The sequence below is a fragment of the Cupressus sempervirens genome, chromosome 5 (genome assembly GCF_028749045.1).
Source record: "Cupressus sempervirens isolate cs-2001-9-10 chromosome 5, ASM2874904v1, whole genome shotgun sequence".
Taxonomy (NCBI): domain Eukaryota; kingdom Viridiplantae; phylum Streptophyta; class Pinopsida; order Cupressales; family Cupressaceae; genus Cupressus; species Cupressus sempervirens.
The window spans coordinates 1,046,808,559-1,046,880,647 of record NC_143122.1 but is presented as its reverse complement, the minus strand read 5'-3'; positions in this window follow the sequence as shown (position 1 = coordinate 1,046,880,647).

Below are 72,089 nucleotides of genomic sequence, written 5' to 3'. Positions count from 1 at the left end.
CATATCAAACATCTCAAACCAATCATCATTTATCTTATCCTAGGTATTGTTGTGGCTTTCAGTGCCTTGGAAACCTATCAACTTATTAATCCTATCAATCTAACCTTAGTACTATCATGGCTCTCAGTGCTAGGTCAAAATATCATTCATGTAATTCAATCTTTGACATTGTTGAGGCTTTCAATGTCAGATCATGGCATCATCAACCATTTTAATAATATTGACAATGTCTGTCAATGATGTTATGATCGAACCTTATCAATCAATTTCAATCCTGTAGCATTTACAATGTCGGTTAAATGTTACATATCAATTTATTCATGTCATGTGTCCTTGGCATGTTAATATCAATTTCAATCTATCAATTAATTTGACCATGGCTTTCATCTGTAGACACCTAAAAATCCTTTAGAAAATAAAGTATTTTTATTTTCTGAAAATTTTTTGATGACATCATCATTTATTAATTAATTAATTAATTAATTAATTTTTATGCCATTAAATCCTTTTATCTTAATTAAAAATATTTAATTAAGGAATCCCTCCAAAAAATGTTTAAATCTTATTTAAACATTATTTTCTTATTTATTAATTATTTAATTAATAAATTGACCAAAAATCCTAAAATAAATAAAAAATTTATTTTTTCCCAAAAGTTGGCCAATTTCCTTATGACCAATAACCTCTTCCAAAATCTTCTAATCCTTCTTTAATTTTGATTGAAGGCTAATCCCATCATTTCCTACCCCTAATCCCAACTCAAAATATTTAATTAAAGTTAAATATTAATCCTCATGTTTATTAAAAAAGTTTTAATAAATATCTCCTCAACCCAAACCCTTGAAATAAATAAAACTTTATTTATTTCCTAAAAATCTAATTTATCCTCATCCTAAGAAGTTCTAGACTCTTCTAGAAAGTCTTTATCCTCATCCTAGGAAATTCTAGACTATTCTAGAAAGTCTTTATCCTCATCCAAAGTCTAGACTCTTCTAGAAGATGTCTTTAAACCTAATCCTAATCCCTTCCTAACCTTGTCACATTCCCTAAACATGGGTTAAGACTTACTAACCCAAGCCAAAGTTAACAAATATCTCCTCCTTCACCCACCCTCATTAAATGCCATCCACTTGCCTATCCCTAAGCTAATCCTAAACCATCCTAATCCATCCTCTAATCATTTGCACAAGCCTAAACAAGCTTAAAACCTTCCTAATCAAGTCCAAGTCGAATTTTCTCTCATCACCCTCAAAATATCTCAACCATAAAACTTTATGAAGTCCACTAGGTCATAAATGACTCTTACAAGCCCTTTTATTGCTCTTACAAGTCATTATGAGGGTCTTTATGAAGATTTTATCCCTTGAGCCTCCTTTGTTGACTCATCCTTCCCCTTTCCTCCATCCTCTCACCATGTGACATGTGTCACTCCTTGATTGGTTGTAAGGAAGCACAATCCATGTGCTCTCCTCTCATGCAATCTAAGCCCTCCATGAGCTTTTTCCCATCCTTGCATCTTAGCCCTCAATCCCTCAAGCCTCTTGCCTATAAATTGGATCCTTCCCCTTTGCAAAATAACACAATCCATGAAGTAAAGTTATAATGCTATTTTGAGAGCCAAAACCATACTAAAGCCATCTATCCACACCAAAAATCCACAATCATCCATTGAAGCCTTTGGAAGCATATTGAGCATACATCCTATCCATTTAGATAAAGCCACTCAACAAGAGAGCTTCTCATTGAGAGAGCCCATTAATGGCTCATATTTTCAATTGAGATCTCATCTTAGTCTATCTTGAAGTTTATGAATTTTGTTTAGTTTGTAGAAGCTTTATTTAAATTTGGTTTCTATTAGCATACTAACATTGCTCATATACATTATCTACTTTCCATCATCTCATTTGGTATCCATCATCGTCACGTTTTCATCAAAGGATACAGTCGCATTCATTTAATCAATTTGGCCAATCATCTGCTAATTTTCTCTATAGGATTAAATAACCCATAATTTAAATCCTATTCTTTCTAATTATTCTTCCCAATTATCATCCTCAATTAATTAATTTTATTAATTAATTGATTCATTATTTGCAAACCATGGAAATTCTTAATTTCCTAAGTTCCATTTTTCATCATTAAATCCATTTTCTACTAATTCTTATTTTGTGGAATAAGAGGATTTTTAATTCAAATATTTCATAAAATATTCTATCATCATGACACTTGGATATGACACCTCGTGGATTCTGCTTTGACACTTGGCTAAGATTTTTCATAATCAAATATTCTTATCTCTTACACATGTCCCTATTTGGCTTATTCGTCATAGATTCTTGGCTTTAAGTGGGTTGAGGAATCTTATGACGCATCATAGATTCTCTTCCAAATTTGACTCTCGTGTGTCATAGAATCTTAATTTTGGCATATTCTGTCATATGCATCATAATTAAATTTTATTACCTCTTACACATGTCCTTATTTGTCTTATTTGTCATAGATTCTTGGCTTTAAGTGGGTTGAGGAATCTTATGACACGTCATAGATTCTCTTCCAAATTTGACTCTCATGTGTCATAGAATCCTACTTTTGGCATATTTCACCATATGCGTCATAGGAATCTCTTGCCACATCGTATGTTTGTGGGTGACAAATCCAATGCTCTCACCCTACATGAAAATTATAAAATGGACACTCTTTCTCTTATTTTGGGTCCTTGAGTCCTTAGGGCTAGAATGCTTAAGTCTTGAATCCTTAAATCTTTGAGTTTTTGAGTCTCTACTAATTTGCATTTTGCATTATCTCTCTCACATAAAATCACACTTCAAGTATTCTCATGGCATTATCACTATCATAGGCTTTTGCTTCAAGTTTGTGTGCACTATAGGCAACTTTGGAGCTACAATCATTTGGAGAAGAAAGGACATGGGAGCTACAAATGGAAAAGGGAGTTTTTGATTATGTTTTCTTTCTTTTGTTTAGTTTGGCTTTCATGGTAGACTAGTGGGTGCTAACGTATGATTATTGAGTTTGTGATTTGCTCATAGTATGTTATGCATTTTAACCCATTTTTCTAGTCCTACAATTGGTGAACCCAACGTGAACATGCATATCTAACTTGGGGTTTTCTTATTTTGTGCTTGTAGGTGCAAGGAAGGAGCTCACTTGGAAGGGTATAACGACTATCTGCTCTTCCTTTTCACACCTAGATTTTCACTGTCGGAGCACACCTAGGTTCATAGTAAGCACATGCACCAATCAAAATCTGCATTTCAAGCTCCTATCATTCTCTAGGACATAGATTAGGTGATTTTGTGTTACTAATGGTCTATTTGCAATGTGTGGCAATCATTGGGTGAAGATATGATCATAAAAAACTACTGATGTGTGCTTTGCAGGATGTTGTTGAAGGCTCTGTGTGTCTTTCAAAACTATGTGTGTGGATTTCCTAGATTAGATAACATTTCATTTGGTGCTTAAAAAGAACCTTTTTCTTTTTTGTCTAGCATGTCTATGGTGTTAGATCCCTAGGAATTGCATTGGACGTATCTTCTCCCCTCGCCATTCATGGATCTTGGGTGTAAGAGTAATCTGTGTAACTTCTATAGGAGGCCTACCTTGGACCAAGATACTCGATATTGGGTATGCCAGGGGATGACCTCAGAGCGGTAACGGGCCAAAGCCAGGTCAACATTCCCACCGCTATATAAAACTCAATTACAGTGAAAGTTGTGTCAGCAGTATTTCTGCGTGATAGCTCTCCTCCAGTACCCTTGTGGTGCGTCAAACCCCGGTTCCCGAGGTTGGGAAACCTTCTGCAGAAGTTTATCATTAACTTGCCAAATGGAATGCCCTTAATAAAAACCATGTTTTAGTGGCCAAAATCCTTTCTATCCACTAGCTCAAGGGGTCACCCATGCCTTTGAAGACATCCTACATTCTCGTGGTCCTTAGTAGAGGCAACAGTCCCTTGGGAAGTCATGGCCCTTGGGAAGCGGATCTTGGTAGCCCCGAAAAGTGAGTGCACTGTAAGGAGGAGCCTGTGGTGCCAAGATCCTAGGTTGTTTGCTCTAGATAAGCACAGTTGAACTTTGGTTCAAGTAGCAATTTAGTGGATACAGTCCTAAAAGCCTAGGTTGTGGTGTGTTTGTTAACTTTTACAACAGCTATTCTTATCTTAATGTGTCTTGCGTGTGTGTAAAACATAATCAAGATAAAAGCCAAACTTTTAAATTTACACCTTGGATATCATTTGAACTTGTCAAAACATCACACATTGCCAAAAAATTTCAACCTTATCAAACTTTTCAAAACATTGATTCAACACACTCGAACCTTGGAAAACATGGCGACTTGTGCTCTTAAATGTGCTTAGAAAAATGTAGATCTCATATCTGCATAGATTTCACTTGCATTCACCCTAGTCCAGGCTTCATTCTTGCATCAAATAGACTTCATATTACACCTTTTAGTCCTCATTTAGTATTTATTACTTTTCATATTGCATCCATTTAGGTTCAGTTTTACTTACCTTAGTTTTTTGCATTCCCATCTTAAAATTAGCACTTTGCATTCATCACCTTGCATCTTTGCATACCTATTCATCATCTTGACAACTTTATCCATCATTCTAGGCGTCCTAATCATCATTTTGAGCATCCAAACTAGCCCTAACAGTGTCCTCTACCATTTACCTCTTTGTGACATCAATCTTGAAACCATAGCTTCCAAAATTGCCTTAGTTTCAGCCCAGTTTACCAACTACGCCCAGAAACTACCAACTGTGCCCAAACTAGCTCTAAGTGTGTCAATGATGTAGTTGGTACTATTAGGGTGCACTTTTAACTATTAGGGCACACTTTGGTACCTTCATGACCATTTTGGGCCTCCGAACTGCACTTTAGGACCCCAAAACTGCATCTAGGAGCCTCTACACCTCCCCGTTTTGCACTTGACCCAAAATCAAATCTTGCACCCAAAATCCTCTTTTTCATCATAGGAATTGTCCATATCACACATCTGATCAGTATCATCAACATTTTGAGTCCTCTAAACATCATTTTGAACCCCCAAAACCTTTGAATTTAGTCAAAAATCTAGAACAAAGTATGATTCTTAGAGTATCTCCTAGTGTTGACAGATAATGGATCTTGACTAGTCTTTTTATCTTTTCTTATCATTTTGTTGGGTCAAAATCTTTCTATGGCTTGATAGATTTGACCTTTTCATCTTTTATCAATTTGGTCTTTTCATCTTTTATCAGTTTTTGGTCAAGATCCAAAGTCCTTTATCACAAGGATAAACTCTTAGACAAAATACTTTCTAAAAGGTTTTACCTAAGTTCAAAATTTTCCATATACCCTTGTTATAGCATAATCATATCCCTAGCATCGCCAAACATCATTTTTACTTACCCTAGTGGTATATCCCCTTCATATTGCATTGATCAAAATCCTTAGCATCGTTTTCACTACCAAACCCTATCAAATTGTCCATCAACCAATTTGCCTTCTTGAGCATTTAATCTCATTTTGCATGTCCCAAACATCATTACGAACCCTAGAACATCATCCTTTTCATGATATACCTTGCATACAATAACCTTTAGCATCCTTAACAAGTCCAAAACATAACCCTAATTGTCATTTTACATACCTTAGAGTCATTTTCATCCCCTCTAGTCAAACTTCAAAACATCACCTTGCATTTTGCATTTGCATAATATCCCTAGGACATTTTCACTTTGCACATCAAAACCATAATTCATTTAGCATTTCCTCACATTTCATAACATTCTTAAACAATTAGAAATCCCAAAAACAATCATATCTTGCATACCCACCACTCTTTGCACTCTTAGGTATCATGCCGACACTTACTAGGAGACAAGCAGCTCAGAGACCAAAGGAACTCTATCAACCTTTATTTTCTGAGGCACAAGCATAACCAAAACCTCATCCAAGACAAAGAAAGAGCAAGAAAATCCAACAAACCTTTGATGAAGACCAAATCAAGGCATCACAACCATTACTATCAAGACCCTTTGAATATGTATCCGCAAGATCCTCATAATCAAGCTATGGCACAAAAAACCTTGAACAATGTACCTACCATGAGATTTCCTCCAAAAACTTCCCCCACACATGGGATGGTTCAATGGAGTCTCGACTTTGAACCTATATTTGTGCCAATGCCACCAGGAGGAGGAAGTGTACCAACCTCACCTGAAGATGAACAATCACATGCATTTGAATTCAGCCAACCTAACATATCAAACATACAACAAGGTATTGTACACCTAAGTGATGACTCTGACACTGATTATGGCATCACTAATGAAGAAATGGCTAGGGCATGTCAAGACAAAAGTTTTCGCAAGAACTTCAAACGTTTGGCAGCCCAAGAAATTGTCAAATTTAACCCAAACTTGGAAAGTCCTAAGTCCAAAAATCAAACCAACACAACAATTGAAAACATCCAACCCATGATAAATTTGGACTTAGACAAGGGAAAACAACCTTTGGAGTTTTCAAACACAATAATGGCACCTATAAGATCCCATCAAGAACCAACAATTGAAATCCTCCAAAGTACATTTGAACACATCAATGTCAACCCCTTGTTTGATGAAATACCACCAATCCCTAAACACCCCAAAAGGACATTACGACTTGATTTTAATAACATGATGCAACAACAAGATGCACCTAAAGGGACCCATGCTCTAGGGATGCCAGACATACCTTCTTTGGAGGAAAATCAACAAAGTACACCTTTGCTTCTAACTTTACCCCATGGTACGACATCAAACACTATGGAGCCTCTCATAAATACAACATGTAAAACATCAAGTGCAACCATCCCTATAGATGCACAAAGGAAAATTCTTATTGACATTACACCCATTCCTAATAGGGACACATCTCATAGTCAAGTCAATATGATGTCGCAAGTAGGAACATCTAAAACACAAAGGTACCAAAACAATAATACAAACATGACGTTCAATTCTCAAGGACTTAGTCAACCCCCACGACAACAAAAACCTACAATGGTACAAGGACTCAACACTTCAAAGGCACAACCAAGTCTACATCCACTTGACACACATCCCACATATCAAAAACAACATCAAACACAATGACAAAAACCACAAGTGGGGCAAACATCCAACATTTCTAACATGCAATCCCATATGGATCCACTTGACTTACACACAATTTATCAACAAAAATTTCAGCAGGAATTCCAACAACAACAAATGATGTTTGCTAAACAACAAGAGCAACTCAAGCAATAGTTGGAATACCAAAAATGCCTTGAGCAAAAAATTGCATACCAGCAACATTTGTTACAACAACAACATGTGCCACAACAACCTCAATAGATACCTCTAGAACAACAAGCACACACATGGTCTCACATACAACCAACAGAGGTATCCCAACAACCACCACAACACATGGGACAAAAACAACACATGGTACAACAATCGCAATCAATCCCACAACAAGTGCCACATCAAATACCACAAGTACCCCAACAACAAGGACCTTTCTATCTTCGAGGTGCCAATTTAACTCCACCACCTAGTGACACTTCATCAAATTCATCAGACACAGAAATGTCAGAATCAAGTAGACATAGTTCTTGCCACAGAAAATAGTCTACTCAAAGACACAAAAGACTTGAAGGAAAGACCATCATGCAAAACCCCAATGAAGAACTATTACAACAATTCAAACAAATTTCCAAACAAGTCAAAGCATTGGGAGTTCAAAAGAAACAGACTCTATATACAGAAAGGGACCTACGTCCTAATCCATTCGATAAAAATCTGTATATGCCTCCATTCCCAAAACACTTTAAAGCTCCAAGGTTTGAAAAATATCGAGGAAAAGGAAACCCTATTAATCACATCTGTGAATTTTGTGCTTCATGCACTGAACTCAGTGATGAGCCCACGTACCTTATGAGATTGTTCCCTCGTTCTCTAGGTAGGCTTGCAGTTGAATGGTACTCCAAACTTCCTGGTAATATCAAATCTTGGTCAGAGCTAGCAGATAAGTTTATTTCCCACTTTACCTTTAACATTACAAATGAGGTGACACTTTCAAATTTGTGCTCAACTAAACAAAAGACCAGAGAATCATTCATCACATTCTTACTGCATTGGAGAAGCCTAGTTAGTCAATGCTCACTAGACATTCTTGAAGAAAAACAAGTAAACTTGTGCATTGAAAACTGAGTCCCCGACTTAATGTATGAACTTAAAATCAAGAGCCCAAGCACCATTTCTAAACTGATGAAAAAAGGGGCTAGTATTGAAGATGCTCTTATCCGTAAGGGAATCCTCAAGACAAATAAGGATAACACCAACACCAACTCATCTAATGACAAGGAAAAAATTTTCTCCAAAAAGAAGAATGTGACTAATGATGGCATTGTGGATGCTCACACAATTAGCATAGTACAACCTCAATTGACATTGAAAGGTGCAAACCCCACAAATTCACAACCTCCTAATCAAACAACACCTCAACAATAGAAAACTAAGATTTCCACACAAGAAAAAAGACATCCTAGAACCAAGGATAGAAAATTCACACCATTGGGGATACCTCTTGAGACTACATTGCAACAGTTACTGAGTAATAACTTCCTACAATTACCCCCAATCAAAGAAGAACCATTGACTAAAGCTGATTGGTGGGATGACAAAAAGTATTGTGATTACCATCGCACCAAAGGACACAAAACTTCATCATGCTTCCAACTGAAACATGCAATACAAGACCTTATTGATGATGGTGTAATCACAGTTGATCCATCACTTTTAGCATCCAACTCTGATCATACTATTTTCAAAGATCCTTTGGGTAATCATGACAAAGAGAAACCCTCAAGTTCAAACTCAAACTCACAAGGTAATGTGAATTACATACGCACCAGCTATGACTACACCATCAATTGCTTTATTGAGTCTGACTTTCGCATATCCACATTCAAATTGAAGGCTGAAGACCCTCGTTGTCCTATCACTACATGTCATAGCAAGATCACCCTACTTGGAGCGCTAGCTAGACCTACTGCTTCTACCAAACTTGTACCCCCATCTAGACCTACTACTCCTACTTTAGTTGATTATAGCCTTTTTGAACAACTTCGCAAAACCCCTGCAAAAATATCCATTTTGGACCTACTACGTGCATCCCCCCAACACCAAAAGATCTTGGAGCAAGCCCTTAAAGAGTCAATAGTCTCAAATAACATGGATGTTGACCAATTCCAAGCCATGGTTGGGAACCTATCTGCGTCACAACATATCACTTTTTCACCCCGAGATATTCCTAAGGACAAACCTAACCATAATGATCCCTTTTATCTCGAAGTCTTCATCCATAATGCCAAAGTCAGACATGTCTTAATAGATGGAGGAGTAGGACTAAGCATCTGTACTCTTAAGGTTGTCAACAGTTTGGGTTATTCTAAAGATGATGTGGATCCCTCTTGAAGAATCACAATAAAAGCTTATGATGATGGTGAACACTTCTCTAGGGGCATCATCACATTACCTGTCAGAGTTGGTCCAACTACTAAAGACACATTGTTCCATGTCCTAGACATCAAAATGAATTGCAACATGATACTAGGATGCCCTTGGCTTCATGCTATGAAAGCAGTCCCTTCTACATATCATTAATCCTTGAAGTTTTCCTATGACAACGTGGAGGTTACCATCCCCGGTGATCAAGATCCTTTCCAATTTTGTGCTAATCTAAGAGATGCTACTGCATTCCAAATCCCAACAAACAATGAAGCACAACCCACAAATCCCTCTAACTATGTGGATGTCGATATACTACTCAGTAAAGCCAAGGAAAAGATGAATATTGAAGACAATGGGTGTGGAGAGTACTTTATGTCTCAAGTCTCTCACATTAGGGAGTCACCACTTTCTCCCATCAGTACAAAGAATGATACTTCTATCAATGAGAATACATCCATATGTATTGAGAAAGAAAAATCAGAATGAGAACCCACTTTGATATCTCCTAGCAAGTATGGACTTGGGTTTGTCATCATGAAGAAACAAGGCTATGATGGCTATAGTGGTCTTGGATCTCAAAAACAAGGAATCATTGAACCTATCACTATAGAAGGACAACCTCCTAGTTTGGGGCTTGGATTTAAACCATTACGAATAGGTCCTCCTAGTACTATGGTACCTCTGTGTAAGACTATGGATGTTTTGAACGATGAAAAGGCATCTGAGGATATCCCACTTGAAACCAACAATCCCCTAGCCTCTGAGCATAACCCCAATGACCCAGTTGAATCAGTTACCCATATATATACCTTCAACCAAAGCCCATTCAACACTAATGATGACATCTCCTCAAGTTATCCCGAACCTTTGGATTGGGACCAACGTGGACCACCAATTTTTGATCAATTTGATAATGGTGACACTCTTAAAATAGAATTTGAAGGCATTATGACTGAAGATCATAAAGAAGCAGTTTCTCCTAAGGAGAACACATTGGCATATGTTGGGGAGCCAACTCCACTTTCTAGTTACAAAGCAAAAAGAGAAAAAGATAGCAAGCATAGGACTCTTGGTGAAAACCAAAAAGCACCATTAGACCATAAAAAATCAAAAGCGAAGCAGCTCCCAATGATACAAAATGAAAAATATGATGCCATGAATATCAGTGTTCCAGTGTTCAACATACCACAAAGTCTTTTGGAGCTCTCTCAATCAGCGTTCATGTGAAAGGTCATTGGTCTCAACCCTCCCTTATATCCCTTTGTTTATCCCCAAATCCAACTACCAAATTTGTCCTATAACCAAAATTAGTCCTTTATCCAACAAGCCTTTGCATATGTCATCATCAGTGACATCCCACATGACATTTCTATTGACCCAATTATCCTTAGATGCCTTGATTCGCAAGAGATAGACATTGTCTTACATATGGTACATGATGGTATATTTCGAGACCTTTCTAGTGGTTTTATTTTAGCTACAGACTCAGAACAAATCCTATGTAGTTATTGTCTTCCTATTGTAGACGCTCAAAAATGGTTCACATCTATGACTTCATCACTTCTTCATACTAATTTGTCCCATTTTCTCATTCTACTAACTTTGATCTTTTGGCCAGATTGACCATATTTCATCATTTGTATCCCCTTTCACATCATATCAAATCAACTCAGAATCATATCAAATCAACTCAGAATCACCCTAAATCAACTCAAAATCACTCAAAATTGGTCCTAATCAACCCAAAACATATCAAACATCTCAAACCAATCATCATTTATCTTATCCTAGGTATTGTTGTGGCTTTCAGTGCCTTGGAAACCTATCAACTTATTAATCTTATCAATCTAACCTTAGTACTATCATGGCTCTTAGTGCTAGGTCAAAATATCATTCATGTCATTCAATCTTTGACATTGTTGAGGCTTTCAATGTTAGATCATGGCATCATCAACCATTTTAATAATATTGACAATGTCCATCAGTGTTGTTATGATCGAACCTTATCAATCAATTTCAATCCTGTAGCATTTACAATGTCGGTTAAATGTTACATATCAATTTATTCATGTCATGTGTCCTTGGCATGTTATCAATTTCAATCTATCAATTAATTTGACCATGGCTTTCATCTACTTTCCATCATCTCATTCGGTATCCATCATCGTCACATTTTCATCAAAGGATACAGTCACATTCATTTAATCAATTTGGCCAATCATCTACTAATTTTCTCTATAGGATTAAATAACCCATAATTTAAATCCTATTCTTTCTAATTATTCTTCCCAATTATCATCCTCAATTAATTAATTTTATTAATTAATTGATTCATTATTTTCAAACCATGGAAATTCTTAATTTCCTAAGTTCCATTTTTCATCATTAAATCCATTTTCTACTAATTCTTATTTTGTGGAATAAGAGGATTTTTAATTCAAATATTTCATAAAATATTCCATCATCATGACACTTGAATATGACACCTCGTGGATTCTCCTTTGACATTTGGCTGAGATTTTTCATAATCAAATATTCTTATCTCTTACGCATGTCCCTATTTGGCTTATTTGTCATAGATTCTTGGCTTTAAGTGGGTTGAGGAATCTTATGGCACGTCATAGATTCTCTTCAAAATTTGACTCTCGTGTGTCATAGAATCTTACTTTTGGCATATTTAGTCATATGCATCATAATAAAATTTTATTACCTCTTATGCATGTCCCTATTTGGCTTATTCATCATAGATTCTTGGCTTTAAGTGGGTTGAGGAATCTTATGACGTGTCATAGATTCTCTTCCAAATTTGACTCTCATGTGTAATAGAATCCTACTTTTGGCATATTCTGTCATATGTGTCATAGGAATCTCTTGCTACATCGCATGTTTGTGGGTGACAAACCCTATGCTCTCACCCTACATGAAAATTATAAAATGGACACTCTTTCTGTCATTTTGGGTCCTTGAGTCCTTAGGGCTAGAATGCTTAAGTCTTGAATCCTTGAATCTTTGAGTTTTTGAGTCTCTACTAATTTTCATTTTGCATTCTCTCTCTCACATAAAATTAGACTTTAAGTATTCTCATGGCATTATCACTATCATAGGCTTTTGCTTCAATTTTGTGTGCACTATAGGAAACTTTGGAGCTACAATCATTTGGAGAAGAAAGAAGGGCATGGGAGCTACAAACGGAAAAGGGATTTTTTGATTATGTTTGCTTTCTTTTGTTTAGTACTGAGTTTTTTGGATTAGATTGTGTTTGTTTATTTCATCAACGTTTCGGATCACACTACATGATCCATCATCAGGATAAGAAAGTGCAGGGTAGTAAGATATGCAGACTGGACCTTTCTCAAGAATTATAAGAAGAGAAGGGGGAAGCTCGTAAAACCATGCAAAGCTAAAAATAGAAAAAAATTGTTAATTCTTTTGTTTAGTTTGGCTTTCATGGTAGACTAGTGGGTGCTAACGTATGATTATTAAGTTTGTGATTTACTCATAGTATGTTATGTTTTTAACCCATTTTCTAGTCCTACAGCTATCTCTGCAAATCTTCATACCAAGGATTTGTTTTTCTATTCCCAAATCCTTCATAGCAAATGCATGTGCTAACTGGCATTTCTGCCCCTTAATATGATCCATGTTAGACCCAGCTACAAGCATATCATCAACATATAGACATAAAATAATGTAGCTATCATCATCCAACCTCTTAAAACAAACACAATAATCTAAATGACGCCTGTTATAGCCATGCTCATGCATAAACCTGTCAAATTTTAGATACCATTGCCGAGGTGCTTGCTTCAAGCCATATAAACTTTTCTTCAATTTGCACACTAAGTTCTCCTTACCTTTGACCTCAAATCCCCATGGTTGAGCCATATATACTTCTTCATCCAAATCACCATGAAGAAAGGCTATTTTAACATCCAACTGCTCTGAATGCAAATCTTCAGTAGCCACTAGACTTAAAACAGTATGGATAGAAGTCATTTTAAGAAAAGGAGAAAATATCTCATCAAAATCAATTCCCTTTTTCTATGCAAATCCTTTTACAACTAACCTAGCCTTAAATATTTTCTTACCTCCTTCCTCTTCTTTCAACATGTAAACCCACTTATTCTGTAAAGCCTTTTTACTTGCAGGCAACTTGCATAGATCCCATGTCTTATTCTGTAGCAAAGAGTCAATTTCATATTTCATTGCAGACTCCCACTGAATCTTAGTATCCACTGGCATAGCTTCATCATAACTTTTAGGTTCACCAGCATCAGTAAGTAAAATAGAATACAAAGAGGGAGAAAATCTTTGTGGAGGTCTAATTTGCCTCGTTGACCATCTAACATTCACTGGTGTGTGTGGCATTTGTTGTTGCAATTGTTGCACATCATGAGGAATGGCTAGAACATCAGCTTTTGGAGTATCATCTAGCACTACATAATCATCTTCTTTCTTCTCATGTTGCTACAACAGATCTTTGTACAACACTTTCTCATTGAATATAACATCTTGACTTCTAAAAATTTTAAGATTTTAAAAATCCCAAAGCCTATAACCAAATTCATTAATGCCATATCCAAAAAAGACACATTTCTTTGATTTAGCTTCTAGCTTGGTTTTATTTTCAGAGTCTATATGAGCAAAAGCTTCACAATTGAAGGTCTTGAGAAAAGAATAACTCACCTTCTTACTAGTCCATGCTTCCTCTGGAATACCATAGCCCAACAAAGTAGAGGGACCTTTATTAATCAAATATACTATAGTATTGACAGCCTTCACCCACATGTGTAAGGGCAACCCAGCATGCAACCTCATGCTCCTTGCGTGCTCCATTATAGTCCTATTCATGCGTTCAGCCACTCCATTTTCCTGTGGAGTTCTTGGAACAATTTTTTGTCTACAAATACCATTAGTGGAGCAATAATCTTCAAGTTGATGACTGCAATACTCACCACCATTATCAAATCTGAGACATTTTAATTTCTTACCAGTCTCATTTTCAACCAAGCATTTCCATTTCTTAAAAGTTTGAAATACATCAGATTTTTGTCTAAGGAAATAAACCCATACTTTTCTAGTTGCATCATCAATAAATTTAACATAATAATGAGAGCCACCAAGGGAAGATACTTGAGCTGGTCCCCATACATCTATATGCACAAGCTCTAATTTCTCCTTTTTGTTTTCCTTCCCAGTCTTCACAAAACTCACTGTCTTTTGTTTTCCATACACACAACTTTCACAGAAATCCATATTAACACATTTAAGACCTGGTAAAACTTTCTTTGAATGAAGTACTTTCATACCTTTTTCACTCATGTGCCCAAGTCTATTATGCCATAGCATTGTATCAGAATCTACAGCAGTTATTTGTTCTCCCTGCTCAACTACAGCAATTGTTCTTGAACATTCATTTTTCTCTAAAATAATCAAAGTAGTAGGAACAATATGACGTGTACAAAGATATAAGGTGCCTACTTTCACACCTTTTGCTACTACAAGGGAACTTTTTGAAACCTTCCAATTTTTATCATTAAAAGTAACTACACAACCCTCATCACTGAGTTGCCTAGCTGAAATTAAATTTTTACTTAGCTTTGGAACATGTCTTACCTCATGTAGTAGCCAATGATTCCCATTCTGCAACTTAATCTTAATTTTTCCCTTTCGAACAATTTGACAGGGTTCATTATCCCCCAAATAAACAAGCCCGAAATCCCCTTGGACATAATCAATGAAATAACCTCTATGAGGTGTAGCATGAAATGAAGCACCAGAATCTAAAACCCATGAATCATCAACACTCTCTAAAGACAGAAGCAAAGCATCCTCTTCGGATTTGTTACTTACCACATTTGCCTCCTTGTCTCCATCTAATTTATCTCCTTCATTTTTCTTTCGATTCCAACAATCTTTCTTTTTGTGCCCTGGTTTCCCATAGTACCAGCAATCATTTGGTCCTCTCAATTGAGACCTCCTCCCCTTTGACTTTCCTCTTGATTTCCCACAATTTCCAAAGTTATTTCCTCTCTCAGTTGTTCTGCCCTTGCTTTGTGCATTCAAAGCACTTCCTGATGTAGATCCACTTGAGGATTTTCTACGAGTTTCCTCACTTAAAATAACACCAATCACATCATCATATTTTAGGGTACTAGATTTAGGAATAGAATTACTCACAGCCATTACCAGGCCATTCCAACTTTCAGGTAAAGAACACAAAATCAAGAGAGCCCTAATTTCTTCATCAAAATTGATACCCACAGAAGATAACTAACTAGTAATAGTATTAAACTTATTTAAATGATCTGCAATAGATCCACCTTCTGCCATTTTTATATTAAATAAACACTTCATGAGAAATACCTTGTTTGAAGCAGAGGGCTTTTCATATAGTGTCGCTAGGGTTTTCATCAAATATTCTGTCATCTTTTCTTTTGTAATATTAAATACCACTAATGGTGCCAATCATAACCGAATGCTTCTAAGTTCCTTTCTATCCAAAAGATCCCATTCAGCCTCTGACATAGTTCCCTGATTCTTGGCTTTGCCTTCCAATGGCTTCCATAAATCCTTCTGATATAGATAGTCTTCCATTTGCATCTTCCATAACTAGAAGTTCTGCCCATTAAACCTGTCAACCCTCAGCTTACCCTCATATGCATCTCTCCCACTCAATCGTGAGACTCCCACTTAACCGTGAGAATTTCTTGTTGAGGATAACTGAAAGACAACCTTGCTTTGATACCACTTGTTAAGATAAACCACAGATAGAAATAAAAACTACATACAAATATAGCCAATAATAGAAAAAATAATAGATCACACAAAAATGAACACAAGTCACCAAGATTAAAATGGTTCACCCAATCCCTAGGCTACATCCACCAAACATCAAATCCGATCTTATTACAATCTAGTGATTACAACCTTATTACAATCTGTAATCCCTTACAGCTCAATACTGCTGCAAGAACCAATTTTGCATCACACCATAATGAAAAATACCCAACCCCAAACCCTTTTATAGGAGTATTAAATTTTTTTAGGGTTATAACATGTTGGCCATAATTAGCCATAACTTTAGTGGCGAATTTGCGAATGGCAAATAGTACCAAAATGATTGGAAAATAGTACCAAAAATTTTTACAATACTTTCCTAATCAATCACCACAATCTAACAGATAGTAATGTGTAAGCACTATAATAGACCAAAAATATGTGATATTAACAATATAACATACCGCAAAAATGAGTTAGCCTAGGGGCATCATGTATTGTCCATATAAGCATTTAATGAAATTGAAATTGTTGATGTCTTATCGGTCTAGAGATGTCATACATATTGATGCCATTCCATAACTTCAACAACTTGTCAATTAGGGGCTCAATATACATGTTCATATCTTTAACTTGGTATTTACCTAGCAATTGAATGAACATAAACATTACATTATTATTATGACCATTTTCATGCACTATTTATAAACTAATTTAGATAACTATAAAATGAAAAAAATACCTGGCACAATTATTGACAACATTATGTGCTCCCTCTTTATGGACATCCAAGGAGGAATGTTATTGTTAATAACAAAAATAGGCCACACTGAGTAAATAGATCTCATATCTCCATATGGATTGACACTGTTTGCTGCCAATGAAAGCTTTAGATTATGAGGTTCTTCTTTAAAGTGTGACCATGTTTCTTCTATCTCTTTAAATGCAAAACCATTGGCAGACATTCACATAATGTCATCCTGACTTCTATTGCGTGCATGGTAATCCATAAATTGTGCCAAGGTAGTGCACCTGAATAACCGTTGAAGATGTGGAATAATGGGAATGCACCAAAGAACCTTGTGAGGCACTTTTTTTATTATTTGATCTGACCAATATCTAATAGTATGACAATCAGGGAATTCTACTACAAATTCATATTTTTTATGATATAGAATGTGATCATTGGGACATGCATGTATTTTTTGATACTTCATTCCAATCTGATCCATAATGTTAGATAATTCTTGGTACGAATGAGGAAAAATGTTTGATGGTGGTAACAAAAACTCACTAATTAACCTACAACAAAAAATATGCATTGTTAATATAATGAATAGTATTTGTATGCTAACATTGAAGATGAAAAAAATGACATACCTTAGCATACATGACATTGCTACATTGGGTATACCATTCATAACCTTTAAGTTCACCACCAACACTATAGCCTAGAGTAGAGTTGTTTGGGAGCCTTCGTATAAGGGCTCGTGTGCCTTCTCAAGTAAAGGTATATCAAGACCATCTTCATCATCATTATCAAATTTTCTAGTACCATCATTGTGAGCCTCTTCATCACCTGCCCCAATACCATCTTCTTCAATCATGTCCTCTAGCACATTATCATCTTCTTCCATGAGAGTGTTATCCTCAGCTTGGATATTCAAACCTCCATGTTCCTCTAGTAGGAAATCCACATTCAACAATGGATGAAAATCGTGGTTCCCTTAGACATGACCATGTTTCCTACAATGACTTTGGGCTATTGTGATTATAATTCTTCAAGTCTTTAAGCCTTTACACTTCTTGCAAGGACAATAACATTTATTAGGTTTTCTTCGAAACCAAGCCCACAATGCAACCATTGTCTCATATTGTTTAGCATTCATATTGTCAGGCGTGGTATTTCTTCATAGGAAAATATATCTACAAATAAATTGGACATGTTGTGATTAATATTTATATTTGCACATATGGTTTTTCTTGATTAATGTTTTCAAATGTAACTAAAATGATCCTATAATTTCTAGAAGGCATAAATGTTTGCAAAATGTGCAGTACCACCCTTCTACCAAAAAAACACACCTAGTATACAATAATGGATAAGATCAAGACAACAATAATACTGGTCCTTTTGTTGATACACCTTTTGAAGGTTGAATAAGGTCCTAATTTTGCTAACCCACTCTGATTTATCAGCTATACTTTCTGCTTTCAACACAATTGCACTATGTGCTAGAATAGAAAGCCATGAAACAAAGATCAACAACCATTTGAGCATAGAAGGTGCCAATATAATATACAAATATGTGCACTTTCAGTTCAAAACTTGAACCCCAAAAAGACACACACCTTTTAGTACTATTTTGTATGAAACCTTGTTGTTGATTTTGAATGTAAGACTTATAGCTACAACTTTAGGACCATTTTCCTTTTTTGAGTTTTTAGAACTTGATTTAGCTGAAGCTGGAGAATTAGAAGTACCATCATTAATTCATTAATTCATTAAAAAAATTTGTGGTGCTTGCTAGATAATCAAGAAAACCAAATACTCCATATAAAATTACACAATGGATAAACAGACAAAAATAGTCAATCTCATTTTTTCGTTACTTGATTTAGAAGTTTAAAGGTTCCAATTACAAAACAATTTTTGTATCCTTCGGGGAACTTTTGAAAAAGACCAAAAGCCTTTACAATCACAAGAGATCAACATATAGTATACTTAAATGTTACTAAAGATCTGCATTGTAAAGTTTCCTAGAAGTGACTGGTGCACAATACAATTACTATGCCACTTAGGCACCACAATATTGCCACATAAGCACTATGATAAACTTAACCATTTCTATTGGTTGGAGAGGCTATGGTGAAGTAAAGTATATTGTTGTGAAGGAAGAAGGTATGCCCATCAAAACCTTATTAGAGTAGCTAGAAATATATTAGTAAAGTTCCCAATAAATCTTCATGTGAGAATCTTTTCCATGAAGAGTTGGGCTGCTAATAACTTCATAGTCCACATGTTCAGTTGATGGTATAAATAGCTATGTACTTCATACTTCTAGCCATCTTAAGCTAGGCATTACTTTCTTATGTCAATCATATTGCCTAAATTGGGCAGAGCAAGTCAGCAAGAACAAGGCACATCAAAATCCTTTAAGAGCACTCAAAAGTCTTGGCACTAATTGGTGGATACTCGCTGTAACAACTTGGTCATCCATTGCTATCTGGGATCTTGGTCATCCATGTAGACACCTAAATTTGATTACACCGCTTTGGTAATCCTATTTAGTTATCTCTAAAAGCATCATTAATTAAATTCCTATTTAATTAATCCTTTGCCATCCCCTAGCTGATTAATTTAATTAATCATCTATAGTCCTAATTGATAAATCAAAGAACCTATTATTTATCAATTAATCCTGTTCTTCTATCTAATTCCAAAATCCCCATTTATTGAATAAATCTATTTGATAAATAAAGCCCTCAAATATAATAACCCCTAACTTATCCCTAACCCTCCATTTAGCCTAATCCACCCCATCCACCCATACTAACCAAGCTTAGCCACTAACTCACCCAACCTCATTAATGCCATCCACTTGCAAATCTCTAACATCCCTAATCTAATCCTAAACCCAAGCCTAATCCACCCCCTAATTTTGTCACATTCTCTAAGAAAGCTTAAGACTTTCTTAAGCCAAGCAAAGTCAATAATCTCAACTCCCTCCAAAATATCCCAACCACTAAGCCATGAATGCTCTTACAAAGGCCATAAAGACTCTTACAAGCTCATTCATTGCTCTTACAAGCCATTATGAAGGGTCTTTATGAAGATATTATCCCTTGAGCCTCCTTTTTTGACTCATCCATCCCCTTGCCTCCATCCACTCACCTTGTGACATGTGTCACTCCTTGGTTGGTGCTAAACAAGCACAATCCATGTGCTCCCCTTTGAGTGCATCCTAGCCCTCCTTAAGCTTTCATCTCTCCTTGCATCTTAACCCTCCATCCCTCAAGCCCTTAGCCTATAAATTTAATCCCCTCCCAAGCCATTTCATCACAACCTTTAAGCCAAAGTTATAATGCTAGTTTGAGAACCAAAAGCCATCAACCATACCCTTATAATGCCAAATTGAGAGCTCACAAAGCTACCAATTTTCCATTACCCATCCAACATCCATTGAAGCAAATTTTGAGCACTTGAGCATACATCCCAATCCTTAGACTCATCTACAAAGCAAAGAGCTGAATCCTATTGGGAGAGTCCATTCATTTGGCTCACATTTCCAATTAGGGTTTCCTCTTTAGTCTCTCATTTATGTTATGGTATTTTAGTTTATAAATGCTTTTGATTTCTTAATTTAGTGTTTCTAACATACTAATATAGCAGATACAATCCATTACTATTTTAAGAAAGATATTAGCAAATATTGTAGTTTGATGTGCACCAATATGAGGAATTAGAAGATAAGGAATCATATTAAGAAGTCAAATGATATGAAGCTATCATGTCGATACTAATGATAAATGAATTCAATCAAATAAAACATACTCATATGGAATTATTGAGTAAGACCACTCTTAAAGAGGAGAGATCCACTTTTAGAGTAGGCCTCTGGTGTTCATCATTTACCTTGACATCCTAGTAGGTGCTTCCAATTCTACCAAGACACAAACAAATATGTTGCCATGCATCCTCTTTTGAATAGGGAAGCCAAAACCATATGTCTATAAAGGGCTTTCACAAGCCCACATATTTGATATATGGGATATTTAGGACTTCCATTTGGCCTGTAAGTCGAGCATGCTTAATACATAAAGAAGAATGCCTAATCACTTGAAGAAGAACATATACATATATACTTGAAGGTGCTTTCCCATGATTAGCTTCTCTAAGAATGCTCCTACATGCATGGCTAGCAAATCTCCCCAAAGTGTTGGAAGCATTTAGTTGAACAGAAGCATGTTGTGTATTAACTGATTCAAAAGTCTTTCGTTTCTTCTAATTTTCTCCATAAGTTGATATTCCTTGCAAGGATGGAATTGACTACACAATATATGAAAGGCAATGCTTTCGACTACTTATTTTTGGAGTTATGTTAGATGTGTTACCATGACAACTTAAAGAATCTAATGTTTGACCTATAAGATGTATACCGCATGCATTAGCTAGATGATATTTAGTTAAAAATAGAAGGCATACAACAAACACAATTGACATGCCCAACCCAACATGCTACCATTTCCATCTCAAAAGTATAGTGAATTAGAAATAGAAACTTGCATGCTGGGGGGATCATGTGAAAGCTAGTTGAAAAGAATTTGAATATAGTTGATGTTTGACGATCAATTGAAGTCTTAACAAGAGAAGACCTTAACTATTGAATGGAATTACTATGCACTAATCATATTCTTGATGTATATGATGAACTAGTTTTCCAATGAGTAGAATGTGATGGGAGCCCCTCCTTTGGAGAATCCATTACTTTTCTTAGATGATTATCCTCCATTGATGGATAACCTAAAGTGTCTCCCAGATGCAATGGAGACTTTGAAGAAGTGAGATCATGGTTAAAATAATACTTTGTAGTTGATGACAGTTTATTAAAAGATTGGATCCTTGTAGGGTTGAGTGTGGATGTATTGACTCCATAATTGTGTCCACCAGCTGGGGGGCTTGAGCCAATCTACCATACATTCTTATGATTTGGTTCAGACATCAACCTAGTGTTAAAAGGTGAGCTTCCAATAGAAGTTTTTCCAGTATTATTAATTAAGGACAACTGAGAGTTCCTATCCCATGTAGTTGATGGACCATACTTTCCTCCTTTCTGAATACCCTACACAACACTTAGATGATTTTATGGTGAAGATTCAACAAGAAAATTATGTTTTGGTAAATATCAAGATAATGGCATTCCCTTGTCAAACTCAAATACATCATCTACTAGAGATGAAAATCTTGACTGCAAGCAGCCTTGGCCCTAAAGATCAGAATCTATAAATGCATCAAGATTAGACATAGATTCTGACATTAAATTTGAAATTTTTGTTATCTCTTTCTCTAGAGATGATTTCCCATTGTCTAATAGGCTCAATTTCACCTCATGATCCACCATTTGCATTCTTCTAATATCAATCTTGTTGAAATGAAACATGTGGATGGAACTGGAAAGAAGACCAGATCTACTTGTTGAGTCTTGCTTGGACTCCAAAAGGTTAAAAAGAGGCTTGAAATTCATATCTAATTGTATTAGAAGGAAATAATAATTTCCATAGTTTAGAAAACCAATGAGCAGTAAGTTTGAGCCTTTAATTATTGATTTAGGAAGCTTAACTGTAGCCACACCTTTTCCATACACCTGTAATAGGAAATATTGATAAACCAAAGCCATTTAAAAGCATGTCAAAATATTTTAGTATGATTCTATTTCAAAAAAACATCTATAGACATTTCATACAGAAATAATGGCAAAAATTGGATAAGAAATAATTTCATAAATGCTATGTCTTGCTAAAAAATATTGGTAGGCATACAAAAAATGAAAAATATGGTTTCTTAGATAAACTATTAGAAGTGCATTTAATGGACTAAATGGAACATTATGTTTCAATAAAAGAATTTTTCACAGGTATTCAACAAGTCTCAAAAACCCAATGCACATCTCTATACCCAATTTGGATCTTGCATCCCTATAGAGCCCATATCCACTCCTCAAGATGAACATACATGTATACCATGTTCCTTGAAATCAACCTCAAAAAACATTATATCTTTAAATGGAAGTGTATTATAAGGGTTACTGGTCAATGTATGACCTTTCCAATGAATGAGAACCATGTACTTGTCTATTATCTAGATACTAGAAATAGAAGTACGTTGCCTTGCTCCCCACAAAGATGGCTTGCTTCAAAGTTACTCTAGACTTCTAGAATTGCATTGTGAGACTAAAACATCCCTAGGTTAATAATATTTTTCATTTCCCTTGCATCTCTACCTAGTGTAAGTTCCTTTGAACTAAAGTTACACTGATGAATGAATCACATAATACACTCACTCTTCACAAGATTAGTTAATGTCAATGCTAAGTAGTGGTCATTCTATTCGAGTCAAACACTGAATAGCTTTTCTAATAGCATGCTAAGCTTGAAAGGAAAAAATAATGTTAGTTCAAATTTTTTGAGGAATTGTTGGATTGTTCTTTGTTAAATTGCAACTCGCTGGCTCAACTAAACAGGGGGGAAAGACTTCTTTTGAAGGCATGGAAGACTAGATAATCATAAGATAACCATAGCAAATTCTGGCCTAAGATATAAGACAGTTCTAATATGCATAAAGGGAGCATAGGAATTAAGGAAGGATTGATGGAAGAAGGGAGGGGAAGATATTAAGGAAGTACCTTCATTTGGTCAACAATGATGAAGAGTTTGACCTTATTTGAAGGGTGGTAATTGTGAAAGGCTGTGACCAATGCAAGGGGCACATGCGGTGAAGAGAAGTGACTCTTACATTGTAAGATATAAAGAAGAGGTTTCGTTTGAGGAGGGCATCTAAGGGAGATAAAGTTGGGGAATAACATATTAATCTAAAGTGGTGATTCAATTTTTATGACAGGTGTTGAACCTTCCACAAATAATATATAAAAGAAGAATTTTTTTTATGATCATTTACCACTCATCACTTCCAAATACATTAAATCAACACACAGTCATCACTCCTCAATTTATGAATTACAACATTCATTTAGTCATAATTCACTAACTATCAAATTGTCAAATCAAAGGAAATCATTCTATCATTCATCAAACATCAGTTGGGAATCAAACAGACTTGCAATTAATTCTTCAATTAATTCAATCAGTCTATATTAATCATTCAATCGTCCGGAGTGGATAAAGAAATATAAAAGACAAGAAGACCATATGATTTAGATTATTGGGTATTCTTATTTGGTCTTTAGCTATAAACTCATGTTTTGTTGAAATCTTAACTAGTGCTATGTTTATGCCTATTCTTGGCCTGATTTTGTTGATAAAATTTTAACTAGGGTATTGGAGAAAGAAGAGTTGATCAAATTTTAGAACTGCGAGAAACTTCCCCGGAGGGCTTGAAGGAGGTAGTTATATCTTTGAATATATTTAAAAGTATTTTTTGACAAATGAATTTATGTGGGAAGATCTTTGCTAAGTAATACACTAATTTTTTTTTGTAGCTCCGTGATCTACAAATACAAAACATGTTCAAGAGTACGGCTCAGCAAGTCTTTGGTTGAAACAAAAAGAGTTGTTCCTTGTGTTAGGCCTTATTTTCTGTAATATATGACCTCTTCTATGCCAAAAATTGGCATTCATTCTTGAAGTATGAGGAAAAGCTTCTTTTTCCCTTAAAATGGTAGATAGAAGATATAACTTCTAAAATTCAGGAAGTGTGAGATACTCATCCTCTAATCATATGAGCAACATGAGTCATGTATTTTTAGATACCTCTTGACGCTTCTTGGAAGCTCATTCCACATAATTTCCATGAGCTAGAGGGTTCTCTAAAGTCAAATTGAATATGAGAATTATTCTTAAAAGATATTGTGTTCTCTTCAGACTTTGGAGCTTTAAGTGGTAGCTGAGAAATTGTCAAAAATTACTAATTCAGTTCCATGGACTAAGAAGGTGTTGAGTTCTAGATTGGGAAAGAAGACTAGGCATAAGGTCTACATGGAATACCTAATCAAATGGAAGGGAAAGCTAGATATTGAAGCTACATGGATACCAATGACTGATTTCAAGAAGAAGGGAATATATCTCAACTTGATTTCTCCCACAGTCCCATGAGGACTTCTTTTGTTGGGGAGAATGGTGTAGTAGCACTCTAGGACATGTCAAGGTCCTATTGAATTTTTTTTGTGTTTGGATCTTTGATGGGACATGATATCTAATAATATATAAATGAAATCTCAAAGTGATATCCAAGTGCATCTTGGCATGTTTTCTAAGTCAAAATTCAAAAGTTGTGGAAAAAGATGTAAAGTTGCATTCCCTAGGTAAAAAGTTGTCAATGGGTCCAATTGTCTCTAGGAGTATAGTATATGATCCAAGACATAGAATGGCTTGGAATAGAGTCTAGACTCATGTGAGATTGAAGAAGCATTTGGTAAGGTTCTACACACCTAGGCTGAAAGGAACCAAACATTTCCAAAATTTGTTAAGAAATTGAAAAGTTGTCAAGTTGCAAGTTTGACAACTTTATGTGAAACTTTTGTAACTTGGTTCAATATTTTACCAATTAGTCACCCACTCCTAGAATTCAGTTTGGGGAAGGTTTAGGAAGGCTATTTAAGCCCATCCAAACTAGTTTGTACGGTTGGATGTTGTGTTTTTCGACTAGAAGCAATTGAATGCTGAGCAATTTTGACTATACAGCTATGCAATGGTGAACATCCACAATCATATTGATTGAAATTTGAGTTATTTTACATTTAGTACTTAGACTATGTGGTCTTGATATTCTGTACATAATTGTGTGTATTCTTGATTAGTTTTGTTGGGTTAATACTTATTATTTTGTACTCTACTAGTCACTGGACAAACCCAAGCAGTTTCAAAAGAATGAAGTCTAGATTCATTTCTTGTGGTTAAAAATGCATGGAATTATGGGAAATGAAAGAAAACTCTATATACATTATGTCATTTTTTATTGGAATGGAGTTCCAGTTTGCTATTGTTACTAGCCATCCCTAGGCGTGCCCTACAGCAACCTGGCTAGGTGGTTGACAGAGAAATGTGCTTGGACATTGCAGGAGTGGATTGAACTTCAAGAAATTAATTTGGATTATGTTAGAGGAATGTATAAGGAGTATGCAATATCCTTGGTAGGAATTGATCAAACCATTTGAAGGGGTATTAAAAGCCTAATTCAAGACTGGTTTGTGTAGACCTACAAATCCATGGAAACCATCACCTTTGGGTTTGATATATATGTTTCCTGCCTTGTAGGATAGAAAGGTCTTCTAATGAGCCTATTAAACATAATTTCTTTCTATTGTGATATTTTTAGGATTTTAATCAAATTAACATTTCACATTATTTTTCGGCATGCTATAATGTTGTACATTATACCTGGTAGAATGAAAACTTCTCTATTGTTTTCTTCATGTAAATAAAGCTAAGACAATTTGTGTATTGTTCATCAGTATAGATTTTATCTTGTGAAACATCTACATAACATCATGAATTTGATTTTTCTTTCTTGTAATGTCTTCCAAAGGCTACCAATAATAGAAACCATTAACCTTTTTTTTTCAATTGGCCCTTTGAGCATTTAGAGGGCTAAAGACTCTATTATTGATGACGTTTAATATTCTAATCACTTGTTCACCTTTGGTCATCCTTAAGAACCCTAACATTGGCATGATACCCTCAAACTATCTAGCATAGTTGGCTCAATTGCATAGTAATAGATTTGTAGGTTATTCTAGTAGTTGATTTTATTATTTTGAAGCAAACTTTTTCTAAGTTTTGTAAGATGCATACATGTGTATAGACGAATGTTGTAAGTATGGATAAGTTTGTAATTATACATGGGGATAGTAGATGAAAATTAGATAGGGATACTCAACTTTGTTATAATAGATATTCTTTTTGACAATTTTGGAATTTGAATTGTCTAGAGTTTAGAAATGATAGGGGTAATACCTTGGATTTCATCTAAGGGTTATTATTGGAGGGCCTTTTTGTGTCCATTGATTAGATCTTGATAGTTTTGTGTTCTATTTTTTGACTCATCAAATTTGTTTGCCTTGCTTTTGGATTACTGGTATTTATGAATATCTTAGGAGGTTGTTATAAGCACTAGTTTGAAAACTCAAGTTAGGGAACAAAGCAAATGAGAAATGTCTTGTCCAAAAAAGGCAAACATTGTATAGGGATGGAATCATTAACAGATATCAAAACTAAAAATATAAGTTTTTGGCTTATAGGAGCCTACATTATACATATCAAGTCCTTATATTTTGGCAAGTCACGCCCTGGCATTTTAAGATAGGTCTTTAATGATGATGTAGCCATGATATTAGCTTGCATCTCAATGATAGGTGTTCTTGAACCCTTCAAGACTATATTTTTGTGTCTCTTCAATTTGAGCAATTGAAAGGTGGTAGTCAATGAACATGTGTGCCCTATCAAAATGAGTTATGGTTTGAAAATATTTTTCCTTACTAAGTAACAATTGATCCTTCAATACTGGCCATGCACTAGGTCCACAATCATAATCAGCATCATATAACAAAATTTGTGATTTTCCTTAGCATAATTTTCATAATCAGCTACCTCTCTATCATTAATTAGATTTGCCAAATTCTTGCATTGAAGTTAGCACAGCTCTATGCTCAATTAAAAGGTTATTAAATACATTAATACCTTCATCAATTCCTGATTTAGCAAAGTCCAATTAGCATATCCTTTTATCTTAGCACTATTGTGAAGACCCATGTAATCATCTCCATTTGCAGATGCACATGAAGGATTAGCTCCTTTGTAGAAGCAACAAAGCATTCAAAACCAAATTTTGTTTTTTGTTTTTCCTTGCAACCTTTCTCAAGAGATTGCATGAAAGAATTGAAATTTTAGCATGCTCCTCTAATGAAATATCTGCAAGGGAAATAAGAAAATCTTCTTGTTCCATATTCTCTATTTCAGCCTCCACTTTAGCAACTTTTGATTCTTTCTCTAACAAATTCACTTCTTTATCCTTGCATTGGTGGATAGGCTTCCAAATTCATTTGCATGAGAAAAAAATATTTCTTCTTTTGAGTTCATTGCTACTGCCTTCATTGTTTTCAATTAATTCAGCAGGGAGAGAGCCCTGATCCCAATTATAGCCGCCTTCATTCTTCCCGAGTTCATTCCTGCTGCCTTCGTTGATCCTTGCAATAGAAGAGTCTTTTCCTTTGTCCCTTCTTTCTTTTCAACTGAGAAATAAAGACATAATATCTAGATGTTCTATCAATGTTATCAGATTCTTCTAGTATTCTAGAAAGACTTGCACCAACTCTATCATGAGTTCCTGACTAGACTTCATCTTTTTGTTGCTCACTAATCTGAACACTATTTGTTGGAAGGATATAGGCTATGAAAAATAGAGATAACCATGAAATTGGTGTCCCATGTCAAGAAAATATTGCACCAATCCTAAATCAATCATTTCAATTTCTTTCATCATATTTGAGCTTCTTGTATGGATTAGGTCACCAATACACACATACATAAATTGTTTCATTACACACATACAGAAAATTTTGTAGGATAAGCTCTCTAAGGTATTTTCATAGTTTTTTTTCTTGGTTTTGGTTTTATTTTTTCCCTAGGATTGTGGAATTTTTAATTTTGATCATTTCAAGCTATTGTTGGCCTCTATCAGAGGTGTATTTCATGTGTATTTGAGAAATTAAGCGAACTACAAGTTGAGTTTTTAAGTCCGACTACATATCTCCATTCTTTGATTAAAATCTTGCATAAGTGGGCATTTTGTTGGTAATTCATGAAATCTTGGGTGTCATTTACATGAAGTTTGAACTTAAAATTCTATTGTCTATATTTGCAAGGAAATATGTGAATTAATTCAAGATTTTAATATGTGCATAATGGAAAACACTCCTTTATGTAGATTCAAACCATACATTTTCCCCGTCCAAAATATTTTCTACTAATAGCCCAAAAATATTTTGAAGCTAAACAACCATAATCCCTATTGGCATGCATATAAATATATTCAAAACAAGGCAAGAAAGAAAGAAATCAAAGCACAAATTACAATGACTAATGATTTTGTAGAAATGGGGTGGATTATTAAGAGTATGATGAGATCAAATGTCAATCTATAAAACAAAACTTCAACTCACCTTTGTAATGTTGGGAAGGAGACTCTTCAACGTTTCCAACTATTATTTAATCCTTTCACGCCACCTTCTTTCTGAAATCTCTTTCAATGGATCAACTTTGAAGCATTCATGAGCTCTCTTTTGCTACAATCAACCACCAAAGAACCCAAGATGTCAAACCCTACTGGTGCTGACACTATAAATACCTTTTGGCACGTACTCTTGGCCACAAAACATAGTGATAGAAAATGTTTCAATGCACGAGCTGTCTTTTGGGTCATGTAACAATAAGATTAGGGTGGCAAATGACACTTTTTTCAAATTTTACATAGTGTGAGCCCGTGCTGGTCAAAATTTTGACCAACACGGGCTCAAATTTAACAAAAGTCATCACAATTCGACCAAATTGACCCAAATTTATCATATGGTCGAAAGTTTTGGTCAAAATTTTGGCTCAAATGTACTAGTGAGCTAATCTAGATGGGCACTCTTAAGTCCTCTAAGTCACATGCCTTGGCTACCAACCAAGGCACAAATGAACAAAAAGGACAAAGTAGTAACAACAATAGTAAGGATGAGAAACAAAATAATAGTGAGGAAAAGAAGGATCAAATATTAGTTGCTTCAAAAGAAACTATTGATACCCCATCTTCCAAGGGTGATACGCCTAAGAAAGAAAAGTTCAAATGTGCCTATTGTAAAAGACCTGGTCATGATGAACATAAATGTTTAAAGAAATAAATTGATCACTTGACATAATTTCTTGAGAAGAATAATATTAGTGTTCCTGAGTCTATCAAACAAAGTTCTAATGAACCTAGTCTAACAAGGAAAAAGAAAACAACAAGGGGTAAGGAAAGGGAAAGGCCCTTTTTGGAGTTTCTTCCTCACCATCCACTTGGATTCTTGATTTTTCTACTTTGCACCACATTGCTTCATCTAAGGAAGAACTTACATCCTTGAAGCCATGTACTATGCCTTCTATTTTGATGGGTGATGACACTCCTACTGAGGTGTGTGGGAGAGGGTCTGTCGATGTGGGGGATGGCACATTTCATGATGTTCTTTATGTTCCCCCATTGTCAACTAATCTCCTATCAGTATACCAAATCACTCACATAGGTTCAAGTAAGCAGGTTGAGTTCACTCTTGATTTAGTGGAGATACGTGAGTTGCACAATGATTCTATAGTTGCAGTTGGGAGAGTAGATCATTAGTCATGACTCTATCTATTTTCTCACTTTGTTCCTGATCCTCCTTTGACTATTTTTCTCACTCACTATAATTATGTGAGTAAATTATGGCATGAACGGTTTGGCCATTTTAACTTTTGCTACTTGCATTGGCTTAACCAATAGAGCATGGTCATAGGGTTGCCTTCTACTTTGACATTGGAGACACTTGGAATACATGACAGATCTTCTGATGAGTTAGATTCACCTAAGTAGTCTTCTACCTCCACTTCCAATGTAGAAAGTGATTCAGAGGACTCCCCTCCTTCCTCTCCTACTCATCATTCACAGGTTGATGATTCTCCTCTAGATTCTCCATCTTCTAGTCCACTTTGGGCTAAACAAGCCTTTCATTCTATAGGTGATTGGGTTGGGGATCCATCAGACATGAGGCAGAATTGTTCACAATTCTAGGATGCTCCACATGTCTTCATTACTACTACCTCAGATCCACCATCCTTTCATGAGGCTTTTAGTATTTTTGAGTGGGATACAACTATGTAGGAAGATTATAGTTCCTTGATGAGGAACCAAACTTGGGATCTTGTTCCTCTTCCTAAGGTAAGAAAACTTGTTCGATGTAAGTGGATATATCAAACAAAATTTTTGAGCTTTGTTGGGGGTGCGGGATGCTTCATCTTTTAGGGGGGTCTCTTCCTCTGACTTGGAGTCCTAATTTATTTTGGGGAGTATAATTTCTCTCTCTTTTGGGGGACTTTTATGTACATGGGTACCCTATCAAGCCTAACTTGGGACCCATTTTTCCATCCACCTAAGCTTCACTTATGGGGGGTGTTAGTGTAGTTTTTTAATTTCCTAGTGGGTTATTTATTTTTCCCTATATTGCTAATTTTTTTCTACACTATTAATAATCTTGCTTAGGTTAATAGAGCATGTCTTATTTAGAAAGTGGTTGTGAGGTGCCACCTTACTACACGTGAGCATCCATTAACTATCTTAGGAAGATAATTTGCTATCTTTAGTCCATTAGATGGTTGCTCCTCATTGGTCAATATTGTAACCTCCTCCCTCTTCCTAGTCTATATAAGCATGCTACCTGGCTTGTATTTGTAATTGATTTCTTTTGCATCCTCTTAATACTATTTTTCTTCTAGCATTTGCATTACTCTCTTGTAGACTAACTCTATGTTGCTATTTTCATTTTGTATCATTTTCATTCATAGTTTAGATATCTATTCTTTGCACTAGTTTTCTAGGTTATCAATCTTTTTCAGATTCTAACAACCTTCTCTTTTAGGTTAAAAGTGTTCTTAAATCTTATTCATTGTAAATCTAATTAGGGAGCTATACATTTTAAAATTTAGAGGGTGCTTGCATAATTCAATAGCAAAGTGACCCAACTATTGGTATCTTTTTGTGTCTTTATTTTTTGGAAAATAAGACTTATTTTGATGGTTTATGGTGTGAAGAAAATTTTTTTACCAACAGACAACAAGAGAATGGAGTAGATAAATACATGAATAGGACAATAATGGAGCATGCAAGGAGCATTAGGTTTCATGTTGGGCTACCCTTAAACATGTAGATAGAGGCTATCAGTATTGTTATATATTTGATTCATAAAGGTCCTTCTACTCTTTTGAATTGTGGTATTCTAGATGAAGCATGGACTGGTAAGAAGGTGAGTTATTCTTTTCTCAAAACCTTTGGTTGTGAAGTATTTGCATATACAAATTCTAAAAATAGAACTAAGCTATAAGATAAGTCAAATAAATGTGTATTTATTGGATAAGGCATTAATAAATTATGTTATAGGATTTGGGATTTTAAAAATCATAAAATTGTAAGAAGGGATGTCATATTTAATGAGAAAGCGTTGTACAAATATCTATTGCAATACCATGAGAAGAAATAAAATGATTATGTAGCATTGAATGATACTCCAAAAGATGATGTTCTAGTAGTTCCTCATAATCTGCAACAATCCCAACAACAAATACCACACACTCCAATGAATGTTAGACAATCAACAAGGCTATGTAGACCTCCAAAAAGATTTTCTCCCTCTTTGTATTCTATTTTACTTACTGATATTGGTAAACATGAATGTTATAATGACATTGTATAGGTGGATACAAAGATTAGTGGGAGTCTTAAATGAAAGAAGTGGACTCTTTTCTAAAAAATCAGACAAAGGATTTATACAAGTTGCCTATATATAAAAGGGTTTTATAGAATAAATGGTTTTACAAGTTGAAAGAAGAGGATGGAGGTAAGAAAAAATTTAAAGCCAAGTTAGTTGTAAAATGATTTGCATAGAAAAAGGGCATTGGTTTAATATTTAAAGCTAGGTTAGTTGTAAAAGCATTTGCATAGAAAAGGGGCATTGATTTTGATGAGATGCACTCTTCTATTTTTAAAATGACTTCTATTTGCATTGTTTTAAGTATTGTGCCTACTAAAGATTTGCATTTGGAGAAACTTGATGTTAAGAAAACCTTTCTTCATAGTGATTTGCATGAATATATATATATATATATATATATATATATATATATATATAAGGATTTTGTAAGAATTTTTCTAAGGGAAAAATTCACCAAGGAACTAAGAACTCAAACACAAGCACACAGTAGATCAAAGTAGATAGAGTGTGATCAGAATAACAATGTATTCAATAACTTGATTCTTGGAGTACACTAGGAGTGCCTAAATATAAAGGCCTCAGGAGAGCTTCTAGAATGCATAGAAGTTAGCACCATGAAGTGTCATACAACCAAGCACATGTCCACCAAATATGGATTATCCTCCATTAAGCACGGAAGTCAGTGTGATGATGAGAGGATAAGTCTACAAGGGTGGGACACGCAAAACAATGTTGTAGACACCATGTGCTTAAATAGAGTTGCGTACTCATGTGTTGTCAACAAGACAACTCACAAGGTGTGCAAACTCCTAAGTGTCTCACAAATAAAAATAATAAAATAATTCATTAACCTAAGTAAACTTAAGTAAGTGCAAATAGTAAAGTATGTATTTACACCAACAAATTTGATGTCAAAGGCAAGCAAAACTTGGTGTACAAATTTCAGAAAAGTTTATATGGCTTGAAGCAACCACCTTGGCAATGGTATCTAAAATTTGATAGTTATATGCATGAGCATGGATATACTAGGTATCATTCAAATTATTGTATTTATTTTAAGAGGTTGGATTATGATAGCTATATTATTTTATGTTTATATGCTGATGATATGCTTGTAGCTAGGTCTAACATGGATCACATTAAGGGGTTAAAGAAATAGTTAGCACATTCATTTGCTATGAAGGATTTGGTTGTAGAAAAATAAATCCTTGGTATAAAGATTTGTAGAGATAAGAAAACAAAAAAAAATTAACATTATCTTAGGTTGATTATATTGAGAAGGTGTTGCGACATTTCTCTATGGAGAATGTTAAAGCTATCAACACACCTTTACTTGGTCATTTGAAGTTGACTAAAGAGATGTGTCTAAAGACACAAGAATAGGAGGATAAGATGTCCAAGGTACCCTATGATTTCAAGGTAGAAAGCTTAATGTTTTCTATTATGTGTACTAAGACAAATATTGCACATGTAGTGGGGGTCATTAGTAGGTTTATAAGTCATCCAGAGCTTGAGCATTGGAATGTGATTAAATGAATTCTTAGATATTTGAGAGGAACATCTAGTAAGTGCTTACATTTTGGGGGCTCTACTACTAATTTATAAGGCTATGTTGACTTAGATTTGGTAGGGGATATTGATACCATGAGGAGTAATACAGGTTATGTATTTACTATTAGTGGGGAAGAAATGAGATGGGTTTCTTGGTTGCAAAGGTTAATGTTTTATCCACTATAGGGGCAGAGTATGTTGTTGCTACAAAGGTAGCCAAGGAGATGGTATGGTTTTAGTCTTCATGGAAGGATTGGGACACCCATAGAGGGATAATTATTTGTTTATATATAGCTAGAGTTCCATTCATTTTGTGAAGATTTCTTCTCTATATTCAAAGATAAAAATCATATAATTATAGTACCATTTCATTCAGTTAGTTTTGGATGATAGAAAATTAAAATTGGCAAAGATACATATAAATGATAATCCAATAGTTATGTTTACCAAGGTAATAACAAGGGAGAAGTTGAACTCCTCTTTAGCTTTGGTTGGTCTTCTAAACAGAATAGAATAAAAGAACAACAAAGTCTAGGGTAGTTTGATATTCTAGTGGGAGATACAAGTTTAGTGGTGCTATGTTCAGTATCTAAGTGGAAGGTTATTAATGTAGAGTCTAATTAGTCTTCAAGTGGGAGATTTTTTGATGTGGAGCCTAATCAGACTCAGAGGTTTATTTAGTATGATTTTCCCTCATATTATTTCTACAGGGGGTTGGTCAAATCACCCCCAAGATGGAGTCCTAGGGTAGCACCCTAGTTCTACTCCTTGTCATAGTAAAAGGTGGGGTTGAGGGGCAATGCCTCTATGGGGGATTTTGGGGGTAGTACTCCCAAAGCCAAAAATGACCTTATGTTGTAAAAGGTGTTGGTTGCTATTTTTCTATTGGACAAATTATCCTAGCCCTAATGTAAGTAGCAAAATCTTGTATAAAATGGCTTAGAGTTAGGGATTTCAAAATGTATGATGATATTGTAGCTATGTGTAGTGGTATTGAGTTGTAAAGGATTATAGATTGTAATCACTAGATAATAATAGTATTGGACTTTCTCTTGGTGGACATAGCCCAAGGATTTAATGAACCATGTTAAATCCTTATATCTTGTGTTCTATTTGTGTACTTTATTATTTTATGATTTGGTTATATTTTCATGTAACTATTATTTCTATCTGCAGTTAATCCTAATAGAAAAGACAAAAATGAAAACAAAAATAGTATGTACAAGTTCTAACCTATCATTCCACTAGGTTTTGTGCATTTTTAACCATGGATGATCAAGTTAGGATCATTTTAGTCCCTCCAACTCTATAAAATAGAAATCAAAGTCCAATCACCTAAAACACAATATAACTTCCCAACCCCACAACTTGGAAACATAATTGAATATGCAAAAGAAAGCTTTAAAAAATCTACATCTTTCATGAAGTTAGATCATGCAACCTAATCCATACTAACCCATACAAGAGTGCAAAAACTCTGTAAATACAACACAAAACTCAAAAAAATGTTCATACATGTTGTTCACACGTGGGGTCTAATGAGGCTAATTATTGCCTCTATTTTATGATAGTTTTAAACACTTTGTTGAACACTCTATTTTATTTTCATGAAGACATTTGTGAACTTATGTTTACCTAAACCAATGATTAACCTATGGGTAGATATAATGTCATCATTTGCCAATATTATATATAGTATGTAGTATTTCATATAATCATCAGAATGTGTGTTCTTATATTTTAATTTAATTTGATAATTCTTATTGGAAAATATCTCTACATTATAACTAACCTATTAGCAATGAAGCTAAAGATGATTGGAATAATTCAAAATGAACATTGAAGACAGCCAATAGCATTCAAGGAGAAGAGACATTGAGGTTTAGTCATGGTGAAAAAAATCATAAGAGTACCAAAGGACATGACTGCGAGTATGGAGGAGCTATAAAGACTTACTAAATTCTCTGCATTTATTATTATGTCAAAATAGTTGTTTAGACTTTATTATTCCTACCTTGATCCATTATCTTTTTTTCCCGCCTTGAGCTGTTATCTTTCCTTCTTTTTAACCTGCGGAATTATAGCTAGTTTGTTTGCTTTTCTATTTTAGAATAAGTTTCAATCTTCTATTTATAGAGATTGGACCAATTTTTTTAAGGGTTAGAAGAAGAAATTTTATGAAAACAAACTATTAACTCTTGTAGTGAATTGTTTTTAAAGTTCTATGTATTGTTCCCATGTAATAAATTTTTTTAATGTAATGAAATAGTTTTTGGCTTATATCCTATGTTAGTAGATTAGTAGAAGCCAACAAAGGGGGCTAACTTGGGATGTTGATTAGATTAGAGTAGTATATATTTATTTTCAAGCATTTCTAGTATTTTAGGTAGAAGTTGTAAGTTCCTTCCTATAGCATCATACTTTGTGAATGTTCCCACAACATTTGTGAGTATAGTTATAGTAGATGAACTGAGTTGGAATATATGTTAGCATTTCATTGCATTTCGAGTATTCATTTTAGTAAAGAGTTAAGTGTGTTAGTTTCCCACAGCAATAATGTAGGTTCTTTTCCTTGCATTTTAATTTCCTATAGCATAAGCATAATGACTCATTAAGAGACCTAGTGCACATACTATGCTGACCATTTCAAGTATATGTCCCTAGGTTGACAAGATTAAATGCACCTCATAGTGGGAAAATTAATCCTTAGATTGAATACACTATTCCTAAGCATGGCCTTGAGCATTCTTATTATACACTTATTATGAGGTAGACCATTTTTGGCACTATTGCCAGGATGATGTCAAGCTAGGAGAATTCTTGAGTCATAGTTCTTAGATAAAGTTTTTAGAAAATTCTAGTTTTAAACCTTTCTTCACTAGTGTGAAGAATTCAATTGTATGCATCGAAGAGGAAGACAATGAGATGAATATGGTAGATCCATGGGGGTCTATTAATTTGAATGAAGAAATTGAAGAAGAGGAAGTTGAATTGCCTTTGAAGATACAAGCCTTGTTTTTCCTATAGAATCATCCTCAAAAGAAAAACCTATAGATATAAGTGGTCTTATACCTTTTGCTAAAATTTTTGCCAGTTTCCTTAATAATACTACTTTAAATCCACCAGTTGTTAATAATCCAGTACCCAATGTTCATTTTTAGTAGCAACCTCATAATCTAATACCTCTAGTAATAGAACAACCTACTTTTCCTTCTCCTCTCCGAAGCCTCATAAATATTAATAATTTGAAGAATATACTTGCAGCTGCTCTTCCAAAGTTCTATAGCCTTGCAACCAAAAACCTTGATAGTTTCTTGTTTGAATTTGACATACTCTAGTGTAGTTTTGACTACAACACTGATGCCCATAAGCTCAAATTATTTCCAACAACATTGAAAGAGTCAGCTCTATGATGGTTCATGGGCTTAGGAGCCAATGCAGTAGGAACTTGGGATGAAATGCTAAATCTATTTCTAGATAAATATGAAGAGTATTGCAAAGAATTTGGTTCAAGAGGATATGATTTCTTCAGGATATCATAGAAGGAGGAAAAAAATATTGGACGACTATGTGATGTAACACCCCAACCTTGCTTCCAAACCCCAAGCTCTCACAAGGCTACCTTAGGTCAACCATTAGACCTACTAGGGCTTCTTCACACCCTATGCTTACTAGGACCTCTCTCAAGAGATCCTAATACTTTAGTTGGGGGCACACCAACAAAGTAACATCAAATTTCTTCCTAGCTGGCTCCAGTCCACTACTAACCCTCAAGTCCATCTATAGCCCCAAGGGTGCTAGTTCTTCATCCAAGGTTTTTTTAGACTCCTTATAACATCCATGACCCTAAAAAATTCTGATTTCATAGGTGCATTCAATCTACTAGGGAAAATACACCAAATTGCTCCAAAAAGGTTACTAGGAATTAACCCTCCTAAATAGCTGGAAACAAAATTTCTTGAAAAAATTCTTAACAACCCTACAAAAAAGTTACATTTATGGATACCCTTTTAAAATTACTTCAAGATTATGTGATTGTTCAACCTCCAAAATATCCGTATAACCAAAGTACCATTTTAGGCCAAGAATGAGGATTTGAAGTGCTTTATCATTGTTGTGATGGAAAACCACCTTCGAAAAAGTTTCAAGACCTCTCCTTTGGATTGCAGCAACGTTAAACCTTCTCCTTACTTGATTTGTAGCCAAATTGAGGTGTTTGCATGTTCAATCCCCTCCATAGCTCATTTTTCCAACTATGATTCCTAGCCAAGTTGCATTTGGCTTGCCTAGGGCATCACTTTAAAAATGCTTTCCATGCTTCCCATGGGCTCTCCTTTGTTGTACATAATTTACAAGGAGTCTAGTTCCAAATTCCAAGAGGCCATACATTTTATACGGTGGGAAAAGGCCCTAAGACTCCATTTTTTATTCACTGCCCAGTTCAGAACAGCAACCTGCTAACTTACAAAATAATTTATTCGAACACACACAACTCTCTATAACAACACAAAGAATAAAAATAGAAATGAAGGAAAACTACTAATAACACTTCAAACTTAGAAAAACCTATGTCTAATTTGTACAAAGCATGAAAAACACTCAAAGCAAGAAACTATTGTAATGTAGTAAAAATGCTGATTACAATTCATAAACTCTAATTTCTCCTTCCTCCACCTTTATAGCAAGTTGATGGCATCTTTGGACTATTGTAGGTGTCAAAAAACTAAGATCTTCTTGAATACTCCATTTTTGGCCACTTAGGTACCTTGCAACTTTGATAGGCTCCTCCTCTTATTTCTTGGATCTCAAACACAATCTTTGGAATTCTTCTATGTAGGAAGCCACATCCATATCTTTTTGTTTCAATCCTTGCCTTCTTTGATGGAGTTGGATTTCAAAATCCTCCAGAAGAAATTTTTCTTGAATCTTCATTACCATAGCTTTCCAGTTGGCTATGGGTGCTTTATCTTGCATAACTCTCTCACCTTGGACATATTTCCACCAAGTGAGTGTTGATCCTCTAAGTCTATAGGTTCCCACCTGCACCTTTTGAGCCTCTATTATCCCTTTACACTCGAAATGGTTCTCTATGCCTTCAATCCAATCTAAGACAACATCTAAATCCATATTTCCTATAAATAGAGGTATTCCTTCCAAAGCTTTGCCACCTAGTGCTTTGATGGCTTATAAAAAGGGCTCTTCTTGCAAGATAGGATTAGGTTCAGGTACAATGTCTTCCTTTGCTACCTCTTTACCCTTTCCATCTTCTTCTTCATCTCTTTTCCTGGCTTCCTTCACAACTACATCCATTTTTTGCTTCACCACTTCCAGTGCTTCTTCAAGAAGCCAATTTCTTTCCTTCTATTCATTAACCTCTTTGGCTAATTGAACATTAGTCACCATCATGGATTCACCAACTGATTCTATAGCTTTAGACATCCACTACCTTTTCCCAAATCTTTAACCTGCTCTGATACCACTTTAATGTAACAACCCAACCTTGCTTCCAAATCCCAAGCTCTTACAGGGCTACCTTAGGTAAACCACTAAACCCACTAGGGCTTCTTCACACCCTACACTTACTAGGACCTTGCTCAAGAGATCCTAATCCTTCAGTTGGGGGCACACCAATAAAGTAACATCAATTTTTTTCCTAGCCAGCTCCAGTCCACTACTAACCCTCAAGTCCATCTATAGCTCCAAGGGTGCTAGTTCTTCATCTAGGGTTTGTTTAGACTCCTTATCACATCTATGATCCTAAACAATTCTAATTTCATAGGTGCATTCAATCTACTAGGGAAAATACACCAAATTGCTCCAAAAAGGTTATTAGGAATTAGCCCTCCTAAATAGCTGGAAAGAAGATTTCTTGAAAAACTTCTTAACAACCCTACAAAAAAGTTACATTTATGGATACCCTTTTTGGAGTACTTCAATATTCTATAATTTTTCAATCCCAAAACTATTTGTACAACCAAAGTACCATTTTAGGCAAAGAATGAGGATTTCAAGTGCTTTATCGTTGTTGTGATGGAAAACCACCTTGAAAAATGTTCCAAGACCTCTCCTTTGGATTGAAGTAAGGTTAAACCTTCTCCTTACTCACTTTGTAGCCAAATTGAGGTGTTTACATGTTAAATCCCCTCCATAGCTCATTTTTCCAATTATGATTCCTAGCCAAGTTGCATTTGGCTTTCCTAGAGCATCACTTTAAAAATGCTTTCCATACTTCTCATGGGCTCTCCTTTGCTATACATAATCTATAAGGAGTCTAGTTCCAAATCCGAAGAGCCCATACATTTTACACTGTGGGAAAAGGCCCTAAGACTCCATTTTTTATTCGCTGCCTAGTTTAGAACCGCAACTTGCTAACTTACAAAATAATTTATTCAAACACACACAACTCTTTGTAAGAACACAAAAACTAAAAAATAAATGAACAAAAACTACTAATAACACTTCAAACTCAGAAAAACCTAAGTCTAATTTGTACAAAGCATGAAAAACACTCAAAGCAAGAAAGTACTGTAATGTAGTAAAAATGTTGATTACAATTCGTAAACTCTCATTCCTCCTTCCTCCAACCTCTTGGAAAGGTTGAGTTTGACCTAATATAGGATTGGAATGGACATTTATAACTAATTTAAGTGGTTGAAGGTCTCCCACAAAGAAGTTTCTCTTTTTGCATAAAAGTTACAAAAGTTGTCAATGACAACTTTGCAAAAAATGAGCAATTTTTGCAATTTTGCAAATTATATATCCAAACATGCTCTACTTGCTACCAAAATTTCCAAAAGGCTTAATATGGATATAAAACACCTAATAAGTACCATAAAACACTTTCTTTCCCTATTTTTTCATCAAAAACAAAAAATTCTCTATTGAGCCAAATGAGCAATTTTGAGCAATTAGTAGCAATATTGCATTGTGGGGCTCTTCTAACCTATCTAACCTCACCTTAGGAACAAGTTGATACTATGATTATACTAATGAATATTATTACCTACAAATTTAATTTTATGGCTAATGACTCTCCTTGGAGGCAAAGTAGATGGTGTACCATCACTCACAATTTCCTTGTACTTATCAAGCAAAGTTTGCACTTCAAAAGGCAAAGGTTCTTTGACTGATTTTTCTTCATTTTTAGACTTTAGTATGATAGAAAAACCCTGATTTTCCACTTTTTTAAGTTACCTTAAGAACTCCTTCTCACAACACAACAACACTTTAGGAACCTTTTCTTGGGTTCCCTCTTCTTCTAGTAAAGACTGAATTTTGAAAGTCTTACCTCCTTTCTTGAATGGAATGGAGTTTTCTCTACCATCATACTTCATCTCTCTATCAAATTTCCATGGTATAACAAGAAAAATATTACATGAATCCATGGGCAATATATCACACAACAACTTGTCCTTGTAGCCGGCTATGGAGAATTCTACCCAAGCTTGCTCATTAACCAAGATATTTTGCCCCTTATTTAATAAAGTGACCTTGTAGGGATTCTCATGAGGTATCCTTGTCAATTTCAGTTTAGTAATAGCCTCTTTAGAGATCACATTATCAATGTATCTTGATTCCACTACCACCTTGCATACTTTTCCTAGAATCTTGCACTTGATTCTAAACAATGCACTTCTTTGTTTGGGTTCATTAGGGGTAGGTTTTTTGATTAGCACCCTCCTATACATAAAAATCTCTCCTTTTTCAGACTCAAGATGATCTACATCAGCATCCTTGCTGTTTGAACAATCCTCTTGTAAAAATGCCACTCTCTTGCTTGGATTTGAAGAACAAGGCTTCTCAAGACACCTATAAGCAGGGTGTCCAAGCTGGCTGTAATTGTAGCACTTCATGCTTGCAAAATAAGAATTTGATCTGCCTGCTCCTCTTCCTCTTTGAGAGCTACTATGATTTCCTCCAACGAGATTCATTAGCCATCAAATTGGCTTTTTTCCTAGTGCCTCTCTACCTAATAAGAAGCCTACAAACTCACTCCAATTCAAAATTTGGAAGTTGCAAGAAGAGTTCAAGAGTTGTTGGATCAAGGCCTAATTCAAAAGTGCATAGGCCCATGTGTCATTCCTATGGTTTTGGCAGCCAAGAAGGGAGGAAAATGGAGGCTTTGTACTGATTCAAGAGCAATAAACTAGATCATAATCAGGTATAGGTTTCCCATACCCCAGATTGAAGACCTAATTGATCGTCTAGGTAGTGCTATGTACTTCACAAAGTTGGACTAGAAAAGTGGGTATCACCAAATTAGGATAAAGGAGGGAGATGAATGGAAAATAGCATTTAAGAAAAATGATGGTCTTTATGAGTGGCTTGTAATGCCATTTGGTCTTTCCAATGCTCCTAGCACATTCATGAGACTCGTGAATGAAGTGCTCAAAGATTTCACAGATAGATTTGTAGTGGTGTACCTAGATGATATTCTCATCTATAGCAAGACAAAAGAAGAACATTTCAAGGATGTGGAGGTAGTCCTAAAGAGGCTTCATGAAGAGAAGTTGGCTATTAATCTTGAGAAATGTGAATTTTTCAAATAAGAGCTGGTGTATTTGGGTTTTTTTGTATCCAAAGGTTCTTTGAAGATCAATAAAGAGAAAGTTGCTACTATCTTGAGTTGGTCAACACCTACTATATCCACTGAGGTAAGAAGTTTTCATGGTTTGTCACAATTCTATAGGAAGTTCATTAGAAACTTTATTGGGATTTGTGCACCTTTGTTAGATACGATTAAAGGATGGGTCAAAACCAAATTTAAGTGGACCCTAGAGCCTAAAGAATCCTTTGAGTTGTTGAAGAAACAAGTAGCTACCCAACCTATATTGCAATTACCTAGCTTTAAGAAGTTGTTCACCTTAGAATGTGATGCAAGTGGTTTAGCCATAGGTGATGTTTTGAGTCAAGAGGGCAGGCCCATAGCTTTTTATAGTGAAAAAATTAATGAAGCCAAAAAGAGGTATTCATCTTATGACTTGGAGTTGTATGCCTTAGTACAATGTCTTAGGAAGTGGAGGAATTATTTGTTACCTAAGGATTTTGTGGTGTTTACTGAAAACCAAGCCCTTAGTTACATAAATACCCAAGGGAAATTATGCAATAGGCACTTGAAATGGATGGAATTCTTGCAGGCTTTCACTTTCACCATTAAGCACAAGGGTAGCTTAACAAAGTAACAGATGCACTCAATAGAAGGCTCATGATAGTCCAAGAAGTGCAGCTCCATAGCATGGGAATAGAAGGATTCAAACATCTCTATAAAGATGATGAAGATTTTGGTGAAGCATACAAGGTATGTTCAGATTTTGAGAACCATTTTCATAGCAACTTTTCAAAATATACTTTGGAAAATGGGTTACTCTTCAAGGGTAATCAGTTGTGTGTTCCCAAGGGATCTATAAGGGAGAATCTCATTCAAGAGAAACACAATGGCAGCTGAAGTGGCCATTTTGGCATGAGCAAAACTTTGCAACTTGTACAAAGATTATACTTTTGGCCTAGACTTGTCAAAGATGTTGCCAGGTATGTGGATAAATGCATCATATACATGAAAGCAAGCAAGGATTTTATTTTTCCTAATACCAACCTTTACCAATTCCTAACCGTCCATGGGATTGTGTATGTATGGATTTTATTGTTGGTTTACACAAAACCAAGCAAGGATTTGATAGTATTTTTGTTGTGGTGGATAGGTTCAACAAAATGGCACATTTCATTCCTTGTAGGACTACTAATGATGTTAGTCATATTGCTCATTTTTTCTTTAAGGAGGTGGTTAGGATTCATGGAATCCCTATGAGTATTGTTTTAGATAGAGATGTGAAATTTATGAGTCATTTTTGGCAAACTCTATGGAAGAGGCTTGGTACTAACATGTCTTTTGGTTCAGCTTACCATCCTCAAACTGATGGTCAAATTGAAGTTGTTAATTGGACCTTAGGCAACCTCTTAAGGTTCCTTCTAAAGGAGTATCGTCAATCTTTGGATATGGCAATTTCACAAGATGAATATGCATACAATGATAGCAAAAATAGAACAACCGGCAAAAGCCCCATTGAAGTGGTTTATGGCATGCATCCTAGAGGTGTGTGTGAGTTGAGGAATCTTGGAGACTTGGATAAGAGGAGTGGACAAGCTGAAGACTTTGTTCAAACTATGAAGGAAATTCAAGACCAAGTTAGGAAAACTATCCAAGAGAACACTCAAAAACTCAAGGCTAAATTGGATGAAAAGAGGAAAGATATACAATTTGTTGTTGGTGATTATGTCATGGTACATTTGAACAAAGAAAGACTCCAAAAAGGTGTTCCCACCAAGTTGCAAATGAAGAGGATAGGACAATGAAAGATTTTGGCAAGGTATGGAACAAATGCTTACAAGGTGGATTAACCTCATGATCTAGGCATATCACCAATCTTTAATGTTTAGGATTTGGTAGCTTTCAAGGGTGTTGTATCTCCAACTACTATAGATATTCATGAAGATGTGGACCTTGTTGCAACACCTCAATTCATCAAATTGGAAGCAACAAAGGTATTGGAAACAAGACCCACAAAGGCAACTAGGCACAAGGTGTACTTTGAGAATCTTATCAAATGGAAGGGAAAACCTAATTCAAAGGCTACTTGGGTGGCTGAGACTAAGTTCAAGAAGCTGGGAATTCCTTTGGACCTTCTTTAAGCTGGATTTACTTTACTTTCCCTTAGGGGGGAGTATGGTGTAGGAGCACCTAGGTAGACTAAGCATGAAACCTAGGTATTTCCCTATTTTTGGCTTGTAGTGATGCTAGCCACATCACTAGTCTAATAATAGGATCAACTTGGTCCTAAGGTGAGGTTAGATAGGTTAGAAGAGCCCCACAATGCAATATTGCTCCTAATTGCTCAAAATTGCTCACTTGGCTCAATAGAGAATTTTTTTTTTTGATGGCCAAATAGGGAAATCAAGTGTTTTAGGGTCCTATTAGGTTTTTTGGATCCATATTGAACCTTTTGAAAATTTTGGTAGCAAGTAGAGCAAGTTTGAATAGATAATTTGCAAAATTGCAAAAATTGCTCATTTTTTGCAAAGTTGTCCTTGACAACTTTTGTAACTTTTATGCAAAAAGAGAAAATTCTTTGTGGGAGACCTTCAACCACTTAAAGTAGTTATAAATTTCCATTCCAATCCTATATTAGGTCAAACTCAACCTTTTCAAGAGGTTGGAGGAAGGAGGAATGAGAGTTTACGAATTGTAATCAACATTTTTACTACATTACAATACTTTCTTGCTTTGAGTGTTTTTCATTCTTTGTACAAATTAGACTTAGGTTTTTATGAGTTTGAAGTGTTAGTTTTAGTTTTCATTCATTTCTTTTTTAGTTTTTGTGTTCTTACAGAGAGTTGTGTGTGTTTGAATAAATTATTTTGTAAGTTAGCAAGTTGCGGTTATAAACTAGGCAGCGAATAAAAAATGGAGTCTTAGGGCCTTTTCCCATCATATAAAATGTATGGGCTCTTCAAATTTGGAACTATACTCCTTCTAGATTATTTATAGCAAAGGAGAGCCCATGGGAAGCATGAAAGCATTTTTAAAGTGATGCCCTAGGTAAGCCAAATGCAACTTGGCTAGGAATCATAATTGGAAAAATGAGTTATGGAGGGGATTCAACATGCAAACACCTCAATCTGGCTACACAGCAAGTAAGGAGAAGGTTTAACCTTTCTTCAATCCAAAGGAGAGGTCTTGGAACATTTTTCAAGGTGGTTTTCCATCACAACAGCGATAAAGCACTTGAAATCCTCATTCTTTACCTAAAATGGTACTTTGGTTGTACAAATAGTTTGGGGGTTGAAAAATTATAGAATATTGAAGTACTCCAAAAAGGGTATCCATAAATGTAACTTTTTTGTAGGGTTGTTAAGAAGCTTTTCAAGAAATCTTGTTTCCAGCTATTTAGGAGGGCTAATTCCTAATAGCTTTTTTGGAGCAATTTGGTGTATTTTCCCTAGTAGATTAAATGCACCTATGAAATTAGAATTGTTTAGGGTCATGGATGTGAGAAGGAGTCTAAAAAAACCCTAGATGAAGAACTAGCACCCTTGGAGCTATAGATGGACTTGAGGGTTAGTAGTGGACTGCAGCTGGCTAGGATAAAAATTGATGTTACTTAATTGGTGTGCCCCCAACTGAAGGATTAGGATCTCTTGAACAAGGTCCTAGTAAGTGTAGGGTGTGAAGAATCCCTAGTGGGTTTAGTGGTTTACCTAAGGTAGCCCTGTAAGAGCTTGGGGTTTGGAAGCAAGGTTGGGGTGTTACATCAAAGTGGTATCAGAGTAGGTTAAAGATTTGGGAAAAGGTAATGGATGTCTGAAGCTATAGAATCAGTAGGTGAATCCATGATGGTGACTAATGTTCAATTAGCCAAAGAGGTTAATGAATAGAAGGAAAGAAATTGGCTTCTTGAAGAAGCACTAGAAGTGGTGAAGCAAAAAATGGATGTAGTTGCAAAGGAAGCCAGGAAAAGAGATGAAGAAGAAGATGGAAAGGGTAAAAAGGTAGCAAAGGAAGAAATTTTACCTGAACCTAATCCTATCTTGCAAGAAGAGCCCTTTTTATAAGCCATCAAAGCACTAGGTGGCAAAGCTTTGGAAGGAATACCTCTATTTATAGGAAAGATGGATTTAGATGTTGTCTTAGATTGGATTGAAGGAATGGAGAACCATTTCAAGTGTAAAAGGATAATATAGGCTCAAAAGGTTCAGGTGGGAACCTATAGACTTAGAGGATCAACACTCACTTGGTGGAAATATGTCCAAGGTGAGAGAGTTATGCAGGATAAAGCACCCATAGCCAACTGGAAAGCTATGGTAATGAAGATTCAAGAAAAATTTCTTCTGGAGGATTTTGAAATCCAACTCCATCAAAGAAGGAAAGGACTGAAACAAAAAGATATGGATGTGGCTTCCTACATAGAAGAATTCCAAAGATTGTGTTTGAGATCCAAGAAACAAGAGGAGGAGCCTATCAAAGTTGCAAGGTACCTAAGTTGCCTAAAATGGAGTATTCAAGAAGAGCTTAGTTTTTGGACACCTACAATAGTCCAAAGATGCCATCAACTTTCTATAAAGGTGGAGGAGAAGCACAAAAAGAAAGGTGATTCAAGTTTTAGAGGGAAAGATAGAGATACGTTTTGAAACAAATTGGGTAATATCTTGAGTTGTTATTTTGATTGATTTTTAGTTTTAGTGTTTTTTTCCAGGTCTTGTATGACCATGTACAGGCTAGAAACCATGTAAATATTTTTTATTTGGATAGATTATTGAATAAGGTTTCTTTTGGCCTTGGTTTGGATTTATTTCATCTAGAAATGAAGAAGTTATGCACATTTTGGTGAAAGTTACTATTTGCATATTTGAGAATTTCAGGAAATAGTCATGTTGCAGAATTTGATATGGACAAATTTTGATGAATAAAGACCTCTAATAATATTAATTGGAAAGATATGTGAATTAAATTTCTTTCCCTTTTTATTTGAGTCATTTTTATGCAGATTTGTGAAAGTTATCAGCATTTTAGTGGAAATTGGTTTTTAAAGATATCCATTCGAGATGAAGGCAATGATTTGTTCTTGAAAAATGATTTATGAATGGGAAAAATAAATGAGTTATATATTTAGAAGATATACTCATGAATGGATACTATGTAATTGGTTTGGTGTTATTTTAATTTTTTTTGTGAAATATATTTGATGCCCTAGAAAGGGTTACTATTTTTACTTCTGGTTTATGACAGAGAAAATGGGTCTTGATAAAAAGACAATAACTTGTAATTGGTTTATTAGATGGGTATCATATTCTAATATGTTTCACTATTCCTAATTTTGAAAAATTTATCCAAAGGTTTTGACAAGAAAATTTTAGAAATGAAATTTATAAATAATGTAATAAAACATAGAAATCTGATTGTGTGAATGAAAATGTTGTCTTTATTGGTGTATAATGTCAGGGGTCTTTGTTGAAATCTTTGAGATGTTCTTGGTTCCTTGAGGGTGTACCAGCCTATTGTGAATCTGTCAAGTTGAACTAAGATTCCTTGAAGGTAAATACAGAGGGCTCTACATCACTATATTTCACATTTCTTGTATACACTGCAGAAGAACCCTTAGCATGTGTTGTCTGAGGATTCACAAAAGCTAGTCTTTCTAAGAGGTGTGAATGATAACAGTCTAGAAGAACTAGACCTAATGGCTAGTATGGATGAATATCAAGATTCCTAGGATGACCTCAAGATGATCTATCAAAACTATTCAAGGTCAAATATGAAGAAAGGTTGAGGACCTCATTCCATAGTCACTAAAGGAAATAGCCAAGGTATTTTGAAGCTCGAGATATCTAACCTCTTGTCATATTTCAAGAAGGACATCATAAATGATGTTCCTATACATCTTGACACAATGACTATAGAGAAGAAGTATGTAGAAGCTGAGTTACAACTAGTTGAATAATTCCCTCATTTTTGAATGGAAAAGAAGGATTGCCAATGCAAATTGGTTGCAAGTATGGAGAACCAACATCTTCCAATTGAGTACCTCAAGATAGATGGAGATGATGAGCAAGTATTTTTTGTTGCTCAATGCTAGCCATGGGCCCAATGTTAAGGTATTCCTTAGGACCCTTTGAAAAATTCAAATTCATATGGTAATCAATGGAAAAGCCATAATCCCTAAGGTCCTCCACAATATCAACCTAATTGGAATAATTTTGGAAAAAACAATCTACAACAACCCCAATGGCCTCAGAATTCCTAACCATCCTGGCCTAACCAATAGAATAACCAATGAAAAAACCAATAGAACCACTAGAAAAACTAACATAACCAATGGAAACCACCCCAAGGGAATTAATAGTCTACAAACCAATGGAGGGGATCTGAATATTGGCCTAACCAAAATACTAGTACTCTACAATTACCACCCCCAATTCAACAACCTACTCTAATGCCACCACCTATAAATCTTGAACCTCAAAAGTAGACATAGTTACCTACACAACCTTAGCCAAATCCAAATAGCCAATACCCACAACAACCCATGTATATTGTTGATACTCAGCAATGTCCTACTTATGCTTTGAGTGTTGTAGATATACATCTAAGATTTGGTACAACTTTACCACCACCTAAACCACCTCTTATAATTGAAATACTAGATACTCCTGTAGCATCCAAACCCTTAGTTGCTAAAGAGGTTGAAACAACTAATGTCACTATCTCAACCCAAGTTCAACTAGCAGTGGAACCTCCTTTTCCAAAAAAGCTTATACGAAATAAACCTATACAAACAGAAGAACAACCTTTTGATATTGTTGATTAGTTAAAGAACATGCATGTCCAAATACCCCTATTCCAAGCCATTAAAGATGTTCCAATCTATGGAAAATCCATTAGAGAAGCCTACCTAAAGAAGCTTGGAAGGAAGAAAAAGGACCCCACCATAGTCCATGTTGTGGGACAATTGGCTGACATTATGTTAGGAAAATTGATCACACCAAAATATTCTAATCTAGGTAGTCTAGTTGTGGATGTGAGTAGAAAAGGGCAATTTGTTAAAAATACTTTAATAGATCTTTGTGCAGCTATAAATGTCATGACCAAGGACACTATGAAGAAGTTGAAAATAGAAGTATTAAGGGCTACTACAACAATTCTAAAACTTACAAATAGTTCTACTGTCACCCTTGATGGGATGATAGAAAACATAGTTGTAACCTTAGACTCTTTACAGTATCTTGTAGACTTCATGATTTTATTCCCCGAAGTTAATCTATTTGGTTACCTTGTCATCCTAGGTCAACCATGGTTAGCTATAGCTGATGCAAATATAAGTTATAGATCAAGGAGTATGACCATATCCAATGGCCAAGTGACAAAGAAATTTGATTTATATCCTCCAACACAACCATTACTAGATTTGAGCACATCTGTTTGGCTAGATTTAGGGGATGAAGAAGAAGAGTTAAATTCTATAGTAAAGCTCATGATGTTACATAGACAATCCTTTATAATGTTGCAAGAGGAAGATTTAGCATTTCAGAGTATTCTTACTAATAGTTGTGTAGTAGAAAAAGATGTATCTAAAAGTTCTATGTTGGAATTAATCATATATGAGGAATTTGATGAGTATTGTACTGTACTCAAAGAACCTGACAGTCTTCAACCATTTTTACCATGTGAATCAAAAATAATTTCAATCTCTAAAGCTATTATGATAGAGTCTACCACTATTTTTGAATTATCCACAGGTCATAATCTCCATGTTAACCCCAAATTAACATTGACACAAATGGAATAGTTAACAAAATTGCTTCAAAAGCATGAAAAAGCTTTTGCATGGGACTATGGTGATATGAAAAGGTTGAGTCCTACATTGTACACCCATAGGATATACATCAATGAAGGGTTTCTAAAACTCTTTCAACCCTAGAGAAGGATAAATCCAAGCCTTAGAGAAATAGTTAAAACTGAATTTCAAAAATTGCTTGATGTTGGTTTTATTTATCCTATATCTAATAGTAGATGGATGTCACCCCTGGTCATAGTGCCCAAAAAGGGAGAAAAATGGAGAATTTGTGTAGATTACATAGAATTGAACAAGGAAACCAAAAAGGATCACTTTCCTTTACCATTTATAGATCAAGTACTAGACACTCTAGTTGGAAATAAGTATTTATCTTTTCTAGATGGGTATAGTGGTTATAATCAAATCAATATTTCTCTTGAAGACCAAGATAAAACCACACTCACATGACCATGGGGTACTATTTCATACTTTATTTTTCCATTTGGTCTATTAATGCTCCTACAATGTTCCAATAACTTGTTATTAGCATCTTTGCTAATATATCACATGATTGTATGGAAATATATATGGATGATTTCACAACATTTGGATTCACCTTTGAGGAAGCAATGATGAATCTTGAAAAAGTTTTAGTAAGGTGTCAAGAACATAATTTGGTACTTAATAGTAAAAAATGTTTCATGCTCATGCAAGAAGGTGCGGTACTTGGTCATTTCATATCAAGTATAGGAATACAAGTGGATCGAGCTAAGATAGAGGTAATTCAAATATTTCCCATACCTACAAAATTGAAAGATGTAAGATCTTTTCTAGGTCATGTAGGATATTATAGATGTTTCATAAGAGATTTCAAAAAATAGCTAGTCTCTTGTATAAATTACTCACAAAGGAAGTTGAATTCAGTTGCACATCTGAATGTAATGAAGCCTTCCTGCAGCTTAAGAAACTTCTCACTACAACCTCATTTTTACAAGGCCCTAATTGGAATTTTCCTTTTCATATATATACGAATGCTTCTGACTATGCCATAGGTGTAATTCTAGGACAACAATCTCAAAATCTTGAAAATACAATATATTATATTAGCAAGAGCCTTCATGGACCATAATTAAACTAAAAAAGAATTGTTAGCAGTAGTTTATGCCTTGAAAAAATTCTAGCATTTGCAGTAGTTTATGCCTTGAACAAATTCTAGCATTACATAACTAGCTATCCCTTATTTGTTCATACTAATCATGCAGCAATTAAATATCTCATGAACAAACTTGCTATAATAGGTAGGTTAGCAAGATGGTTATTATTGTTACAAGAATTTGATATAACTATCATTGATAAGCCTAGAAGAGCCAATGTTGTAGTTGATTATTTATCAAGAATCCATCATGATGATAATGACACTACTCTAGTAGATAGTGCACTTCTAGTAAGCACTTATTTCATATTGCTATTCAAACTCCATGGTATGTAGACATTTCTAACTACATTGTAACTAATAAAATGCCAAAACATTCTTCTTACAAGAGAAGAAGCTGCTTGTAGAGAAAAGTTTTCATTTCTCTTGGATAGATAATCTCTTATTTTACACTGGACCTGATCAAGTTATGAAAATATGTGTGAGAGAAGATGAGACATATGATATTCTACATGCATGTCATAATGAACTATGTGGAAGGCACTTTGCAACAAAAAGAATAGCCTTGAAAATCTTGATAACTAGTTACTGTTGGCGTACATTTCACAAAAATGTAGCCAACTATACATGGAAGTGTGATAAGTGTCAAAGGATGGGCCAACCAACAAGAACAAATAAAATGCCTCTTAATCCATAGATGGTGTTAACACCATTTTATAAATAGGGCATGGACTTCATTGGTCCAATTGATCCTCCATCCAATGGGAAATCATATATCCTTATGTGCACTAATTACCTAACAAAATGGGTTGAAGTCAAAGCCATGAAGCATGCTTGTGATCAAAAAGTTGTAGAATTTTTGTATGAATAATTTTTTACTTGCTATGGTGTACCAAAAGAACTAGTCACTTACCAAGGTGTGTAATTTACCTCTAATCTAATCTTAGAACTAATGAAACAATATAACATTAGGTACCAAAAATCAAGTCCTTATCACCCTCAATCTAATGGGCAAGCAGAAGCCACAAATCATGAGATAGAGAACATCCTTAAAAAAATAGTTCATTTGCAACATAGGGATCAAACTAGCAAATTACTAGAATTTGTTTCGGCCTATAGAACAACATCGAAGACTATTATAGGATTTACACCATTTGAGCTCCTATATGGGAAAGTAGCAATGCTCCCCATTGAATTTGAACATAAAACTTTAAGAACTGTAATTGAGTTGGACATTGAACTTCTTGTAGCATAGAGAGAATGTCTTCTACATCTTAACTCTTTGGATGAAATGTGCAAAGCTGCTTTGGAATACACTAAAATTATACAAAAATAAAGAAAAAAATGGTAAGTTGGTGAATGGGCACTACTATATGATTCCAGATTTAAAGATATGCTAGGTAAGCCACAGACAAGATGGTTAGGTCATATGAATTTAATCATGTCTTTGAAAATGGAGTTGTCCAATTAACTACCATTGATCCAATGCCTTTTAAATTATTAGTCAATGGTCACAGACTCAAGTTATATAAACTACCCCAAACAAAAGAGAATTTCCTCTAGCAATTTCAATGACCAAATTCAAATACAAACTAGGTAGCTCTTCCTACAACTAAAGGTGTTAACCTTCCACCTATAGCTCTTCAACATTAATTTCTTTGTGCATGCCCATAATAAAAACCTTATGCCCACATAAAGTTCCAAACTTCTCCATTCACTTTCTTATTTCTTCTTTATCCACCTCCTCTCATTTGTTCACCTTCCACCCACCCACCTTCCACATCATCATTTTCTAATGCTTTCAATTAACACTACAAGTTTTCTAACAAATGTTGTCACTATTGATGTAACTTCCACTACCTTTTGGTATGTGCAACAATCAATTAATAGGTATAAGATTTTCAAATTATTATTCATTTATAGTATGAAAATTTCATTTCTTATATTTAATATTGCATGCTTTATATTATGGCAGCGTTATGCTAGTTCCATACCCTATACTAAGTCTAACAAGTGTGGACATTTGTCCATATTTTGTAGGGGGCAAGGAAGGTTACTAAAACCCAGTGACATTCCTATTTATTTGTAAAGATTTTTTTCCAAATCTTCATATTTCCTTTATTGATGGAATTCAATTGTCATAAGTACGCAAGTGTCTAGGTGTCATACCCCTTATTCTTGAATAATTTCTTATTGTTATGCTATGATGTGACTTGTATTTAAATTTCAAGTGATATGAATCCCATTTTTGAACAATTTTCACAAACATCCATGATTTACTCTCATTAAAACCATATTATTGCTCATAACAAATTGTTATCAGATTAATTACCTATCAAATTAAGTGCGAAAATGGGTCTGTAAAACAACAACAAAAGAAGCCTAAATTCATAAATGGGAAATAGTGCAAGTAGTATAGATAGTAAAAGTGTTAAGCAGAAATGGGTGGACAATTGCAGCAATAAGAACCAATGGAGCATACTATTTTGCTCTTATATGTAGAGATAGTGAGGAGATTTAATGCATGTAGCTAGTTAGGGTATTTCTTAAGTTTAACTACATTTGATGAATAAGAAACCACAAAATTCACAAGGATGTTTGATAAAGGAGAAGCTTCTATGTGGGGTTTAATGGTGGTTGCTATAGAAGGGTGAATAGAAGAAGTAAATGGGTTATCGAAAATAGGAGAACATTATCCTAATATGCATGATGCAAGATCATCCTAGGCTTAGTTTGTCATACCAACTGATCCTCAGTTGGATATTACCAAGCAAGGTTGCAAAAGAGCATCTCTTCTACCAATATACAATGAGTTGGCTATGCGCATTATCAGGTACCTCACATGTGAAGGAATACTTTCATAATTAAATGCACATCATTTTAAATTGCTCAGTTGTATAAGGCATAATCATCCAGTAAATGTTCCTAATTTCTTGTACAATATGCTATGTATTAGTGTTGAAGAAACCCAAAAGGGAATGGAAAATTTCATCACCCATCATGCCCTAATTAAATTACTCATAGAAAGATCATTTAGGGATGTTTCTCCCATGTCACGGGTAGAATTTGTCCAAGCTAAAACCCTACAACCCTAGGCTACCATTAATGAATAGCCTAGTGAGGGGAATGTAGTTCCCACTAATGAACCTACTGAGAAAAGCACTCAAGATGCTAAAGCCAAAAATGTGGAAGGAAATGTACAAGAAAATGTGCAAGATAATGTGCAAGAAACTATGCCTTTACCTATTCAAGAAACTCAGAAACCTACCTCTAGCTGAGCAAAGAGAAAATGGAAATTGCAAGAAGAGATCTTTGCTCTAGTAAAAAAAAAGCCAAACCCTATAGTCATGACACAAATGAGAATTAAGATGGGCCCTGCAGTAGTTACTCCTACAACAAAGACACCAAAAGGAAGAGGTATGCAGAAGGTTATGATACCAGACGAAACCCCTATAAGAAAAAGTCTTGGAATGAGAGGACAAATTTCTAAAGAACACACTTCTTCCAAGCCATCTACTAAAGAATCCCTTGTACAAATTGTTCATGATAACTCTCCTCATCTTGAAACTATAAACATTCCTAAATGCCCTAATGAGGAATGTAGGGTTGAAGTCAATGAAAATCAAAATGATACCTCAATAGGCCAACCAAGTACTTCAAGCTATAGAGATGAAACAGTTCCTAAGCAAGTCTATCCAAACATTAGCCTAGTTCCCTATAAATCAACATGACTTATTGATTTTGTAGAAAATTTATGGTGGGAATAGAGAAAGAGGAAAAGAAACCATGAAGAGGATAATGGTTCCATTTCCCTATAGAAACTCCTTTTCTAGTTGTTTGGACAACATATGTTTGCTACAGCCCTATGGGAAGAAGAGAGGAAGAGAATGAAGAAAGACATAGTGTCTCTAAGTGTAGAAATTACTAATTTGAAAGAGCAATTAGCAAATCAAAAACAAACAATGGATCATGCCCTCAAATTGGTTGATTAAGCACTTGCCTATAGACAACCACCATGGATTTATGCTCTATGTTTAAAGGAACAATTTCTTTTATTCCAACTTATGCTAACCCTTAAGAATATAAATGCAAAATTCAAATCAGCCCACAAATTCTTTGGTTTATACCAGACTCTGCCATCCTAGTAGCAGAATTTTCTCTATAATTATATGTGCACAATTTTACTATCCCATCAAAAACCCAATAGAATCCTTTACTCTATATAGGGGATATACATCTTAGGGCTTTGATTTCCTAAATGTATAATGAAGTAAACTATGATAGGAAATTGAATAATTATAGAGACGAGGAAAGAATAGAGACCCTGTCATTAAGAGCTGAGAGCAGTAAACCAGAAGTTCTTAGGGACTAGTTTAGATTAACTTATGGGGATAAGAAAAAGGGAGTAAGGGATAGATCTAATCTTCACTGCCAGAACCAAGGCCTATGCAAATTATGAAAACTTGCCCTACTTTTCCTTCTAAAGAGCCATGGATGGTGTCATAAGTAGATGGACTAGATTATTTGAGACACTTAAAAGGTTAGAGCCACATAGTCCCATCAATTTGAAGGTTGTCCTTCACCAAGCTCTAAAGTATCTAGAGTTAAGGAAATAGGATAGACCAAAACTATGGTTCCCACTCATTATGCAACCTCCAATGCTCATGTGGCCCCTGTATGATATTAGTGTTAATAGACTTGACAAGCTATAGGAGGACAATAGAAGGGAGGTTTGGGAAAGAACACAAGGATTCTATTATACCTTCAAGGGAAACAAGAAAGGAAGGATTGAAGTTGGGGAATTTAGGTCACTCACTAGGAAATGCAATGCTTAAGGACAAGAATCAATTTACCACAAGGTAGATGATGAGGCTAATTATTACCTCTATTTTATGATAGTTTTAAACACTTTGTTGAACACTCTATTTTATTTTCATCAAGACATTTGTGAACTTATGTCTACCTAAACCAATGATTAACCTATGGGTAGATAGTATATCATCTTTTTCCAATATTATATATAGTATGCAATATTTCATATAATCATCAGAATGTGTGTTATTATATTTGAATTTAATTTGATAATGCTTATTTGAAAATATCTTTACATTATAACTAACATGTTATCAATGAAGCTAAAGATGATTGGAAGAGTTCAAAGATGAATGTTGAAGACAGCCAATAGCATTCAAGGAGAAGAGACATTGAGGTTTAGCCATGGTAAAAAAAATTATAACTATACCAAAGGACATAGCTGCAAGTATGGAGGAGCTATGAAGACTTACTAAATTCTTTGCATTTATTATTATGTCAAAGCAATTGTTTAGACTTTATTATTCCCACCTTGAGTTTTTATCTTTTCTTCCCGCCTTGAGCTGTTATCTTTCCTTCTTTTTCACCTACAGATTTATAACTGGTTTTTTTTCTTTTCTATTTCAGAATAAGTGTCAATCTTCTATTTATAGGGATCATACCATTTGTCTTAGGGGTTAGAAGAAGAAAGTTTATGAAAGCAAACTGTTAACTCTTGTAGTGAGTTATTTTTACTATTCTATGTATTATTCCCATGTAATGAATTTCTAAATCATAATGAAATAGTTTTTGGCTTATATCTTGTGTTAGTAGATTAGCAGAAGCCAACCAAGTGGGGGCCACTTGGGACATGGATTAAATTAGAGTAGTATAGATTTTTTTTCAAGCATTTCAAGTATTGCAAGTAGAAGTTGTAAGTTCCTTCATGTAGCATCATACTTTGTGAATGTTCCTACAACATCTATGAGAATAGTTATAGTGGATGAACTGAGTTGGAATATGTGGTAACATTTCATTGCATTTCCAGGATTCGGTTTAGTAAAGAGTTAAGCATGTTAGCTTCCTATAGCAATAGTTTAGGTTCTTTTCCTTGCATTTTACTCTCTTGTAGCATAAGCATAATGACTCATTAAGAGACCTAGTGTATATACTATGCTAATCATTTCAAGTTTACATCCCTAGGTTACCAAGATTAAATGCACTTGATAGTGGGAAAAAATAATCCTTAGATTGAATACACTATCCCTAAGCATGGCCTTGAGCATGATTATTATACACCTATTGTGAGGCAGACTAGGGACTACAACTGAAATTAATTCTAACCTCCAAAAATATTCATCACATTCTCAAATACCTAATGATGGGTGGTTACAACTACCCATTTCTTCATTTGCAACTTTCTTGCAAAAATTGCAAAAGTTGCTTGAGCAACTTTTGAGCATTTTTGCTTTTTTGGGTTTTTCAGCCAAGTGGGTGCTCCTAGATCTATCCTAGGACCTTAGTTATGACCCTTAAGATCCTATAGGATACCAAGTACCCTATTTTATCAATCTTAGCAAATTTTGACCCACTTGCCAAAATTTGAAAAATTTTGACCTTATGAGGAACTTTTTCCCTTACAAACAAATTGGGACAAGTTTTCATCCAAAGACCATTAGATCTTATTAAACTCACACAAAGACTCTTAAATAACCCTAAAAAAATCTAAATCAACAATAAAACCAAAAAGGGAGGTGCTCTACACCACTACTAGTACCATGTTGAAATTCCACTCTGAGTAGTTGATTGGGTGGATGACCTTTGCTTCCAACATCTTTTCCAATTCCTCTTTTACTATCTTGGAGACTTTGGGATGCATTTTTTAGATTTTCTACTTGACTAGCTTGACCTTCAGATCTACTACTAAATGATGTACAACCAAATTAGGATCTAGTCCTGGCATGTCTTTGTATGACCATGTGAATTGACCAATATTTTCTTGGAGTACTTCAATTAGAAGTTTTGTTTGGTTTGGTAGCAAGGATGTTGTGATATACATGATCCTAGGTGTCTCTATTAGATTGATGTTGACTAGTCTTGTCTCTTCAATTAGGATAGATAAAACTTTAGGCCTATGACCCTATGTGGGAAGGAAGAAATCTTCATCTTTAGGTGCCTTGGAGAGGTTTTCACCATCAAATGCATCTTTTATTTCTCTTTTATTTTTTATTGATATGATGGTTCTCGAGAGGATTTTTCACAAGGGGATACCTTTTTTGCTAGTTTTTTTTAGTTTCTTATTTCTTTATCACTTTTACAAATGGATATTTCTTCATCCTTGAAATAGCCTTTTTGGTCCAATTTGTAGACATAAGCTAATGGTGGCTTTGGTTTCTTGCATGGTGTCTCTATCCCCAAGAATCTTAGGAGTTCTTCCTCAATAGTGAACTCATCAATGTGGAGTACACTTGGTTGGTCCCAATTAATGAGTTTGGTATGGGTGAGGGGTAGGTCTGTAAGGTTGCTGTATAGTTCACAAAGCACAAAGTTTCCTAGGGAAATTTTATTATTGTGGATATTGTCATGGGCTCTCTTTTCAACTTCCTTAGGGATTGTTCGACCTCTATGATTTTACCTTGGATGTTTAAGAAGGCATGATCGTCTTTGCTAGTGCTCCTAGTTTAGGGGTGTACAAATCCTAGGCCTTTCTTCTCCTTTTTGTATGCCTCTAAAAATTTTCTAATTCATGACTCCTCCTATCATAGGCCACCTCCTTGATAATCCCATTATTTAGTAGCAAGTCAATGTGAGCAGGGATATTTCTATTTGAAGTAGTCAAGGAGATTTTTTTCTTTCAAAGGTGGATCCTTATATAGCCATGTGTTCATGTTAGCCATCATTTCTTCTCTATAGAGGATCTAATTTGCAACAAATGTAGTGGGAACAAGTTTCTTGAGCTGAGGAGTGATGTCTTTCATTGATCCTTGATAGGTTCAGTGCCCCCGAGTGTGTGGGTCAAGAGGTAAGGCCCCAACAAAAAATGCATCTAAGAGACTATATTCACCACAACCTTGGTAGTTGATCTTAATGATAGAAAGTGTAGATGCTAAGATGGTGTTGGGGTCATTGCATGTACCAGAAGATCTGGCAATGGCAGTGTTGATCTCAATACCTAGGCAATAGTTTTCATAGGATATTTCTACCATATTGCAATATGTAAAGGGTTCTAGATCAATACAAATGTATCTCAATGCTATGATGAAAAAAATTGATACAATGATGATAAGTGGATGAAAAGGTTTTCATGGCATGAATCCATGTTCGGCCAAGGAGGATGTTGAAAGGTAGGTTAAGTCAACTACATGGAACACTATGTCTTGAGTAGCATGCCCAACTTTGATGGGAAATAAGATAATTCCCTATGTATTTCTTTCCAAGTTGTCATAGGATTTGATAGTGATGACCTCATTAGTAATGTTTGCCTTAGTTTAACCTACTTATTTAATGAACCTCAAAGTACATAGGTTCATGGTGGACCTATTATCTATCATGATCATTTTTACAGTGAAGTCAAAGACCATGAGGACTATGTAGAGTGGAAGGATGTAATCTAGGTTAGTTTTTGGAACATCAAAGAGTTTGAAGGATAACACACATGAGATGGAAGGGTGTCCCACTAGGTTTCTAAACTCTACATCATTGATATCAATGGGGACATGAGATTTGTGGAGGGTATTGCTAAGGATTTCTCTATAAAGTGGGCTTCTGCGAATTAAATGTAGGTTGGAGATTTGGGCTGGCATGTTTCTAAGATGTTCCAAAATATTAAATTGTGTGACTAAAAGAGAAATTTTAGGAATGGGTGGCCCTACAATATTCACCATCATATCTTCTTAGTCCCCTTTCTCCAAGAAAATCACCTAACAACTCAATTTATGCTCCTTTTGACTCCAAAACCCTATTTGTGCATCTTTTGGCTTAGTAGACCAAAACCCCACCAAATTCCACCAAAGGGTTAGAACCAAGTTTACACCTTCCTTTTAAGGTTCTTGACACATTCTATGCCTTTCTACATATAACTAATAGATGTAACTCACCCACAACTCCTAAATGCTTTGTTTGTCCTTGTAGCCCTAAGAGCCCCTATTATCCCTCCTAAAAACAAGGAACTTGCAATAACTCCCAAAATTCCTTAACAAAGCCTATTGATGTTTACTATACATTATTCCACATCAGCTAGGGCTTAAATATTTTCTTATTTTCAAACATCTATGGTGTCTGTATAGTACAATTTTAGAAAACCCTTATTTTGAGGGTTTCAAGGGCAATGATAGAAAAACACTTGCCAAATGATCTATATTCATTATCAAACCTCCTCCTTTGGTTTTTGGATACATTAAACCTTACTTCACCATTTTCCCTTCAAGGTTAGCATGTGCCAATCCTCTAACCATTCTAAAATTCAACTACAAGCTTCACTAAACCTTGCCAAGCGTTCATTTTCTTGCCTAGGGATCACTTACAAAAATGGTGATCTAACTCCCACAAACACCAAAATTTATATTTATAATATTTATAGAGGATACTACTTTATTCCCTAGGGTCATAGCATTTTGACCATGGAGAATCAAGCTATAGCCATTTTGTTGCTGGTTGCAAAAAACTGGATAACAGGTAAGAAAAACCTAACTAATTTTGAAAACCTAACAAAATGACTAATATTGATCAAAAAAACCTAGTAAAAATTCAAAACATTGACACAAGAAACTATTCCATCAAGAATAGCAAGCACACGAATCCATTTATTCAACTTATTCTTCCAAAAATCTATTTTCTATTAGCAATCCTTCGATTTCTTTGATCTATCCGTACAAGTGATTCAACCAACCCTTATAAATGAGTAAGAGGGTGTTTAAGTAGGTTCTCCTATCCATTTTTTTCCTTTTTTTACATCCATAACTACCTATTCTTCCCTTTCTGCAAACTATGCAAAAATTGCAATCGCAATTTTGCAAAATTTTATAAAACTTGCAAAGTTGTCAATGAGCAATTTGATAACTTTTGTAATTTCTCAATCTATGCTTCTAAAATTTTATAGTTTGGTTTCAAATCTGAAAAAATTAACTTGAAACACCTAAGGACCTTCCTTTTACATTTTTTTCCCTATCTGAGACATTTTACCATTTTTTTTCCTATAGAGCAACTTTGAGCAATATTATGCTTAACAGGACCTAATTGGAAAAAACTTCATTCAAACTCAACTTTTACCTAACTACACCTCCTAAAATTATCTTGGGGCTTTATATTTAGTTCTTATTCACTCAATGTTTGGTTAGACCATTTACAAACAAAAAATTGAGTTAAAGTTCAATTATACCCCTTGGTGCTCCTATACCATTCTCCCCCTACAAGAAGAAGTCTAAGGTACCTTTGGAGATAGGAATTCCTTTATTGATGCCATGCTTCTTGAAATAAATCATATAAAACCAAGTTTCTTTAGATTTAGGTTTATCTAACCATTTCATTAGATGTTCCTTATAAACCTTGTTTCTTGTAATCTTTTTCACTCTAGAATCTAGTATCTTGTCCACTTGTGGTTTCTTTCTTTTAGGTACCTATAGGTCTGATATATCTTTTTTTATCTCTATATAATGCTCTTCTTCATCCACATTTTTACCCTTTTAAGGTATCAAGTCATGAAATTAAAGATGGAGGAGATAGCTATGTCTTTAGGCAAGTCTATTTTATAGGCATTGGGTCCATACTTCTCTAGTACCTTGCACTGTGCAATCCTCTTCATCTTCAACTTAATAGGGATGCCCTTATGCAATATTTATTTTTTCAAGTAGACCATATCCAAATCTTCCACTTGGAATTGTAGTTCTCTTCTCCCCTCATTCTTCTTCTCCTTCAACTTTTGATTTGCCTCCATCAAGGTCTACTTAACCTGATCATCTACCTATTTCATAGACTAAACAAAATCATCAGCATAGCCAATGATGTTTTCTTGTGTTGGTAGTCCCCTTAACTCCATTATGCCCCTTGTATATGTGTCATAAACTACTTAAAAAGTACTTAAGTCTATTGTCCTTTTCTTGCTATCATTATAGGCAAATTCTATTGGAGGTATCACTTGTTCCTAACTTTGTCCATACTCCTTGGTGAGACACCTTAAGATGTTTCCTAGGGCTCTATTGATGGCCTCTATTTTCACATCTATTTGGGGATGGTATGAATAACTATGGGATAGGTTTGTACCCAACCTCCTCAATATGGTCTTCCAAAAATTCTCCATAAACTTGACATCTCTATCAACAACTATCCTCCTTGGTAAGACATGTATTCTGACAACCTCCTTAAAGAAAAGATTAGCTCTATTATTTGCATCATCTGTTGTTTTACATGAGATGAAATGGCTCATCTTGCTGAACCTATCTACCACCACAAACATACTACCTAACCTTGTTCTATTGTTTGGAAACCCTACTATGAAATCCATGTTGATACATTCCCAAGGTCTATTGGGAATGGGTAGAGGTTGGTAAATCTTGCATTGGATAAAGTGCCCTTTGCGTTATGACATATACCACATAGCTCCACATATCTCCTCACATCCCTCTACATCTTGGGCCAATAATAAAACCTTTTTATAAGATCTAGGGTTTTATTAAGACAAAAATTTCCATTGATGCTTTCATTGTATTTCTCTTATATGAGATTTTATCTCACAGATCCCCTTGGGATGCACAATTGCTGACCATTAAAAACAACCCATTCTATAATGGTTTTCAAAGTTAGTACATAACTTGTAGGCTTTTGAGAAATTAGTATCCTCATCATACATGTCCTTGAATCCTTTTGATCCTATGCTCTGCAACTTGACTTCTTATACTATCAACAACCTCTTGCTTAAAGCATCTTCCACCTTGTTATTTGTGGCCTTCTTGTGTTTGATAGTGAAAGTGTAGGACTAAAAGAACTCCATCCATTTGATGTGTCTCAATCTTAGCTTCTTTTGTGAGTTGATAAATCTTAGTTCTTGGTTGTGAGTAAAGACAACAAACTGCTTAGGCAAAAGGTAATGCCTCCACTTCTTAAGGGCTTGAACAAGTGCATAGAGCTTGAAGTCATATGTTGAATATTGTGTCCTAGCTTCATTCATCCTCTCTCTTTAAAATGCCATAGGCCTGCCCTCTTGGCTCAATATTGCCCCAACTGCTATGTTGCTAGCATCACACTCTACCACAAATGGCTTCTCAAACTAGGGAAAATGAATACTAGTTAGGTTACCACTTCCTTCTTCAACCTTTAAAAATTTTAATCTATAGCATTGGTCCATATGAACTTTCTCTTCATGCCTCCCTTAATGGTGCCATTAATGGGTGCACAAATATCACTTCAATTCCTCACAAACTTCCTATGAAATTGCACTAGTCCATGAAAACTTTTGACCTCAGTAGAAGATCTAGGAGTAGGCTAAGTCAAGATTTCCTCTACCTTGCTCTTGTTCATTTTCAAACTTCCTTGGCATACTACAAAACCCAAATACTCTAGCTCCTCCTTCATGAACTCACTCTTCTCAAGATACACTATCAACTTCTCTTCCTAAAACTTCATCAACACCATTTCTAGGTGGTTAATATGCTCCTCCTTTTTCATACTAAAGATGAGGATGTCATCTAAGTACACAACAACAAAAACTCCTATATAATCTTTCAAGAATTCATTAATGACTCTCATGAAGGTATGTAGTGCATTGGCTAAGGCAAAATGGAATTACCAACCACTCATAGAGATCCTCGTCAGTCTTAAATGTAGACTTCCATTCATCACCCTCCTTCATTATAGTCTGATAATAGCCACTCTTGAGATTAATTTTGGGAAAGTATCTAGCTCCACCAAGATAGTCCATTAGATCTTCTATGCTAGGAATAGGAAATCTATATCTAATTGTGATTGTTGGATATAATTGATTAATTATGTGTTGTCTTTGATGTTACACAAATGTCATATCAGTTGATAGTCAGTTCATACTAAGCTCACTTGGTCAAGAGAGATAGTTTTCCTAGTCTATTGAGCATTCCTAGGTTTACTTTGTATAGAAGGTAGTATCTACCAAGCTCACTCGGGCATCAAAGGAAGTTATGCAGAAAAGAGTGTTAACCGAGCTCACTCGATTAATGAAGGGAAAGTTGAACTAAGCTAGTAATAATAGATTTCAATTGGTTACCAAAGCAATTTTGTAAGTTCATAGTGTTAACCGAGCTTCTATTAGTTAACATAGGAAATTGCTTCAAAATTAGTTTCTACCAAGCTAGGCTGCCTACCAAAGGAATTACTTATTTTGGCATGTAAAGATTAATTACTTTATCTATTGATTCTAGTTGACTTAGGTGATGAATATTGGTTATTCTAATTTGTACTTGAGTTGACTTGACAATCTAGAAGGTCTAAGTAAAAGATTAAGTTGTGATTTCAAAGTGTGTGAGGTGCAAGTTGAATAAGTTGAAAGAGATAAGAAGAGAGGAAGTGAAGTTGAAGGATAAGTAGGTATCATTATGGAGTAGAAAATTTTTATTCAATCATAAATTTAGTTGCATCATAATTAGGTCATTTCATTGTTCTCTCTAACCATTATAGCAGTGATCTAAAATCTCTTAATAGAGTTAGTTTAATAGCCATTTGTAAATCCTCTAACAAGGTGGCAATTCCATTGAATTTTTTCAAGACCTTTTGCAAGGCCACTCCTCACATGGTGATTAAATACTTTGATAGGGTCACACCTAACAGTGTGTTTTGTAACCTTTAATAGGGTTGGCTCCTAATAGGGCTCACTTCAGAAGAGTGAAAAATAGTAACTAGTTAAATTTTGTAGTTTTTCCCAAATTGGGTTTCCATGTTAAATCCTAGTGTCACATGTGTTCATTCTTTCATGCTTGCAAGTAAATTAGTGATAACATATTAAGATCTACTAAATTAATACACACTCTACATTTATTGAGTAACAACAATTTTTTTATGTATCAACAATAATTAGTTTTATCAGTTTAAATTTTATTTGACATTCAAGGGATCCATGATTTATTTTAGTAGTAACTAATTCACCCCTCCCCTCCTAGTTACTCCTCTTATATTTCCAACAATTGGTATAAGAGATTTTGGTGCTTGTAGAGAAGGTTTCAAGGACCTAAGCTAAAGATCAAGATGTCTTACAAGAGAGAGATTCCAAAGCTAAATAAAGATAACTTTGCAGCATGGCAAGGACTTATGAGGCTTCACCTAGCTACCATCAGTTATTCAGGATGAAGATCTTGATGAAGAATAAAAATCCCATTGGAACATTATCAGTTGAAGATATTGCTGAGAAAAAGAACCATAACGTCATGATGATTAGCATTGCATCTACTCTTAGTTATGCTGAATTTGATGAGGTCAAAGACTATAAAACTAATTTTGATATATGAAATAAAATGAAATAAATCTATGGAGGAGATGATAATGTGAGAAGAGCCAAAGCAGAAATCCTTACAGGACAATTTGATCAAATGAGAATGAGAAAGATGAAAATGTTCCAAAATATGTGGAAAGAATCAAGGCTAGTGTTAGTGCAATTAGAGAATCTAGAGGAGAAATCAAATAATAAAATTTTGTAAGTAAAATACTAAAAAAATTTCTTCCCATCTATGAAATTATAGTATTTTCTATTTAAGAAAAGAGATGTGATCCAAATAAAAGGATAGATTTCGATGCCTTAGTAGGAAGACTGACAACTTTTGAACTAGACAACTTTGACAACTATGTTCCTGCTTCCAAGACTATTGAGTCTGTGTTTGAAGTTAAACTCTCACTCAAAGAAAAAGTCAAGAAAATAAAAGAAAATCAATCAGAAAGTGAGGAAGAAACTGAAGAAAGTTCAAATAGTGATCTTAAAATTATTGAAGCTCTACTTGCAAAGAAATATTCTAGGAGTAGAGGAAAGTAGAATGGTAAAATCCGTCTAATATGTTTCTCTTGTGAAAAAATTGGTCATATTGCTACTAGGTGTCCAAATAAAGAAGGCAAGCAAGAGAAGAAAAGCCATAAGTACAAAAGCAAGAAGGAATTCAAAGGTCACAAATCCTACAAAGACAAAGGTAAGAAAATTTGTTTTATGGATAAAGATTCTGATAATAGTGAAGATGAAATAGTGTATATCGTTGTAAAAGATGAATTTGATGATGAAGGAGATAAGATGGCACTTGTCTCTCATGTTAGTAAAAATGACACATGGATCATAGATAGTGGATGTTCTCACCATATGACTAGAGAAAAAAATTAAGTTTGAACATTTTGAGCACTATGATGGTGGCAGTGTAAGGTTTGGAAACAATGAACCTTATTGCATAAAAAGAAAAGGCCATATCTCATTAACCAATGAATTTGTATGTGACAATGCCTATTGGGTTGAAGGATGAAAACTAATTCATTAAGTGTATCACAGCTAAACAACATTGGATTCAAGGAAGAATTCATGAATGGCAAGGCAAGACTATTGGATAACCAAGGAAATCTGATTGGATTAAGTAGGCAAACAAAAGGTAACTTATTTTATCTTGATCTTAGTGATTGTTCATGTTTTATTGCTCAAGTAGAAGAAAGCTAGTTATGGCACAAAAGACTATGTCATGTAAACTTTGATAATATGGTCAAGATTAGCAAACTCAAAAGGGTAAGAGGTCTTCCTAGTTTGAAGAAACCTGATGTTGGATTATGCAAGAATTGCCAAATTGGCTAAAATAGGAAAGACTAATTTTAAAAGAAAAAACTATTAGTTAGAAGATGTCTTGGAAATTGTGCATACTAATTTATGTGAACCCATTGGAATAGAAACTTATAGTGGTGAAAATTTTTTCATTCTTTTTGTCGATGATTATTCTAGAAAGATGACTGTTATGTATCTCAAAGAAAAATTAGAAGCTTTTGAAAAATTCAAATGGTATTTGGCTAAAGTAGAAAAATAAAATGGAAAAAGATTGAAATTCTTGAGATCGGATAGAGGTGGCGAATTCATCTCAAATGAATTCAAAAATTTATGCATTGAAAGAGGAATCAAAAGACAAGTATTAGCCCCTGGTACTCTTGAGCAGAATGGAATAATTGAAAGAAGAAACAAATCCATCATGGATTATGCAAGGACACTAATGATTGAAAAGAATGTAGCTATCAAATATTGGAAGGGAGCTATTAGCACTATAGTTTATACTTTGAACCAAGTTTAGTTGAAGATGGACTCAAAAAAAACTCCCTATGAACTATGGTATGGCTACAAACCCAATGTAAATTACTTGAAAGTATTTGGCAGCAAATGTTATATCTTGAAAGAATCTAGAAAAGGTAAATTTGATGTAAAAGGTGATGTAAAAGGTGATGAAGGTATATTTCTAGGATATTTCTATAAGAGTAAAGCATACAAATGTCTAAATTTATCCACTCACAAAATAATAGAAAGTGCACATGTGAGAATTGATAAGTTTGCAAAAAAGACTGAAGAAGAAAGCAAAAAGGAACTAGAAGACTATAGAATATTTTTCTACTATGAACCTTATACATTGCCAAACACATTTGACAAAAAAGAGACTTCAACTCCCAACCTCTCCAAATCTCTATTAGTTACTAAGTTGCAGGAAGTGCAAACTAAGTCATAGGGACCCAAGTCACATTCAGAGGCTACTGAGTTAGTGCATACCAAGTCTAAAGAACCTAAGACATAGATAGAAGGACTCAAGTTTGAAGTTGAGATTCAAAATGCAGACAATTCAATTCATTCAAAAGTCAAAGAACCTATATTGGCTACATATTTCAAAAGGCATCATGCACTTGATTAGATCAATGGAGACAAATTAGATGGAACAATGACAAGAATCAAACTAAAAGGTACATGTTTACCTACTGAATTTGAACCTAGAAGTGTTAAATATGCATTGGAAAATGAAATTTGGATTGAGGCTATGAATGAAGAAATAAAACAGATAGAAAAGAATAAAACCTAGACTCTTGTACCTAGGCCCAAAGATAAAAATGTGATTGGTACAAAATGGGTATTCAAAAATAAGATGAATTAAGATGGAAAAGTGTCAAGAAACAAAGTAAGGTTGGTATGTAAAGGCTATTCTCAAGAAGGTATTAATTATGGTGAAACTTTTTCCCTTGTTGTAAGATTAGAAGATGTTAGGACTTTACTAGCTTATGCAACTCACAAAGGATTCAAAGAATATTAGATGGATGTTAAATCTCCATTCTTGAATGAAATTCTTAATGAGGATGTCTACATTGAATAGCCAAAAGGTTTTTTTGATCCAAATAAAAGGGACATGGTCTACAAATTATAGAAAGCCCTATATGGTCTAAAACAAGCTCTTAGAGCTTAGTATGAAAGACTAAATAACTATTTGATACATATTAGTTTTCAAAGAACAAATGATAACAGTAGTCTATATATCAAGGAAGGACCAGATAAGAAGATTGTGTTGGAAAAAAAAATTATGGATGATACTCTATTCATAGGAAATGATGACTTATGTGAAGCATTTTCAAAAAAAATGAATAAAGAATTTGAAATGTCCATGTTTGGTGAAATAAAATTCTTTGCTGGATTGCAAATACAACAAAATAGAAATGGTATCTATATCACTCAATCTAAGTACATCAAAGAGATACTCAAGAAATTTGGAATGGAAGATTCAAAACTAGTTGGAACCTTCATGTGTACTAGACTTAAGCTTACCAAAGATGATGACTCCAAAGAAGTATATCAAACCTTATATAGATCAATGATTGGGAAATTATAGTATGTGGTATATACAAGGCCTGATATTGCCTTAGTAGTTAGAATAATAGCAAGATTTTTAGTTAAACCTAGAGAAAACCACATGATGGCAATAAAAAGAATCTTGAGATATCTAAAAGGTATTGAAGACTATGGCTTATGGTACAAACTTGAAGGAAACATTAACTTAAAAGTATTTATTGATGCTGATTGGGCAAGAAATCTTGATGATAGAAAAAGCACTAGTGGTGAAGCATTTTTTCTTGGTAAAAGGCTGGTATCTTGGACAAGCAAGAAGCAAAACCACACATCTCAATCCATAGCAGAAGAAAAATATGTAGCAACATCAGTGAATTGCTCTAACATTGTTTGGTTCAAATAGTTGTTGGAAGGAATAAAGGTTGAAATCAAAGAGCCAATAGTGATGTATTATGATAACACTAGCGCAATCAACATATCAAAGAATCTAGTGATGCATTCCAAAACAAAGAACATTGCTATAAAATATCACTTTGTAAGAGAATTAGTTTAGGCCAAAGAAATTAGACTAGAATATGTGCATACAAAAGAAAAAATTGTAGATATATTCACCAAGCCATTACCTAAGGATGTATTTTTGTAGCTAAGAGTTCAGCTAGGGGTCATTCCCCTATTTGAAGCTCACTAAATAAAGTTTACTGGTGCATCAACAAGAATTAAATTGAAGATCAATCAGTTGATGCAGTATTGGCAAAGACATATTGTAGATGAATATGCACTCAAGGTACATTGCTACTAATTAGAATTGTCTTTGGCATGTGTTGTCAAAGAGGGAGAAGTTTACTGTCATATCTTTCTGAAATTTTTTAGAAGGAAGAAGTTAAGTAGTTCATTCATAGAAGGAGAACGCTTTGGGAGAATTTTTTTGTATAAAATCAAAGACAGAGAAACTCTTTGACAGAGTGAGTCTTGTTCTCAAAATTTTATTGTGCTATGACACATTGTGTTGCCATCAATGCCAAAGAGGGAGATTGTTGGATACAATTGATTAATTGCATGTTTTCTTTGATGTTACACAAATGTCAAATTAGTTGATAGTCAGTGCATACCGAGCTCAGTTGGTCAGTGAAGATAGTTTTCCTAGACTACTGAGCATTCTTGAGTTTACTCTGTATAGAAGGAGGTATCTACCAAGCTCACTCGGGCATTGAAGGAAGTTATGTAGCAAAGAGTGTTAACCAAGCTCACTCAATTAACAAATGGAAAGTTGAACTAAGTTAGTATTAATAGATTTTACTTGATTACCAAAGGGATTTTGTAAGTTCATAGTGTTAACCGAGCTTTTATTGGTTAACACAAGAAATTTCTTTAGAATCAGTTTCTACTAAGTTCGATCGGCTACCAAAGGACTTTCTAATTTTGGCATGTAAAGCTCAATTATTTTATCTATTGATTTTAGCTGACTGAGGTGATGAATATTGGTTATTCTAATTTTTATTTGAGCTAACTTGGCAATTTAAAAGGTACAAGTAAAAGGTCAAGTTGTGATTTCAAAGTGTGTGAGATGCAAGTTGAATAAGTTGAAAGAGATAAGAAGAGAGGAAGTGAACTTGAAGGATAAGTAGGTATCCTTGTGGAGTAGAAAAGTGTTACTTGATCAAGAAGGATCAAGTATGAACTAGAAAAAGATCTATAATCAACAATACAGTTGCATTACAATTAGGTCATTTCATTGTTCCTCTCTAACCATTGTAGCAATGATCTGAAATCTCTTAACAGAGTTGGTTTAATAGCCATTTGTAAATCCTCTAACAAGGTGGCAATTCCATTGAATTGTTTCAAGACCTTTTGCAAGACCACTCCTAATAGGGTGATTAAATCCTTTAACAGGTCACACCTAACAATGTGTTTTGTAACCTTTAATAGGGTTGGCTCCTAACAGGACGCACTTCAGAAGAGTGAAAAATAGTAAATAGTTATATTTGGCAATTTTTCCCAAATTGGGTTTCCACATTAAATCCTAATGTCTCATGTGTTCATTCTTTCATGCTTATAAGTAAATTACTAATAACATCTTAAGATCTACTAAAGTAATACACACTATGCATTTATTAAGTTACAAAAAATTTTGTATGTATTAATAGTATTTAGTTTTATTGGTCTAAATTTTATTTCACATCCAAGGGGTCTAGGATTTATTTTAGTAGTAACTGATTCACCCCTCCCCTCTTAGTTACTCCTCTTATATTTCTAATAGTGATTCTATTTATTGCCCTGGAATTAGTACGCATTCTCCACTTACCCCCCTTTTTAGGTGTTATGACAACTAGTAGTACACATGGACTAATGCTCTTACTAACTAGCCCCTGATTAAGAAACTCTTGGACTTGTCTAGCTATCTCCTTGTTCTACTCTAGAGTCATCTTGTATCTAGATTTGTTTGGAAAGGATGCTCTTGGCATGAAGTCAATTTGATGATTTATCTCCCTTTTAGGAGGTAATAGTTTTGGTGCTCCATCACAAATAATATCTTTGAACTGATCAAATAGATCTTGCACTTCTATAGGTATAGGTGGCACTAATGAATTCTCCTCCCTTGGCTTTGCCATGATGGCATACCTTACTCCTTCACTTTCCTTCAAGTCCTTCAGGAACTCATTTCCACTCATCAACAATTTCTTAGCAACAACCTTCTCTACTTTATCTTCTTCCACCAATGATTGTATCCTATAGGTGACTCCATCCTTCTTGAAAGAGTACTTTCCTTTCTATGATGTATTGCCTCCCTGTCATACTACCAAGCCCTTCCTAATAGAAAGTGGCAAGCATCCATGGGAAGAACATCACATAGGATCTTATCTTGATACTTACCAATAGTGATGTCTACCCATACTTGTTTATTCACTAGTATATTTTGGCCCTTGTTCAACCAAGTCACCTTGTA